The following is a 72,089-nucleotide window of genomic DNA, read 5'->3' on the forward strand; positions in this document are numbered from 1 at the left end:
ACGACTGCGAGAGGGTTCTACAAAGGCTAGAGGGTGCGAGGCTCACCTTCTACGGGGAGAAATCGGCCTTCGGGCAATCAGAAATCCTGGTGGTCAGACACCTATGTGGACCATATGGCCGGAAGCCGTCTTCGGCAAAGGTAGAAGCCATCTCCGCGATGAAGACCGTCTGTAGCTCGGTTACGGAAGTTCGGAGGTTCTTGGGGCGTGCGCATTCTACCACATATGGATCCCGCATTACGCCCACGTTGCGGAGCCGCTATACGGGTTGATGAAGAAGGGGCGAAAATTCGAGTGGCGAGACGAGGACACGGAGTCGGTCCGGAAGCTGAAGGAGGCTCTTGCGGCAGCACCGGCGCTCCGGAAGGCTGTCTACGAGAAGGGTACCCCGGTATACATAACGGTGGATACGAGTCCGACCGGGATCGGATGGGTCGTCAACCAAGAAAACGAGGACGGCTTTCGGTTCCCGATCCGATTCGGCGCAAAGGTCCTCAGTGAGCGACAGCGAGGGTACGCCCAGGTTAAACGCGAACTCTGGGGTATCGTTTCGGCAGTAAAGGCCGACAAAGACTACTTGATCGGGACAGAAGTGATTATCGAGACGGATTGCCTGCCAATTCTCGGCATGGTTTCCGGATGCGCGACACCGGACCTGGCGATGCTCAGGTGGATAGCGTACATCAAGTCCCTGGACCCGGAAATACGACACATTTCCGGAAAGGACAATGCCATGGCCGACATGCTTTCGAGGGCGAGGTTTGATGACGAGGGCGGCATGGTTTCGGAGGACGAAGAAGTCGGCGTGGACTTCTTCGGGGCGGCGTACGTTGTCGCGCCCTTCGGCTCTGGATCGTTGCGTGAGTCGGGTGGGAACCGCCGAGGTTTTTGACTAGGAGGAAGAGGAATACAACTTAAGGCTAGTTATGAATAGTGGAAAGAGAAGTAAGATAGCAATCTCGTGAATCCCACGAGTTTAGTGTAATTAAAACAATATTTAGATTATAAGAGCAATTAGATGGCAAAATTCGTGAATCCCACGAATATATTAGATTGATAAAAAAAAAACTTGTATATTAATCAACAACCATATACATATTTTTCTCCTCCTTATATAAAGACGGAAGAGGCTAAGCATGGCTTCATGCTTTTTCACCTAAAGTGCCCATGCACACTAAATGTGCATGTGATGTTTTGTCATTTCCTAAATATAGGGCTCGTGCACGCTAGATGTGCATGAGTCACTTTTAATGTCACGCGTAAATAAAATATTCACACTCTAAAGAATACATGATTTTTACCTTTTAATAAAGGTATGTGTAAATAAAGGTCTTATACGTATTAAATCTATATTTATAACACTAAAGATAAGTTATTACAATGGTAAAGTTGGGGTTTATCTACATGGAGGTGCATGGTTTGAATCTTGCCCTATGCACGTGATAAATTCTTTTGATATATTATTTATTTATTTATATGTATCTAAATTCGGATATATTATTTTATGGTTTTCACGTAGTGTGTGGAATACACTACGACAACGTGACGACCGATGGGGCGAGCACTCCGGCACTTAACGGCTTCGACGAGAGAAAGTACGACGGCGAGTGGCTACACATCGGTGGTTTTTTGAGGACAATGACGCCGGATGCGTCATGGACGAAGGACAAGGCCAACCGGATCCGGAAGAAAGCATACCGATTCTTTCTCCGGGACGGATACTTATGGAAGCACCCGAAGAAGAGGAACGGCGTCCCGCTCCGGGTGGTGGCGATGAAGGAAGAGCAGGAGGAGCTGCTGACGGCCTACCACGACAGCCCTTGGGCTGGACAACGTGGAACGTGGGCCACGTTCGAGAAGATAAAGGGGAAGTACTGGTGGTCGGGACTATAACGGGACGTGCATCGGTTCGTGACAACTTGCGAGAGCTGTCAGATGCACTCCATAGTCCGACATCGGGACGAGCTTCACCCTACGTACCCTCCGACCATCCACTTCAAATGGATGGTAGATCTGGTGATGATGCCGATGGGAGTAGGACAGATGCGGTATCTGGTCCTGGCTCGGGAAGATCTGACGAACCAGGTGGAAGGCCGAGCCCTTCAGAACAAAACGACCGCGGCCGTATGTCGGTTCTTGATCGAGGACGTGATATGCCGGTACGGGTGCGTCGGGAAGATCGTGGCTAAGCGCGGGGAGTTGGACGCCGAAGAGGCCGAGGAACTGTTCGACCGGCTAGGAGTCAAGCTCTCGCTTACCACTGCGTACAATCCGGAGGCGAATGGGAAGGTGGAGTGCGGACACGGACCGATCGTCAAGGCGTTAGTTCGGGCATGCGGAGGTCAAGTCGGGAACTGGCCGCGACTGTTGCCTTACGCGTTGTGGGCGGATCGAACTACGCACAGTTCGGTAACCGGATTCATGCCGGCAGAGCTCATGTTTGGGCAGAAGCCGATCATGCCGATGGAACGTACGATCTCCTCATGGGAAACCGTGGACTGGAGAGACGAGATGAGCCGGGAGGAATTGTTGGCGGCGCGCATACGACAGCTTGAGCGAAGACCGGAGGACGTGGAACAGGCTACGGGAAAGCTTCGGGTGGCAAGGACGAAGAACAAAGCCCGGTTCGACCGAACGCACCGTCTCCGACCGAAGAAGATCGAGGAAGGCGACTGGGTGCTAGTCTACGACAGCAGCCTCGACAACCAGCACCGAGCAACACGGCAGTTCGCAAGAAGGTGGTTCGGGCCTTACGTGGTACAAAACGCCAACGACAACGGGACATACCATCTGGTGGAACTCGACGGTACGAGAATGGCGATACCAGTAGTTGGGAAGCGGATCAAAGCGTTCAAGAAGCGTCACGACGACGAGCCAGATCCGGTTGACCTGGACCGCGACGACGAACGATCCGAAACCGAGGAAGAACCGACGGGCGGGGAATGAAGACTGGACCGGTTTTCTCCGTCCCAGCTCAATTTGGCGCATGCCGGTGGATGCGCGGTTAGGTGGGGGCGGATGTCGTGAAGAAAACCGTCCACAAGCGGAATCGGTGCACCGGAGCGTAGGAACCGGCTCTTCATGCATGTACGTCTTATGTTGTACATAAGAGAGAATTAGGTACATAGAAGATCCTAGGTAGGTAGATTCAGTAGGTAGGAAGTTAATGGGAAACGACTCCTTTCTTGCCTATAAAAGGAGGGAGACGGGGGATCGCGGTTAGAGAGGACGAAGTGCTATCGTGTTGTCGGCCTAAGGCTTCTCTCTCTTCCATACTCCGTAGCTTCTTTCTGTGCAGGTTTTCGGGAGGCTCGCGCTGCTCTAAGGAATGCCCGAGTGCTTCCGGCCATAGCTCCAACCTACTCCTTTCTTTCTGAGCGTTTACGAACGGTCCGATTCTTGCGTTCCGAATGGTCACGCGCGCTATGCACCGATTACGCTAAGGGACGGTTTTCTTCACGACACCGCAAGAAGAATCGGTATGCCTTCCTCCGTATCCGGCTCGCCTCCTCTCTCGCCCATGTTGCGTCCGGCGTCATCGTCCGTAGGAACCTCCCGATTTGGAGCCACTCCCCGTTGTACCTGCTTTCGTCAAATTCGTTAAGCGCCGGAGTGTTCCCTTTCCTCGTCGTTACGTTAGCCGACCCGAAGAAGTCCTCACCGACTTCTTCGTCTTCCGAAACCATGCCGTCTTCGTCGTTGAACCTTGCCCTCGAAAGCATGTCGGCCATGGCGTTGTCCTTTCCGGAGATGTGCCGTATCTCCGGGTTCAGGGACTTAATGTACGCTATCCACCGGAGCATTGCTAGGTTCGGCGTCACGCATCCGGAAACCATGCCGAGTATCGGCAGGCAGTCCGTCTCGATAATCACCTCTGTCCTGATCAGATAATCCTTGTCGGCCTTGACCGCCGAAACGACACCCCAAAGTTCGCTCTTAACTTGGGCGTACCCTCGCTGCCGCTCGCTCAATACCTTCGCCCCGAACCGGATCGGGAATCGTGCGCCGCCCTGGTCCTCATGACTGATTACCCACCAGATCCCGGTCGGGCTGGTGTCCACCGTTACGTTGTCGAGGTATTCCTCGCGGATGCGTGGAATGAGGTGGGACCTCGGGGGTCCTGTACCGAAGAGCAAGGGAGAAAGGAGAGGGGAAGAGACCCACGAGGTGTGAACGTAGATTCACAGGGACACGGCCCTTCGACACGAAGACGCGAATGGGACAGGGACACAGAGAGACACGAATCTATGTATGTATTAACAAAGACAAACAACAAGACACGAAGTCGGTTACAACCGAACAGGCCGGCGAACAGATGCCGATGCCTGGTCGCGAACGCTCAGAAAGGAAAGAGTAGGTTGGAGGTGCTGCCGGAAGCACTCGGGCATTCCTCAGAGCAGCGTGAGCCTCACGAAACCTGCACAGAAAGAAGCTATGGAGTATGGAAGAGAGAGGAGCCTTCGACCGACAGCCCGACAGCCCGACAACACTTCGTCCTCTCTGATTCCGCGATCCCCACCCCCTCCTCGTCTTCCTTCTTTTATAGGCAAGGAAGGAGCCGTTTCTCATTAACTTCCTACCTACCGAATCTACCTACATAGGATCTTCTATGTACAACATACGACGTACGTTCATGAAGAGCCGGTTCCTATGCTCCGGCGCACCGATTCCGCTCGTGGACGGTTTTCTACACGACATCCGCCCCCACCTAACCGCGCATCCACTGGCATGCGCCAAATTGAGTTGGGACGGAGAAAACCGGTCCAGCCTTCATTCTCCGCCCGTCGGTTCTTCCTCAGTTTCGGATCGTTCGTCGTCGCGGTCCAGGTCAACCGGATCCGGCTCGTCGTTGTGACGCTTCTTGAACGCTTTGATCCGCTTCCCAGCTACCGGCATCGCCATTCTCGTGCCGTCGAGTTCTGCCAGATGGTACGTCCCGTTGTCGTTGGCGCTTCGTACCACGTAAGGTCCGAACCACCTTCTCGCGAACTTTCGTGTCGATCGGTGCTGGTTGTCGAGGCTGCTGTCGTAGACTAGCACCCAGTCACCTTCCTCGATCTTCTTCGGTCGGAGCCGGTGCGTTCGGTCGAACCGGGCTTTGTTCCTCGTCCTTGCCACCTAAAGCTTTTCCGCAGCCTGCTCCACGTCCTCTGGTCTTCGCTCGAGTGCCGTCAACAGTTCCTCCCGGCTCATCTCGTCTCTCCAGTCCACGGTTGCCCATGAGGAGATCGTACGTTCCATCGGCATGATCGGCTTCTGCCCAAACATGAGCTCTGCCGGCATGAATCCGGTTACCGAACTGTGCGTAGTTCGGTCAGCCCACAACGCGTAGGGCAGCAGCCGTGGCCAGTTCCCGACTTGCCCTCCGCATGCCCGAACTAACGCCTTGACGATCGGTCCGTGTCCGCGCTCCACCTTCCCATTCGCCTCCGGATTGTATGTAGTGGTAAGTGAGAGCTTGACTCCTAGCCGGTCGAACAGCTCCTCGGCCTCTTCGGCGTCCAACTCCCCGCGATCAGCCACGATCTTCCCGACGCACCCGTACCGGCATATCACGTCCTCGATCAGGAACCGGCATACGGCCGCGGTCGTTTTGTTCTTAAGGGCTCGGCCTTCTACCTGGTTCGTCAGATCTTCCCGAGCCAGGACCAGATACCGCATCTGTCCTACCCCATCGACATCGTCACCAGATCTACCATCCATTTGAAGTGGATGGTAGGAGGGTACGTAGGGTGAAGCTTGTCCCGATGTCGGACTATGGAGTGCATCTGACAGCTCTCACAAGTCGTCACGAACTGATGCACGTCTCGGTACAGTCCTGGCCACCAGTACTTCCCCTTTATCTTCTCGAACGTGGCCCACATTCCACGGTGTCCAGCCCAAGGGCTGTCGTGGTAGGCCGTCAGCAGCTCCTCCTGTTCTTCCTTCATCGCCACCACCCGGAGCGGGACGCCGTTCCTCTTCTTCGGGTGCTTCCATAAGTATCCGTCCCGGAGAAAGAATCGGTATGCTTTCTTCCGGATCCGGTTGGCCTCGTCCCTCGTCCACGACGCATCCGGCGTCATTGTCCTCAAAAACCCACCGATCTGTAGCCACTCGCCGTCGTACTTGCTTTCGTCGAAGCCGTTAAGCGCCGGAGTGCTCGTCCCATCGGTCGTCACGTACGCTGCCTCGAAGAAGTCCACGCCGACTTCTTCGTCCTCCGAAACCATGCCGCCCTCATCATCAAACCTCGCCCTCGAAAGCATGTCGGCCAAGGCGTTGTCCTTTCCGGAAATGTGCCGTATTTTCGGGTCCAGGGACTTGATGTACGCTATCCACCTGAGCATCGCCAGGTCCGGTGTCGCGCATCCGGAAACCATGCCGAGAATTGGCAGGCAATGCGTCTCGATAATTACTTCTGTACTGATCAGGTAGTCTTTGTCGGCCTTTACCGCCGAAACGATACCCCAGAGTTCACGTTTAACCTGGGCGTACCCTCGCTGTCGCTCACTGAGGACCTTCGCGCCGAATCGGATCGGGAACCGAATGCCGTCCTCGTCTTCTTGGTTGACGACCCATCCGATCCCGGTCGGGCTCGTATCCACCGTTATGTATACCGGGGTACCCTTCTCGTAGATAGCCTTCCGGAGCGCCAGTGCTGCTGCAAGAGCTTCCTTCAGCTTCTGGACCGACTCCGTGTGCTCGTCTCGCCACTCGAATTTTCACCCCTTCTTCAGCAACCTGTATAGTGGCTCCGCAACGTGGGCTTAATGCGGGATCCATATGTGGTAGAACGCGCATGCCCCCAGGAACCTCCGAACTTCCGTAACCGAGCTACAGTCGGTCTTCATCGCGCAGATGGCTTCTACCTTTGCCGGAGACAGCTTCCGGCCATATGGTCCACATAGGTGTCCGACCACCAGGATTTCTGATTGCCCGAAGGCCGATTTCTCCCCGGAGAAGGTGAGCCTCGCATCCTCTAGCCTTTGTAGCACCTTCTCGCAGTCGTTGATGTGTGTTGCCATGAATCGCCGGCATCCGTCCGGCCCGAGTGTCTCGTCCTTCTCTTCCACCGGGCACCCTTTGATAGGGATGTCTTCTAGAAACGGCATGGTGATGTCCGGGATGCAATCCCTCAGTACCTTGTTCATTGCATTCACCATGTGGGCCACTGAGTTAGTCCCTCCTTGTGGCAGGGTACACATTCGCACTAGGCCGAGGGGAGTTCGCATCGTCGTAATGTCTCTGCTCTCCACGGCCAGTTGGAACTGGTCGTACCCCGAGTACAGATCACCGACCGAGTAAATCGACCTTCCGGCGAAGGCCTCCGCGAACTCGTCTATGGTCGTTCCGATTCCTGCGTTTCGAATGGTCACTCTGTTGACCGGCTGCAGGTCTTGAATGAAGCGTATCGTTCCGTTTTTCTTTGGTACGGTAAACCATCGGTTCGAGTATGGGGCACTTGACGGTTCGAGAATGCCCATATCTACTTTCTGCTTCAATAGCTCCATCAACTTCGGGATGTGAGCTCTCGGTACCGGAATCGGCTTGAGATTCCACGGCACATGCGGTACTGTGAATATCACCATCGGCTCCACGATCGTCGGGTCTACGCACCCGATCTCTTCTGGTGAGAATGCGAAGGCTTTCCCGTGCCTTCCGAGCATTCTACGAAACCGATCTTCCTCCGCCGGTAGTAGGAACCCGCCCCCACCGATCTTGAGCTCTCGGAGCGTCCCGTCGGTGAAGGTGTGTCCTATGCAGGCCGGATCTCGTAAACTGGGGTCCGACGCCACCCCTCTGATTCGGGACTCGCTGCCCTCCGGTAAGGGTGCCGCGACCGGCCTTACCTTCCGGTCCACAGTCTTGTACTTCGTGCTAACTCGGGCTATCTGATCCGACTCGAGCCCCTGACTGAAGTCCGCGATGACTTCGTACATCTCTTCGGAACATACCGGTATCGTCCGGTCTTCGTTAAGGTCTTCTCCGGCTATCTTCCGCAGCATCCCCAAGGTGTCGTCGAAGGAGACCGCCTCCACGGCTCCGCTGATTTCCTCGTCCGGGCCGAGGACTCCGCACGCTCGAAGTCGCTCCTCCGCCCTTGCCCTTTCTCGGCCAACGATGCCGACTATCATACATCCTCCGTCGTCGGAGAAGCAAAATTTCTTGCCTATCGTACAAGCTGTGGGGTCTTTCCCGAGTGTCTGGACTGTCTCGGCCCCACGCCTTGGCAGCCCTCTCTAAAAATTCTCCCGGTTCTCGCCACCGAGGGATTCGCGGTTTCGCTCGTGGTTCGGTCGCACCGTCAGAAATTGGACCGAATGGCGCCCGTCCTGGCTTTTGACCCTCGCGTAGGCTGAACCGTTGTCCAGCACTTTGGTCTCCATCCGCGCCGCCGTGATGTATGGTTCCCCTAATATGACCGGGTGCGAGGACGTCTCCTGTACGAAGAAATGCTGGTCAATCTCGACGTCGTCGATCTTGACTCGCACGTTCGGGCAGGCCCCATGCAGTTCCTCGGTGGCGCGCGTCGCCGCCCGTATCTTCCACCCGTGCTTGGTGTTGATCGGCCACTTTCCCTTCTTATAGAAATCCATGGACATCAGGTTTATTTCCGAACTGTGGTCCACCAATGCTACCACCGGTTCCTGAACATCTCCGATCTTTACCGGGGTCTCCGTGGTCGCTCGGGCCCAGTGTGGCCTCGAATAGTGGCTCTTCGCACACTCATCTGCCAGCGCCGAGTCGTCGATGTGCGTCGTCCGCACCTCCACCGGTCTCTCCGGTTCCGTCTCCGTCGACAGCCTCTTCCGCTTCACCAAGTCCACAATGGAGTCGTGGAACTCCTTATTAGCGATCCCTAGCACCTCCCGTAATGACAACTCCACTTTGCTGTCTAGGATCCGTTCTTCTAGGACCTTCCGTAGGTCCGTGGTCCTTTCTATTTCCGTCCCCAGTCGGTATCCACCCTTCCTGGGGTTATCTTGCGTGCTGGACCCACCGACATCATTCCGTCGTTGCCCGAATCAGGTCTCGTATCGTTGTGAGGGCCCGGCCGATCCGGCTTTCCCCGCTCGTTTGTCTTCTACCAGAGCCTCGTAGTTTCGGTAGGCGGCTTCTACGAAGCCCGTCTTCTCCTCGACCGGGTCGCTCCACCCGGTTACTTCCCGGACCCGTTTCTCGGCGCGGTCCGCTTTGTCTTTCCTCAACCGTGCGCCGGCGAGGCCTTCCAGCATTGCCGACCAGAATCCGTCTTTGCTCTCCTTTCGGGCCTCGCTGCCCCCGACCCGAATGCCGGCCGACGCCGAGTAGTGGATGGCCTCCACGTGTCGGGCCGCTGCCTCTTCCATCAGTCTCTTCATACCTCCTCGCCCGTCGTTTCGGTTTAGGGCCCTTCTGGTGTCGCCAGCATGCACCCGGCCTTCCCATAGGTACACCACCCGGTCCCTCAACGCCTCTGCAAAATTGCCGCAGTCCTTCCGAATGTGGCCGACCTCGTCGCACCACATGCACCTGTTCCTTGTTGCCGGCCGTCGGTCATGAGCCGGTTCGCCACCTTCCCTTCGAGTCTGGGCGATTTGGAGGTCCTTTATCGCCCGCGTCAACTCCTCCAGCGCTGCTCCTCTGGACGAGCCATTGACCTGGCTGGTCGAAGCCGGACCGGTTTCGAGCCATTCCCGGGTTTCTTCCCTTCACCCTTGCGGTGCCGGTTCAAGCCTCCTTGCTGTGACAGAGCCCGCACCAGCCGCCCCGTTGTCGAAACGGCCATAGACTCTCTTAACCGCAGCCCAGTCGGTCGTCAGCCCGTCTTCGAATTCCAGCAAGGAGCCGACTTGATCCCGGTCCCGCTCGTCCACCGACTTGACGAACAGTAGGACCCGGCTCGTATCCATAACGGTTCGGTCAAGCGCCGAAAGGCGCGCAAAGCGTTCCTCAAACTACCGGAGGAGTGCCGACGCGTTTCTTCCCTTGCCGGGGGACTCCACCCATTCCATGAAGTCCCGTTTCGAAAGTCGGAGCGTGTCGTCCAGCCCGTATCTTTCTAGGAGTCGACCCTCGAACTCCTCCCAGGTACGGCTCTCCGCCCGTACCTCGAGCACCTCCGCATGGATGCTCGGCATCGCCACTCGAGGGAACCCGGCAAGACGCCTCTCTTCCGGAATGTCCCGCATCAACATTTCTGCCCCGTAGGACGCCAAATACTTCGTGGCATCCTTTCCGCTGAACCGGCCGATCGTACCGACGACCGCCTCAATGGCTCTGTCGAGGGTGTCGGAGCCCTCGCGTGCGCTCAATATCCGATCCACGGCCGAAGCCATGGCCTCCGCAAGATCCAACCCTTTCATCTTCTGCTCTTCTGTCGCCTCCTTCACGTCGGGTTCACCAAGATGTCGAGGTATTCCTCGCGGATGCGTGGAATGAGGCGGGACCTCGGGGGTCCTGTACCGAAGAGCAAGGGAGAAAGGAGAGGGGAAGAGACCCACGAGGTGCGAACGTAGATTCACAAGGACACGACCCTTCGACACGAATACGCGAGTGGGACAGCGACACAGAGAGACACGAATCTATGTATGTATTAACAAAGACAAACAACAAGACACGAAGTCGGTTACAACCGAACAGGCCGGCGAACAGATGCCAATGTCTGTTCGCGAACGCTCAGAAAGGAAAGAGTAGGTTGGAGGTGCTGCCGGAAGCACTCGGGCATTCCTCAGAGCAGCGCAAGCCTCATGAAACCTGCACAGAAAGAAGCTATGGAGTATGGAAGAGAGAGGAGCCTTCGACCGACAACCCGACAACACTTCGTCCTCTCTGATTCCGCGATCCCCACCCCCTCCTCGTCTTCCTTCTTTTATAGGCAAGGAAGGAGCCGTTTCTCATTAACTTCCTACCTACCGAATCTACCTACATAGGATCTTCTATGTACAACATACGACATACGTTCATGAAGAGCCGGTTCCTATGCTCCGGCGCACCGATTCCGCTCGTGGACGGTTTTCTTCACGATAACGCAGATGGGAACATCCTTGCTGTAAACCGCTTTACGGAGAGCCAGCGCTGCCGTAAGCACCTCCTTTAGTCTCCGAACCGACTCCGTGTGCTTCGTCCTCCACTCAAAGCTACGCCCCTTTTTTAATAGTCTGTAGAGGGGTTCCGCGATATTTGCGTAGTGCGGGATCCAGATGTGCTAGAACGCGCATGCCCCCAAGAATCTGCGGACCTCTGTGACCGACCCGCAAAGGTTCCTCATCGCGGAGATGGCCTCTACCTTTGCCGGAGACGGTTTCCTACCGTAAGGCCCACACAGGTGTCCGACCACCAAGATCTTCGACTCTCCGAAGGCCGACTTTTCCCCGGAGAAGGTGAGCCTCACGCACTCTAGTCTCTACAACACCTTCTCGCAGTCATCGATGTGGGACGCCACGAAATTCCGACATCCGTTCGGCCCGATTGCCTCGTCCCTTTTCTCCATTGGGCATCCCTTGATCAGGATGTCGTCTAAGAACGGCATGGTGATGTCCGGGATACAATCCTTGAGCACTTTGTTCATCGCATTCACCATGTGAGCCACTGAGTTCGTCCCTCCTTGTGGCAGGGTACACATCCGCACTAGGCCGAGAGGAGTCCGCATCGTCGTAATGTCTCTGCTCTCCACAGCTAGTTGGAACTTATCGTACCCCGAGTACAGATCACCGACAGAATAGATCAACCTTCCAACGAAGGCCTCTGCAAACTCGTCTATGGTCGGTCCGATCCTTGCGTTGACCGGTTGTAGGTCCTGGATGAAGCGCAGTAAACCACCGATTCGAATACGGGGCACTCGACGGTTCGAGGATGCCCATATCCACCTTTTACTTTAGGAGCTCCATCAACTTCGGGATGTGAGCTCTCGGCACCGGAATCAACTTGAGATTCCACGGTACATGCGGTACCGTGAAGATCACCATCGGTTCGACAACTGTCGGGTCTACGCACCCAATCTCCTCCGGTGAGAATGCGAAAGCCTTCCTGTGCCTCCCGATCATTCTCTGAAACCGGTCCTCCTCCACCGGCAGTAGGAAGCCGCCCCCACCGACCTTGAGCTCCCGTAGCGTTATGTCGGTGAACCGGTGCCCTATGCCAGCCGGATCTCGTAAAATTGGGTCCGACGCGACCCCCTTTATCCGCTCCTCGCTGCCCTCCGGCAAGGGTGCCGCGACTGGCCTCACCTTCCAGTCCACAGTCTTGTATTTCGTATCCACGCGGGCCGTCCGATCCGACCCGATCCTTTCCCCGAAGTTTGCGATGACTTCGTACATTCCTATTGACCCCACTGGAACGGTCCGGTCTTCTCTAAGGTCTTCACCGATCACCTTTCGTAGTTCGCCCAAGGTGTCGTCAAAAGAGACCGCCTCCACGGCGCCGCTGATGCCCTCGTCAGGGAACAGGACTCCACATCCCCTGAGCCGCTCCTCCGCTCGCTTCCTCTCCCTGCCGCTGACGCTGGTTATAGTATAACCTCCGCTGTCGGAGAACCAAAATTTCCTACCTATGGTACAGATCTTCTTCCGTACTGTACATTTGTGGGGTTCTTCCCGGGTTCCGGACTATCGCGGCCCCACGCCTTGACAACCCTCTCTAAAAATCCCCTCGGGTTTCGCTGCCGAGGGCCTCGCGGTTACGCTCATGGTTTGGTCGCACCGTTAGGAACTGGACCGAGTGACGCCCGTCTTGGCTCTTGACTCTTGCATAGGCTGAACCGTTGTCCAGCACCTTGGTCTCCATCCGTGCTGCCGTGATATATGGTTCTCCCAGTATAACCGGATGCGAGGACGTCTCCTGCACGACGAAGTGCTGGTCGATCTGGACAGGCCCCATGTAGTTCTTCCGTGGTGCGCGTCGCTGCCCGTATCTTCCAGCCATGCTTGGTGTTGATCGGCCATTTACCCTTCTTGTTGATCCGTACTGGGGTTTCCGTAGTCGCCCTGGCCCAATGCGGCTTCGTGTAGTGGCTTCCCGCTAGCTCATCTTCCAAGGCTCCGTCTTCCAGGTGCGTGGTCCGCACTTCCACCGGCTTCTCCGGCTCCGGCTCCGTCGAGAACCTCTTCCGCTTCACCAAGTCTACGATAGAGTTGTGGAACTCCCTCTTGGCGATTCCTAGCACCTCTCGCAATGACAACTCCACTTTACTGTCGAGGATCCGCTCTTCAAGGACCTTCCGTAGCTCCGTTGCTCTCTCAATTTCGGTGCTCAACCGAAACCCGGCCTGCTTCTTCCCATCCGGCACGCCTGGGTTGCCGACACCGGTCGGTTTCGGTCCGAACCGGGTCTCATACCTCGGGGGGCCAACCCCTCCGGCCATTCCTGCCCGTTTGTCCTCCACCAGAACCTCGTAGTTCTGGCAAGCAGCTTCTCCGAAGCCCGTTTTCTCTTCGACCGGATCGTCCCAACCGGTGACCTCCTGGACCCGTTGTTCCGCGCGGTCCGCCTCTTCCTTCCTCAACCAAACTCCGGAGAGGCCTTCTAGCACTAGCGACCAGAATCCAGAGTCCTTCGCCTTCCGGGTCTCATCACCCCCAACCCGAATTCCCGCCGACACTGAGTAGTTAACGGCGTCAACGTGTCGTGCTGCGGCTTCTTCCATTAACCTCTTCATTCCACCGCGCCCCGTATTCAGTTCTAGGGCTCTCCGGGTCTCGCTCGCGTGCACCAGCCCGTTCCAGAGGTACACCACGTTGGTCCTGAGCGCGTCGGTGAAATCCGCGCAATCCTTCCGAATGTGACCGATCGTGTCACACCACATGCACCGTTGCCTAGCCGGCGGCCTCCGGTCGCGAGGTTGTTCACCACTGTCTCTCCGGGCCTGTGCGATCTGTAGGTCGCGCACCATCTGTGTTAGCTCCTCTAGAGCCGCTCCTCCGGATGGGCCTCTGACCACGTCGCTCGATGCCGACCCCGACTCCGGCCAGATTCAGGTCTCTTCCTTCCTCCCAACCGGCTCCTCAAGCCTCCTCCCCGGGACCGGCCCCGACCCCGACGTGCTTCCGTCGCTCCAATCGCGCCGTTTGTCGAAACGGCTACAGACACGTTTTACCACGGCCCAATCCGTCGTGAGCCCTTCGTCCGTTTCCAGTAGAGCACCTTCGCATGGATGCCCGTATGAACGGTTACAACTAATAGGCCGATAAGGCGAACACGGACGCCTGTTCACTCACACACATAGAAGAGCGAGATGGAGACTCTGCAGGAAGCACGCAGGCGTTCCACGGAGCAGAGTCAGCCTCCCGAAAACGTGCGCAAAATGGCTATGGAGAGTGGTAGAGGAGAAGGGTTCGGTCCCAGTCCGGCACCACTTCGTCCTCTCTAACGCGCGATACCTTTTTCATCCCTCTCCCTCTCTTTTATAGCCCAAGGAGGGAGGCCGTTATCATCCGTTACATCACATTAATTCTCTGTCCTTTCGGACAGAGATACACCTCGATTCTCTCCCTATTGAATGCGTGCTACCTAGGATTTCACCTCAGTCGACTTGTACCTACCTACTTACTATACAACGAAAAGTGTGCTCGCGTGTAAGGGCCGGTTTACACATGCTAAACTCGGTTTCCGCCTAGGGACGGTTTTCTTCACGACAACGTGGTCTATAAAATATTCTCGTGGTTCTTAATAACCACTTCAAGCATTGATAGACATAATAAGAGAGATATTACCATGTCTAGAAGATATCTCAACTTGAAGGCGATCAAGATTTAGTGCACACAATTTGGAGACACCATTTGGTGAAGACAATGATTTGATTGGTACATTTGAAAATGAGGAGTTAGAATTATATGTTAGCTATTGTAGTGATTCTCATGAAAGGAATGATTATAGTGATGCAAATAACTCCTTAATATATTTTTTGTGCAACGATATGTAACAAATTTAGACAACATTTTATCGAATGAAATAAAAAAGTTGATTGTTTTGAAATCTTTCGTTTATGATTTCGTTAGGATCTAAAATACTACTAGCTATAATTTCTCCTTCAAAATACACAAAATTACTTTTTGTATTTGGCCAAAATTTGGCATTTTTCAATTTTACCAAATGGTGAAAATTTTAGCTTTTTCGTCAAGTTTTCCAGAACATGTGATACTGGTATCAATGTGTTTTATGAATTGGCCAAAAAAGCCCCAAAATCAAACCAAATTTTGCTTATCCTTCCATTTGTGCGCAATCCTTCCACATGTGAACGCGAACGTGTTGAGTGATTTAGCTGAGTGAAGTGCCGGTTTTCCAGGTGTTTCTCCTCCAAAAGAGTGATCTTGTGTAGTTGCCTAACCGAAGATTTCAGCTAAACTGAGATCTTAGAATCTGTCATACCAGAGTGAAGCTGACGAAAAGATCTTCAAAAAGTACAAAAGAGGAGATGGTGATGAAGACAAGAAGATGGTGGCAGTAGAATCAAAACGCCAAGCTCTGATTCCATATGTTGGAGCTAGCCGTCATAATGCAAAACAAACTCATCACTCTTTGAGATGAAGATATTCAGTGAATACAAAGAAACAAATTGACAACACAAGACAATTAAATCATAAGACAAGATTAACAAAAAGATAGAGAAAAGAAGTACACCAAAGTAGACACAATAGTATGTAACTGTATTATTCTCTCAGAGAGTTACAATGGCAACAACGAAATGAACAACCACAAAACTAAGTTACAAAAGTCAATTAAATACTGACTAACTTAGGGCAACTGCCCTTTGCATTATTTACAGAAATAGCCTAAACCTAGTGTGTCCAATGGGATAGTGTGAATACGACCATTATATACCTGTTTTGGACCTGGAGGAGGTCTTCTTTAATAGTCTCCCAAAGGCTCATGAAGAAGTGAGAGGTGAGGCCATTGATTCCAGGGCGGTTATCTGCATCCAAATCGGATAGTTGCTTGCATATTTCGATGATTGATAGGGGACACATGAGCCATGTATTCATTTCCATCATGACCTTCTAGGGTATGCTTTGGAGGATAATATCTTCTCTTGTGTCTTCCTCTATGGCCATACCATCTTCGTTAAGTAGTCACTTATAGTAGGTTGTGGCGATATTCCTCATTTCTTCACCATCTTCAGTGGTCGTTCCATCCTCTCGTGGTGATATTCCTCATTTCTTCACCATCCTCAGTGGTTGTTCCATCCTCTCGGTTGAGGCCGTGCATCATTGTTGTAGTGGTCTCTTGGATCGAAAGAATTCCTTCGTGGTTTTGTCCCCTACTCGAATCTAGCGAGCCATACTTCCATGAAACTCCATGTCATAGATTGCCTTTTTTGTCATGATGAGTTCTTGTTTGGCCATGACAACCTGTCTCGCGATGACAAGTATCTCTTTTGGAGTCGTTGTAAGGCTATTAGTCCCCGTTTTGTCCTTTGTCGTTTTCCTTGAGCATCCTTACTGTCATGGACATGACAACAATCATGTTGTGATTCGAACTCTTGACCTATTGTATTATAATCAATTGATATGTTTTAACTAACAGATCCAATACATGGTCATGTTACCTTAGTAGATTATTAGTAGATTATCTATTCCACGTGCTAGAAGATTTTAGAAGGCCACAAAATATCTAATCCAGAATCTTGTGCATGAAAATGAGTCTTTGCATGGAACTACATTTAGATCCCACAAACATGTATAAATACAGGGGTTCACCTTGACCCTAGTCAAGGTGAACAACACCAGTTACGGAATCCAATATTTTGCTTCTTTCTCTCTCTCTCTCTCTCTCTCTCTCTCTCTCTCTCTCTCTCTCTCTCTTAGTATCTTAACTTTCACCTAGCTCTGTTTTGCTCTACTCTATCTGTCCATGACACTTACTTTTAGTCTTGATGATCTCGTGTAAGATTTGAAGCTCTTGTTAGTTTAACTAGAAGTTTGTCGGATGCTGATGAGTCATTGACGGGTAATAAACATTGGGTGGTGAGTTGTTCCTTCATCTCTGTGACTGTGTAAATAGTGTGTAGAATTCGAGTTGGAATGAACCCCACTTTCGGTGCAATTGAAAATGACTGATTACTTGATAGTGATCAGAGAAAGTTATGCCTGGAGTTATGCGACACCAGCCTCCGTTCGCTTCTTGGGCCTTACCTACATAAATACGGTCGATGTGAGATAGGGTGGGTCCACTATTCCACCCATCTGATCGGGAAAATAATAGAGAGTCCCTTTTTTGTTGGAAGTTGTCTAAATGCCATATATCTTGCAGGTTAAGGCGGACACATAACTTCTCCCACAATTTGTATTCCCTTGGAGAACTATGGGATTGTTGTTGGAGCTATCATGAAGGGATTCGATCATATTGAAATACCCTCTAATGCACCACTCCTCCTCACGTGTTACTTGAATGTTGTAACATGGAGCGTGCAAGGGCTGAGGAGTCGACTAGACCAACAAAACTAATGGAATCTGAGGTCATCATCATGTTGTAGGAACACCACCTTGATAGTACCCGTTTAAAGGAAGTCGAAGACCTTCTACTAGGATCGTGGCGAACAATGTGGGAGCCAACAATAGGGGATGATGGAAATCATGGTGGTATTTGCACTTTAATCCGGGAACATTTTGCCCAAGGCTTAATACATCAGGAATCACTTATACCTGGTAGGGTGCATTTTTGCACTTTGGCCATCCAAGGGCAATGCTGGAATTTCATGAATGTTTACACTCCAAATAACAGAACTGAAAGAGCACCATTTCGGGAATATGATGTTTTACAGTTCTCTTTCACATATATATGCGCATGTCAATGTATAAAGGCCCAAAATGCTCAAATCGACGGGAAAGGAAGCGCATGTGTGGATAAGTGACATGTTTAATCATGCATCACAACATGGCATGCCCTACTATTGCATTACAAATTGGATTATAGTTGCCTCACCAATGGAAAAAAATATTTGGATGCATAATGGAATCGAAGGTAAGTACATGGGTTGAAAATAATTGTAAGAGATATGGACATAGCATCAACGATCACCTTGTCATATTTTGAGTATGAATGGAAAAAAGTTGCTTGAGGGGTAAGGGTTTATATCATTGCTTTATAGATTACAGGAAAGCTTTTGATATGGTACCTCGTGAGCATATTTGGAGGAACGTGGAAGAACTCAAGGTGCCACCTTCCAAGTTGTACCAAAAATTAGTGTGCAGATGTTGTTGAAAGCATGCTTCCCATGAAACATAGTTTTATACTACAACTACAACAATGATTAGAATTAATGTTTATTGGTCAAACTTTTGGCAAGCCCTTTTCATTTTTTGATTACTTACATGTGATTTTATAGCCATACAAAAGTTACTTTTTGTATGGTTAGATTTGGCATAATATCCCATGCATCTCTATGCTCTTTTATTTGAATGCTTTAGTTTATTGAGTATCAAAGACATTTAAGGTCCTAAGTTCTAACTTGTATCCATTCTTTGTGGGGTTTCACCTGGTCTTCAAGATACAGACAAACATGTGTGCATGAAATGTAATTCCATTGAAGAATAATAGAAGATGAATTTTACTACTAGGGTTAAGTTATTGAAAGGAAACATGTGTGTGTGAAATGTAATTCAATTGAAGAATAGTAGAAGATGAATTTTAATACCAGGGTTAAGTTATTGAAAGGTGGATGAGCATGCGTAAGCTTCAAACCAGTTCAAGCAACAAGGAAATTGGTAATCATTGAATTAAAAGGTTGTCATATAGACGTTCATATGGTCCATGCCATGTGTGTGTCTAGAAGTGAGCATACATGTGTAAAAAGTGCAATTTAATTTAATCCAAGTAGGATATGACTAATAATTTTTAAATAGTCACAAATAACCATTACTTTACGTCAATTAAGTGAACCGATTCATTTTCAAGACTCCTCTTTTCCATATAACATGTTTATTACCTCGTTTTAACCTAATACCTTCCACCACTCTCATTCCTAGGGATACTAAGTTGAAAAAATTGGTATCGACATGGTTGCTTGGTCTATAACACTATTTCTACTATTCAAGTATGCTTAGTTGATCAAATGAGCAAATATCCTAGTGTCTGAATGGTGTTTAACTCATGTATCGACACTTTGGAAATCCAATCTTAGCTCCTCTATGTGGATACTCTCAATAAATAAATCGAAGTCAGTAATATTTATTTGTGTGTACTAACATGGACACTTTACATTTAATGAGAATTACTTGATTAAGAATAGTGGATACCTACTTAAAGTAGTCATTTTGGTTAAAACGTGACCTGCTTAGAATATACTAGGAATATGATGTTTAGAAGAGAAAGTACTTAATGCACATATCTCAAGGTGTCCCTACATTTGTAAATAAACTTTTTGTCACCATCAACATGGTGAGAGAATGTTTGAAGCTATATAATATATCTCGTTAAACTAAATGATAACTCGTGTGCTCATTGATCAATCTCTCATTGCTAATTACTTTTTTATAATGATTGTACATAAGTCTCGACTTCTTGCTGGTCACCACAATCCACTCACCAAAGTACCTATCACCTGTGATGACATCATCAAAACTCACAAACATGTATCCCCTATCAAACACCAACCATATAACGCACGATCACAAGCACAGAGAATGAAGGAGCTTGTCGGAACCCAAGTTGTGGATGGAACTTGTACCTCACTCTCAATGCCAATACAATCAATGTTAGGATTCTCCTCGCTCGTGGATATCACGAAGTTTGAGTGCACCGCCCAACATTACAACTAGACGTATGATCGGGCGATTGACTCAAATAAAGAAGTCAAGAGTCGCAATATGTACATGCAACAACATGGACCATAGCTCTTGACTTCTTTGTCTGAGAACATGTGACCTGCTCCACGATACCCCATCTTTTCTCTGCTCTAGCGTGCCCATCATACCATTAAACCGACGATTGAAGCCATGAGGTACTCAGAGCCCTATTGTTACAAAGAACTTTTATGGATAGACAAAACATCAAACATATTAATTGTTCGCACTCCTCAACCCACCCCCTTCTTTTCATCATGAACGGTACCTCGATGATATGCCTATACCTTGAGGACAATACATTGCACCCATACATGAGGTTTTAAGATCAAGAGGACCCAAGTGAGCATATCCTCTTGTTCTAGTTAACGGATTTGGCTGCCCACCAAGCATTTAACATTGGCACTTGACCTTAGATGAGTGAATGGCTTTCCAAGTGATCATGGAGTCTAATGGAAGGCTAGACAATGAGTTAGGTTACAATCGATGATGGTAAGGAACAATCTACAAAAATGGATTGTTGATTACTAGGACAATGAATGAGGCTAATCAGCTAGATTGAAAGTGGTAAACCATGATCACAAGATGTAGACAAAAAAACAACCATGCCCAATCGCATGAATATATGAATGATTCTAAACCAAACCATTCATTTGTAATACAATATTGTGAAAGGATATATTGGATTCGATCCATGTCTATGATACTTGTTATAATACATCGGAGATCTACCTTAATCAATGTTTCTTGGCCACCAATATGTCTCCCTTATTGAGTTCCATGATAGTTTTATGTGGGTCACACATGAGGGATATAAACCATATTGTGTATTCAGGCCACCCTAAAGTGGGGTATCTACCCTCTTTTTGGGATGTCTTCATAAATGCCCTTCAGATGTAGGAAGCATAAGACTTGATTCCTCTTTACTAACATGATAGCATCTCTAATGAGAGTGAGTGCTCATTGCTCAATCACTTTCCTCCTATTTATAGCCAATCCCCACAATAACCTTCCTCCCAAGATCTAGTGAGTATGTAACTATTCACGATCATTTCTCCAACATGTGCATGCAAAGGTGAAATAATGTGGACCCACATTTCCATCATCATATCACCATCCCTCGTCAACCTCTTACCTCACTCTCGATATACATTGTTGCTTGGTAGTGATGGTGTGGTCAAGGGTCAGAGATTGCAGTTTCGTGTGATCGAAGGTTAAAAACCTTTGCGTGTTTGTGGGTTAGTAAGAAAAAGGTTTTACATAAGCCTTCCTAAATTTAAATCTTGTATGTTTTTGGCCTGTCATGGGGTTTGAAGCTTCAGGTGGTTAATGAATATTGACAACCATTGTATGTTTGCCTATCTTATTGTGGGGTCATAACTACATTGCAACTTCTAGGTTGTTTTGGGATTCATACATTCTAGCTTTGATTGCGAGTTCATAACTCAATCATGAGCTTGAGGCTACACTAATTTGATGCATAGAATAACATATCTTGATGTTTTGGATTAATTTTTGTGAATTAATACTACCATATTTTCATGATGGAATTTCATACCATTTCTAATGTGAGCATAGGAGAACTCGATATTGATGATCTTTTTCTGCATTCACATTGTCTTCATGTAGGGTTCTCCAAGGATCACCAATTGGAAATGGTATCTGGAACAAACGAAAATATCCCGATCGTCATGTCCACATTAGAGCACACACTTGTACAAACCTTCTGGTGATTGGCCATCGCCCCATGTGGTAAACTTGGCGAACACCAAGCTGATTTCTCACTTGTGATTGATGAGTAGCACACACCACCAACTCTTTTATGTCTCTGATTTTCCTGAGAGTTTCCATTGCCCCCAATGCGGCTAAGTTTAGTTGTGTCATGATAATATTCCTGGAGGCATTCATCGGCTTCTTTCGTTAACCATCTTTCCCTTTGTGAGTCAGACTCCAATGTTAATTTCTTCCTTGAATATACTTAAAAAAGAACTACACCAATGGCAATTCATGTGCCCCCCATGGGACCATAAGAATGGTGTTTGAAATTCACCACAATATTTCAGTTTGATCAATTCACATTTGACATGCGAAGACGGTCATTGACAATCACCTTTTTTTCATTCGCAAGTAGTTCAAACAACCAGGATTCAACTTTCATACCAATATCATAATTGTTTTGGAAGCATTTTGATGGTTAGATCTGACAATGAAAGATTTGTAAACAAAAATTGACTATGCATGAAGATAAATTCTTTAGATACAAAAGAGTACATACAACAAAGAAGACAACTGCCCTCTAGTGCAAATCATACATTTGTTTATAAAAATGGACAACACATATCATTCATGAAGTGATAGGAAAGTGAGGAATCGATATTGAAACTCTCTGTGTATGTATGTCCACATAAATGAGTTTGCCCAACCAAAGGATAAACTGTCACATCAAAAGCTTCCTCCATAATCTTCTTCTAGACCATTCTACGACACATTTTCGGGGAAAACCTTCCGTAGAAACTCCTGAAACCTTTGAGCGTAAGGGTGTGGATCCACAACCGAGATTGAGACGGAATCAAACTGGATAGATTTAAAAGCATGTTCGAGCTTCTTTAGGACATTGTACTCTTGGAGGATATCGATAATGCCGAAGCATAGGACTACATCATAAGATTCAGTAAACGTATCTTCTCGAGGAACTACATCTCCACTACTGACATTATTCGGCTTCCGTTCCGCTCTTGCTGGCATGTTTGCACCTAACTGAATTTGAAGCCTATTATGAAGCCGCAAAAACAAACCCATATCTTAGCAATTAGTTCAAAGAAAATGCTATAAATTGCAAACCCTAAACTCCCCCCAAAAAACTATATGATTAACTTTAGTACAAACAGAACTATATGATTAATTTTAGTAAAAACAAAACCAGGTAATTAACTTTAGTACAAATGAGACAAGTCTACCTTTCATCTGTGAAATGAAAAGCACTAAATGAACTTTAACACATAGTACAATACTCAAGAAAGGTGACCAACATACATGTTGACTTACCTCGTAGTTCCAGCAAGAAGGTCCACTTGCTCATCGCCAGCAATTGCTGCCCTCAAAGAGCTACCACGAATGTGTGACCCTTGTGTTTTATCATTTGGTTCATGAGCGACGAGCACCAGGCTTTCCGGATAAGTTCCTAATACATAGTCCACAACATGGTGAGTCCCATAATCCAAAACCCCAAACTTCCCATGCGGAAAAACACTAAACCCTACACATAACCTCTGGAAAAAACTAAAATCTAAGAGGATAAATTCGGGAACCCTAAACCGTAAAATGCTGAAACTCTAAAGGCAAGTTCTTCAGCCTTATACCATAGAACCACAAACCTTAAACCCTGAGGGAAGTTCTAGAACCATTCAACACTAAAATTTGAACCGTAAAGATAAGTTCGATAACTTTAAACCAGTAAAGGTAAGTTCTAGAATCTTAAATCCATAGAGTCATGTTCTAGAACCCTAAACTGTAATGGTAAGTTCAAGAACCCTGAACTCCTAAAGGTGAGTTCTAGGGCCCTAAACTCTAATATATATATATATATATATATATATATATATATATATATATAAAAAGGAAACTAACCAAAATCCAAAAGCTAAACTATGAAGAGCACGATTGATGTTTTATTTTATTTTGTTTCCAAAAGCAATGTGTTTTACCATTGATGATGGCTGTCGGCATTCCTCCGTCCTCAACGTCTTTTTGTATATTCAAATTCATGTGATTTGGAGCCCTGAAGTGGAGCCCTAACAAAAGGCTATAGTCCATTATTTGCTCGGACACAAGAAAATTACAATCATCCTCGATTTGCCTAGTTAAAACATCACAATCCAACCAATCAATCATTAAATCAGTCAATCCATATCATGTTTTCTCATGAAGGGTATTTAGCAATATCTTATTGTGTATAATGCAAAAAAAGAGAAAAAAATTGAAGTGAAAAGCACTTGGTCACATGACCACAACTGAAAAGAAAAAGAAAAGAATCACTAAACAAGAAATTGACAGCCGATGATTACGAACTGGTATTGGTTCTGCCTGGAGAGGTTAAAATATCATTTCATCTATATGTATAAATTAAAAGAAAATTACAGCCAGCTATGACTTAGACTATATATCAAGCAACCTCAAAACTCCACTAAAGAAATTGAATGTAAAAAATTTGGACATGTGTGCATATTCACATGCACATGAAGAAGTAGACCAAGTATATTCATGAAATAATTTATTAAGAAAACTACCAAGAGCAGGAATAATGACACCTGGTTTTTCAGGGGGATCTCATAAGATCCATGAGATGCCTAACTCTTAAACCATCCTTACGTGGCAGCACAATTCACCACAGTAAACCAATAAAAAAGGAAAATAAAACATGTGCAAATGCAAAAGGTATCATCATTCTCTTCCTTACTTGAGGAGAGCTGAACGCCATGATGGCTCAAGATGGAAAGTAAAGTCTAAATCAAGGTCTTTTAGGGTTGTGGTCTCATCAATCTCGATCTTATCTGCAGACCGACCAAGTGATGATCCCTTCAAGTCAAACCTACGATGAATTCTCAACTCGGTGCAAAATACATTGCCCATCACAACAAACCGAACCTTCAAGAAGCAACCACCACAAAGTTCAGTCCTCAGCCTTGATGACCATTTAGAATTTTCAAGGGAAAGCGCCCTATATTGAGTACAAACAAAAAGTTTAATAGATCTATATCTACATATACCTTATGGCCTCCTGCAAGCTTTATACGGTGAAGGCCAAAAAATTTTGTAATCAAGGTGTTCTCATATTTGCATACATGGGCATAGTAATGTGGTAGCATCTTTAATAGCATCTGTATCATATGTAATTTCAAAAAGTGCTGTATATTATTCTAATATAAATGTAACCAAGTTGAATTTCTAAATGAAATACAGAAGCTAAGCTTAAAGTCAAATAATACGACAAACCAAACCTGAAACTATGTGAATTTCAAATACCTTGAGTTCTTGTCGACGTAAAGTCTTGATAAGAAACCGGTCATCCTGGGAAAGGAAAAACATACTCCCACTTTTTCCTGGAGATGACAGCTCTCTCAATTCATCATTGCCACAAATCTTCAACATATAATCAGCAGCATCAATCTTGAACATCTCGCGTAATGTCCTGAAATATCATTTAGAGAAAATTGTAAAAACTTTTTACATAAATGCTTTTCCCAAAACGTTTTAAGGGTAGAGATATGGATCACATTCATTTGAAAGAGTGCCTATATCTTACAGTATCTATGCATCTCTCCACATATTCCATTAGGGCATGTCAAATAGCTATCTATAGGAATTATTATTTCCTTGACTATGCAAATTCCTAGTTGTTGAGTCTCATGTGAACAAAAAGAAATGTCAATCATTTGGTCCATCGAAATGCATCGGATGGATTAGTGACATGTTTCAGGTCATGTTTTGGAGGAAAAGTTGGAAGAGAAGTCGAGTAATGGAAGTAAAATCTCACACTCTCTACTTCTTCATATATTTTTATGAGTGGTTCTCATGATAAGTTGTGTCCAATGAGCATGACATGTGTAACGATCATTAGTAAGGACCTTATCCTATCTAAATATGGTATGGACGTAGCCTAATAGCATAAAGGTGTGGCTTCAACTATCTTCATGGATTCATCCACTTGGCTTGCTTTGCCAACTGTGGTAGGCAGCATTGGTTGAAGAAGTTTTAAATAAAAATGAATAATGTAGTCTCAAAAAATAGCAAAGAAGGTATTCAGAATCTGGAAACAGATAAATATGCTGAAGCAAAATGAATGAACGCATATGATGCATTTTCATGTCCGTGGGTGGAACAAAAGCAAGAAGAGTAATGAAAGGAAGAGGAATGTCAAAGACTTATCTCTAAAATAACAGAAAAGAAAATGAACCCTCATAAGCTTGAAAAATTTGAGCAAAAACCAAGCTCTGATCTAAAAAGGCATATGATTGAGAGAGAGAGACAGTGAAATACATATTAACTTCTTTTAGGAGGTCAAAATGGCCTTTGAGAAAGACACAGAAGATGTATAATTCCTAATTATGGTGAATTAACACAAGACATAGATCTTATAAAGATTTATATACAGGGAAAAAGAAGACATGCATATTATGTTAATGCTTCATTAAGCAGACCACATGTACTAATATCGATCATGCATGATGTGCATGTGTAGAAGAAAGATATAGTAACATTTAATGGAGAGAGCAAGAGAAACGAACCGTGTATTGCTATGACTTTTCTAAAAAGATCATTGCAATGATGCTTTTGATATGGTGTAGGAAAATTTCTACCTGAAAACAAGTGGGCAGTAATCTTTCCATCGAAAGTCGATTGAATGGTGGCAAGGCGTCAACTGGGAGCCTTGTCGGGGGAAGTTCATCCAGATCCGTGCTCGATGCCCAAAATCAGCTGCTTCAAGCTCTCGTTTAAGATGGTATATCTTCCCTACACTATACCTGTAGCAGATTGTTTATTTGAGTTCTTAAAACCCAAGCATGAGGCTAATATTAAGGTAAAAAATATGATTTTTTTTCTTTTTTCTTTCTTCCTATCGAGGCGGATATCTTTGTTCATGCAAACATTTCGTAGTTACACAGAGAAAGGAGAAATTATTTGCAAACTATACATAAAGGCCCTCTCATGATTTTTTCAGCTACAATTTTGCAAAACCTTATCCTAACTCCCTCTAGAAAACACACTGTGCTTTCAGTTTCTTGCTCCATATATCTTGGAAAATTCCTAATGAGTTTTTGTGATGCCTCCATTGCTTAATACTCTCTGCCAATCCTTGGATGATTAAAAACTCCCCATGCTTCAACACACACACACACACAAAAGTTCATATATACACCTAGAATATATACCTCATCTCCATATCTAAAATCAGAAATATATCTCAGTTACACCATAAGCAACAGCTAGGAACTATAACTCCTCTTGGAAAAGCAATTTGTGCAAATCAGAATGGGGTGTTCAAATACTACTGTCTCACTTCATTCGGGCAACATTGGCAAGAAGTAAAGTCAGTTAAAAAAGTAAAAAGCTGATGACATTGATCCACAGAGAGAACTGCCTGATACTTGATAAACTTACCTCATACCAAGCTGCAAGTCAAGCATAAGATCATAACTTCGGTGCCCTTTGATAATTGTTTCTCCTGGTCTCTTGCTCTCTTTGATTAGTTGTCTTTGCCGATATGGTTTATGTCTCGATATTAAAGGGTCTTTAACAATCTCACTTATCAGGACTCCTTGAGCATACTCCCTCTCCACAATGGGCAACCTTACATCCTTCTCCAGCTGCATCTCATCATCCTCCAAGATTGTTTCATTTGTCACTAGAAGTGACTCCAAACCAAGCAACTTCTCGATCGCACCCTCCAGACTCCATTTCCTTTCAAGTCCAACTGCCCTAGTGGGTAAAGACTCGGCTTTTCTCAACAAGCTTATTGAGCTTCCTAATGAGGAGTTGTTCATCTGGTTTTGGCTCTGGATCGGCATATGAGCATACATACCATGAGCCTTGGAGATGTCTGAGGAGGATGTCCGCCACAACCCGAAAGAGTTTCTACGTCTCCGTACATCATTTCCATCACATTGGGCCGATGAACCATTAGGAGGGCCAGTGAGATACAAAGAAGGCTCAGTGCCAGGTGGGTAGTAAGTACCCTTTCCATCCTTCAGGCCTCTACTCCATGTGCCCACATAGCAACCGCCATCAACCCATGTATATACACCATATCCATGCTCTTTTCCACTAGCCCAGTATCCATTGAATGAGTCCCCATTGCACCAAGTTAGCATCCCTTTGCCAGACATAGAATCGCCTTTCCAGCCTCCGGTATAAGCATTTCGACTGTTCCAAGTGTAAGTCCCATGACCCTCTCTCTTCCCTTGATACCAATTTCCCTTATAATGGTCTCCATTGTGATACCGTTGTTCACCAATACCGTGCTTCAAATTCATGACCCAGTTGCCAGAGTAGGTAGAGCCACAGGGTCCAGTATAGTTGCCAAACCCATGTAAGCATCCATTAAAGAATTGCCCTTCGAATATTGACCCATTAAGCCACGTAAACTGCCCCTTTCCGGATTCCATGCCCTTATAGAACTCACCCTCAAATTTAACACCGTCTTTCCATACATAGATACTGCTAGCATTACTAGTACTTCTCTCAAGGATTGCTTCTTCTCCATTAGGTAGTTTGTATATTTTATCTCTGGCAATTGAACTATGAGGTTCCAAACATCCATTAGGTTTCAAAACCTCTTCAGAAGGATGGATTTGATCTTGTCTTCCCTGGGAGGATAGATACAATTGTCTTTCCTTGTCGTGCCCAATATGGATTAGAGAGTTAGACATACAGAATGAGTCGGATTGTTTTCTTTCCAAAGAAGAGGAAATGAAAATTATATTGCTTTAATGCAAACCTGGACGGGTCGAGGAAGACGAAAAAATGATTTGACAATCAGGCGAATTTTGTTTTTGTTTTTTTGTGAATCAAATCACACTGCACAGAAAAATATACCGAGAATCACATGGGAAAAAAATTCTGAATCAACGTGCATGGAAAAAGACCCCAAGAATGGTATGGAAACGGGGAATCGCATGATGGAATTGGGTATTTGTAAGCTTAAAGAGTCCACTTAATATGGACAAAAAAGACAAGGTAGCTGTATCTGTCCCTTCTTTCTTTGTTGCTGTTGTTGTTGTTGTTCTTCTTCTTCTTCTTCTTCTTACTTCTCACTCTCAGATACTCTGTTCTGTATCTGTGCAACGGAATTGATCAATCGATTAATGGATGGATGATAAAATGGAAGAAATTGCAAAGGAAAAGCCAATTGGACTGTCATAACATTGGTTAACTTAACTTTAAGGCTTTGTAATCAGGAGAGAGAGAGAGAGAGAGAGAGAGTGTGTGTGTGTGTGTTTAAGAAGGATTATTGCTGGAGTAAACTTTGCAAAGAAGAGAGAGAGAGAGAGAGATCTAATGGAAAAATTAAAAGTAATTGTGAAGGATCTAGACAGAAAAAGAGAAGGGGGGGGGGGAATTTAGAGAGGGAATGAGGTTGAGAGGGTAGGGAGAGATGGAGGGGGAAAAGCAAGAGAGAGAAGTATGAATGAGGGGAAAAGCAAGAGAGAGGGAGGGAGAGGGGAATCTTATTGGAAGTGGAAGAGAGATTCAGAATTGGAATATGTATGTAATGTATAAAAAATTATGATGAATGGCAGGCAGAAACACCCGACACGCGTATCTACGAATGAGAGTTCGAGAATATATACATAACCGCATTGGGTCAAGAAATGTGCCCCCTGGACATGTTGGGCCACTATAATCATTTCCATGCGTAAGCCACAACGAGAGAGAGAGAGAGAGAGAGAGAGAGAGAGAGAGAGAATATGACCTTATTACATGTCACTACAAAGATATTGTATCATCATGCGATGGCATCAAGATATCTCGTAAAGCAGCGAAGTTGTAGAATGTATGTAAGTAAGTCAGATGCAAGGTGGTGGCATTACAACGCATTTCCATCTACCATTTCGTGCAAAGGTATTCATATGGAGAGTCGTGATTGGTGGGCTTCCATTAGGTTCGGCCTTAAAGAGACAAGGACTAGGGTCTGGCACTTGTTTCTTTTGCACCACTCCATTGGAGGATAGTACACATAGGTTCATAGTACGTAAAATTTGTGTTCGTCTACTATAACATTCATTTTCCTACGTTGGAAAACGAATGCGAATGTTATCCAAACATTCTTGTGTTTTTTTCCCATTTTTTCCCATTTTTTTAATGTTTTTTTTTTCATTTTTAGGCTTATCTACCTCATAATAAATAGTTAATCCAAAAGTATGGTATTTATCATTCTTTGAGGGTGTTTTTCTTTCGCGAATGATTGAACCATGCATCGTATGGTACGTATGGTTCATACTATGCATAAGTTCATTAAATGTCCTATAGTGTGTACCATTTGGAAGTACTTATCGGACATTTGGCATGTTTTAACCTATTGTTGTTTGAGACCTCGACAATGGGTTTTTTCTCAATATGTTCAAAATGGTTCAAATGATGAGATGGAGATATTGTTCTAATTTTTACGTTATAGGGACTACAACACAATTGGAATATGCGTAATGCTTTCATGTTTGATAATAGACATGGGGTGAAAGCCTATATAAAGAAGTTTAAAGGAATTCTCATGTGGAATTTTTGGATGTTAGAACATGTGGGATCATTTCCTCAAATTCATATTCAAGTTTTTTAATGGCATTTTAGAACGTTTGTCTCCCTACATAGGCATATGATAGGTAGAGGAGACTAAGAAGTGTTGTAACTAAGTGGATTTTACATACAATTAATATAATTGTGTGCTTTTAGAAAAAAAACCAAAAGAGAATATGACCTTATGAAACTAAACACATAACATTTTTCACTTGGTACATGTGAAAGTGAGCGACGACTCTCTCGATGTTCAAGAACTTTACTTTACTAATTGCGAGAGAAATTTCATGCAATGCGCATTGGGTTTGGTCGAAGATGTGCGGAAAGCAGAGACAAATATGATCAAAAGCAGTTCATTGTATCAAAGTTTGATACTCCCAACTCCTAAACATGTTAGGGAACTTGTGTAGAGAGAGAGGAGAGAGATTCCTAACTCCTCCCATAAACAAGAGGGAATTAGTGTTCACTCAAGTGTCATGACATATCTTATACTTGAGAGGCTTCGTGCTATACATAATCTAGTCCTTCGAAAGCTTAGGTCAATAAACAATCTCATTAGGGATTTCGGAAAAAGGTGTCTTGTTCATTTCTTGAGTTTTTGAGCTTTGTAGAAGGAATGTAGACACTTTTGGAATATTACATTGCATAATGGGGTTTATACGACAATTGGTTCAATTAACCTTGAGTTGTGTCAACTTTCCTACTTTTATCGTACACCATTGTGCCAACTAATTCACATCATGTTGCATGTGTAAGTATATTGATTAAACCGCATCCCACCTTGATTGTTATGGGTTCATTTACTAGATGAACTATTCAGACATTTGCTTTTTGACCATGAGGTGAAGTTTGCCCTAACTCGTCGATAAATTATGTAACATGACTACCTTAGACTCCGGAGAACACATATGGTTGTAACTTGTAAGTTGTATCTTGAATAATTAATGAAATTCTAATGCTGACAATATTCAAACAAACTTTGTATTGCAAGTAAAGCACTTTTTAATATGATATCTACACATTTCACATAGAATGAAATAGATTATGTAAAGGAAATCATTGTGAGGACATAAGTAAGAAAGCCAATTCTTTGAAAGGTTATTAGATGGGAAAGTATACTAGTTAAAGCTACACAATAAGAGAACGAGAATGACAAGAGAACCAAGTAGAGAATTATTATGATGTATAAAGCTCACTATTGACATCTTTTTACTTGCATTTTTCTATAAATAAAACAATGGGTTCTTTCTTTATTAATAAACATGGTTAGTTATGATAGGTGACATTGACGCATAGCATAGTTTGTTGGTTTATTTCAAAAGTGGAAATGTGAAGTCACCTAAGTCAGTACAGGGTAATGTTATGACAGGTGGCAACTTCAAAAAACATATCTATTTTCAATTGCTTCATGGAGGATGTTAAAATAATGGGGATTGGCTATTCATGGGTGCTCCATGCATGGTAGATATCATCGAACCTAAAAGTGAGTTAGTTGTGAGTGGATGCATTCACCCAATTACAATATTCACTTATGTTATCAAACTTAAAAAGATGGATCCTTTCAACTCACAATAATATACATAAAAGCTTGGAACGTTCCCAAATTATAATTTGTATTGGAGAATGCACTATCAAAGTTACAAATGTGGTTAACTCATATATTATGTTATACACATTTACACTTCTACACTAAATTATGCAAAAATATTGGTGGTGCGTTTTACATACTACTTCAATATATATATATATATATATATATATATATATATCTTCTCTCAAAGTGTTGCTTAATCGTGATATAATAACATTAATTGTAATATTCACTATAGGAATGCACGACATGAAGGATTAAAAAAAAATTAGTTGATGGTTTGAATATCTAGATCATGTTTTTCGATTTCGAACATCATTTATGCTCATAGACTCTAGTCTAGTTGCAAACTTGCAAGAATGTGAACCAACAAGATAATGGTTGTTCTTTTACATGGGGATTTCTTCAATTTAGTTTTAGTTTTTTGCCTTTCAATTCTAGAAAGTAATTGGTCACTGCATGTTGCACGGGATGTTTAATGTTTGTTGTATTAGTTGTATGAACTCACTAGTCTCTAAGAAAACCTAAATGTCACAAGGTTTTTATTCATTTTGTCGGTTGTATGTTAAAGAACGTTGGTTTTATGATCGAAGTACCTTTATTCACCCTACAACATTGACCTTTTTATCATGAAAAGCAAAGGAGAGTATAAGGACATAAGGTCCAATTTTTCTAGGAGCTTGCTCGAGTAAAAGCAATTAATACAACATGTATCACATCAACCCTTTTCCCAAGTTTTCCAACAAAAAGACCAATAAGAGCACCCATTTTCAAGTTTACTTGCTTTTCCTTAAAGACAGATCGTTTGAGATCGAGATATGATAGCAAAATTAAAGCTTAGTTAATTACAACACCGAGATTGAAAAATGTAACTTTGAATCGAGACTTTGTCACATTCTACATATTGCATGTAGCATCAACTCTTTCCAAAGTTTTTCAAGAAAAAGACCCATTGGAGTGCTCATTTTCAAGTTTATAGGCCTTTCATTAAAGATACATTGATTGAGATCAAGATATGATAACAAATTAAAGCTTACTTAATTACCACAATAGTAACAACCAAAGCTAACCAACCATTTTATGAAATATAACAAAAGATATTGTTCATGAATAATGGAGATGATTGGATTGAGTTTTTAGAACATTACAATCCCAATAATTGCGAACATATGATCTCGCATACACATGTGCACCAAAAACATTCTTGCCAAAAATCAATCATCCCTTGCATTTCCTCTAGAATGTTTGACACAAGACCCTCTCTCTATGTTGATGCAAGTTTACAAATTTGGTTTTTGATGGAAAGACCTTCAAAATTAGCCGTTGTCATGTGTTGAGTTATGGAGATGATAGAAATTATTGGCATATTCATGCTCATGACTTACATCCACTCATCGCCTTATAGATCACAAGATGAAGCCACACTCACTGAATCCCACAAAACCGTATCTAGTCAAATAATGTCCATCTCATCTCAAAATGGAGCAATGAGATTACTATGCCATGAAAGAAGTAAAAATCAAACACTACACAACACATGCCCATGCTTGCACCAATGTTTCATTGGTCACACCCTTTAGTTTCAAGCTCACATTGAATGGCTACTAATCAATACATATAATCTACAATGTAATATCTTTGTATTGTATTTACACAACCTTGTGAATTCTAATATCATTGACCCAAAAAATAACATGTATGTATGCACATTTATCTTTTAAAACTATTGATGAACATGCAATCAACACAAACACGATTTGTGTCTCATACTTCAATCGTACAATACATGACAAAAAAAAGTACATTTATTGTAGTGAGATAATGTTCTTAAAATAAAACCATCATAGATGTGTTCATGGTTTGATAAATCTAAATAATTGGGTACAAGTGTGGTGGTTTTTACAAACTTGTGCAATGTTTTGATTGGGTAACACTTTATAGATAGCCTATACAAATGCAAAGTGGAATCGAATCTTAATGAGAGGTGTTTTGAAGGATATTTTGGTCTAATAAACTATTCTAAACAAGTCAAGTAAAATATATAAGTAACGAGACAAGATCAAATATGGGTATAGTCATTTTGTGCATAATGCAAATTTGAGACAATAGTCAATTTAACAAGGGAAGAGTGTTGTCGTACAAGTTTATAGTACACGACGAGTTACCATTACATAAGAATCTCGACAAGGTTCAAATAGATCCAACTACTTTTACGTTTTTTCACTATAGTTATGCCCCCCCCCCCCCCCCCCCCCCCCCCAATGTGTATATTTTGGGACCCCCTTTTGGGTGGATATAAAAACCCAGTTTCACTACTTTTCGTCGTTAATTAAAGCACTATTCCAGAAGACACTATACGTTTTTTCACTATAGTTATGCCCCCCCCCCCCCCCCCCCCAATGTGTCTATTTTGGGACCCGCTTTTTGGTGGATTAAAAAACCCAATTTCACTACTTTTCCTCTTTAAATTAAAGCACTATTCCAGAAGACACCATTTCCCTCTCTATTGACAAAGACGACATTGTTACATTAGAATTTAGGCCTAAATATCCTTGCTCATTCAAAATTCAATGGGTAGTGACACAAGCACTAAATTGGATTATACTATTCTCTATTGTATCTTTTATATATGAACCTCCTTGGGATCAAGGTGAACCACAACACACTCACTTATGATCCTTGAAACATGGGTTAGACCTATTAAAGTGGATGGATTGAAGGTCCAAAGAGAGCCCAGAAATATGTGGCTAAAGTTGTAGCTATACAATTCATGCTTTTAAATTCAACTCAAATCATTATCAGTTGTAATGCCTAGAAACCATGGTTATTCATCATAGATTTTTAAGAAACCTAGAACTTTTATTATTTACTCAACATAGATAACCTAAACCTACCCACAAACTTATAAGTTATGCCTCGTGTGGAGGTTAAGATATTTTCCTACAACCACACTAGAAACGATTAAATTTTTTGCTTTGCATCTCTCCATATTACCAATGAGAATCTTGAAGATGAGGCGAAAACCCACAAAAAATACTAAATGCCAAGGTGTGCTCAAAAGCATTGAAAGAAATTTCGAAGGGGAATTATCATAGAGCAAGAGACAATCATGCAGTGTCAGCATGAGAGAATTCTTGAAGAAGAGGAATGCATTTAGAACAGGTTGATAAACCAAATCCTCTATTTCATGCAAAATTTCTCACTGAGTGTGACACAATGTCTTGAAACCTCAAGATGAGCTGAAAACCCACAAAAAATATTAAAGTGCAAAGTTATGCTCAAAAGCATTGAAAGAAATTTCGCAATTCTCAAGGGAAATTATCATTGAGCAAGAGACAATCATGCAATGGCGACATGAGAGAATTGTTGAAGAAGAAGAATTCATTTAGAACTTGTAGATTGAAGAAACAATGCTAGCAAAGATACCCAATTATGAACTAAATCCTCTATGCCATGCCAAATTTCTCTTTCTTGGCCTTTTGGCAAAGATCAAGTGCAAATAAAAAATTTAAACAGCACACTATGATCAGAATTTCAAGTTTTGAATGGACAAAGATATGGAAAAATGGTTTGGAAAATAGTTTCAATTAAACTTCCTTGACGATGCATCATGGCTAAGGTTTTACGCAATATATGCACCAAAATACAAAAACCATCTTAAATTTCTAAGAATCAACAAACCACACCCACCCACGCATCCCAGACCCGAACCCGTTTTTTGCTATCGACAACATTGCTTCATACACCTTAACTCACATTTTCTGTGGTGTTGTGAGATGTGACGATGTGAGTGCAATCGAGCAAGGTCATCGACTTTCCATATTTTGCCTTGAACAAGTTTGAGAGTTTGAGTATCACACATTCTAAAATACTCCATCTTTGATTACATTCAAGTTTGCTTTCTTGGATCTAACCTATACATGTTTCTCTCACAGTCACATGTGCACTCTCAATTGTAACATTTGTTTATAAAATTCTTGAAGGTTGAGATTACTAAACACCATGAATCCTTTGGTCATATAGGTCATATTTGACCTCCAAGAATGATAATGAGATTGATCTATCTCTCTCTTCCTTTGTTTGTCTCTTTCTTTCACACTCACCTCCAACGACTAAAACAAATATACTCAATATTTGTTGTAGATATTAATTAAATTCAAGCCATTTCATCTTATCTAGGGATTCCCTCAAATACATCACTAAAACCAACAAGTTCAGCCAAATCATAAAAAATATAATGTAAATCTTTGGCTCAAATGTTTGATTGATCATCCCTATCAATGAATTTATCGACGACACCAATTCAAGATCTCAATTTGGCGTAGGCATTTCATTTATGACGATATCTTGTTCTAGATCTCTTATCAATTAAGAGGAAACTTAAATGATATATCATCATTTCCAATCCACTTCGCATGAGAAGTGTGTGACTTGATCACATTGGTCCAAAAAACATCCAAAACAACCCTAAATGTGGCGATTGTGTAGAAATCTCTCCTATTAATTTCACGAGGGTCTTCTTGTATGAATGTTACACCAAACCTCTTTCATGATAGATGTTTTTGTTGGTATTCATCCCAACCTAGATGCGTGGGTCAAATTTGGAGCATTCTAGAAGTCGGGAAAGTACTAAGAAACAAGTTTTTAAGTTGAAAATTCTTCAAGAAGGTTTTTTTTCCCTTGTGAGGTTATATGACTAAAAAGATAGAGAACGGATGAAGTAGATGTATCATTTGTCCCGTGATTTATGTTGTTCCCCTTTTGATTAAGGAGCTTATCCCCCATCATCACACTTGTTGACCGTTTTTCTCCATTTCCGGGTCATTTGTAAAGAATGGAAAGAGATCAAATTTGAGTTTGACATAACCAATACCCTTCGACTTCCAAAATTTTTCGATATCCCTCTATGATTCTATGGGACACATGGAATGGGCAAGGGATAGTGTGGAGAATCTATATTTTTTATACCCTTCTCCCAAAATAGATTGTTCACTTGTTGGACAAAGGCACATGGCCTGGATCATGGATGTAAGGGTACGATCTATGAACATGTACTTGTATTCGGGAGACAAGATCCTTAGGTGGGTATCCATGATTCAAGCTTCTTCTTGTTGCAATCAATTAAAGATTGCCTCTCAATTCAAGATTGAAAAAAAAGTTCACTTGTTTTTAGGAGGAGATATGCATTTGTATATGTTTCATTAATTTTTCATTGATGGACTAAACTTCAAATCCGCTAAATACCACATTCCATATTACTTTAAATTGTTTCTATATCATCCTTCCCTACTTTTGAATTTTGTAGTATATCCACATCATTCATACCTCTCAATCTCTCTTGATTAGTTGACGCTTTAGAATTGTCAAATTTGAATAAAATTTAGACATTGGATTCTAGACAATCATGATTGCGTGCAACTCAACCAACAATCTAACCCTAGAAACAATGCCATAAATGCTTTAGAATGAGTCAATATTATGACAACATTGTCTGGGCAAAGAGGATTCAATAGAAAGAATGAACCACCGGTCTAGATCTTTTGTAGAAGTCTTACAGCTACAACATTGAGTACCTTCACAATATGAAGTTGGCATCACAATGGAGATAGGGATGGGTCACAGTTGGGTTTTCTTTGGTCAAGTGTGATCCTAAAAATACATAAAAACCACCTAATGCTTAGCAAGATTTAACAGTTTTTCACATGCTCATAGACATTTAAGAATGTACCTTTTCAAATGACATAGAATCTGTCATACAAAACCAAGAGCTGAAAGTTGCATTTCTGTGAAGATTAAAGTCTACATGCACACAAGTTGCAAAAATGGAATAATTACAACACATTGGCTGGAGGTAGATAATTGCAACAATTATAGTTTAAATGTAAGTCCCATTTGTCAAGCACTGTCATAAAATATACTAGCGCCAAGTTTCATTTCCAGGCATTTCCAAGCATCCAATGCAACCTTGACTGCCGATAAACTTTGATCAAATACAATTTGTGCCAAAGATGTTTGATAAGAGTCATGTTACCCATATAAATGAAGCAAGGCTAAACAAATATCCCAAATAAACAAATCTATTCAACATTTTTAGCAACTCTTAAAAAGAGAGTAAACGGTGCATTTTAAGACAGTTGTGCACTGTGGTCTGTAGTTAAAAAGCTCAAGTGAATTCAATAAATTTGAGGTAAATGGGGAGAGTCCACTTTAATGGAAACATCATGTATGCTCATAACATGTTTAATGCATCATCATCATCATCATCATCATCATCATATTAATAAATGTAAATCAATGTTTCCCAATTTAAGGCCTGAACATAGGAAACAATTAGAAAAATGAATTTGGGATCTTAATGTTACAACTCAGCCTACCTGGCGAATCACAGACTACCTTAGGCCTGGATGGGCTAAAGTTTGTTTGAAGATACAATAGAAGAGCATCATTGAATGGCTTCCATACCCCTCTCTCTCTCCATCTCTGATGTTTCAATCCAGTCAGATTTCACCTCAATTCACAGAAGATAAATCAAGAATTGATATAGTGATGAAATTCCCCCAGGCTTTTTGGCCACTTCTTTTGTCAGCACCATTCTTATAGTGATTTGTCCCTTACCCCACTAACCAAGACAAGTGACGACATCGGGGGCATCATCTCTTTTCCCTGTGAGGCATCGATAAGCGAGAAACTGTGCTGGTGTATCAGGATGATCTTCGGATGATGCCTGAGGATCTTGAATCAATTCCACGTTCCAGAAATCTTTTGTTAATGGCAACAAATCCTGCCCACTACCTGTTGATTTATACCCTTGAATCCACACATACTTCAAGTTCTTCATCTTCAATACCGACTCTGTGATCGCCGCCTCGCTGAACACGCAATCTCTTATTTCCAATCTTTGCAAACTTGGGCACCCATTTGCAAAGAGTTTGAGGCCATTATCGGTTTCCCCGACCAATCCGAAAAGAACCCACCTCAAGTTTTTCCCATACAAGCCAATCTCTTCCATCCCTTTATCTGTCAAGAATCCGCGTCGCAAATACAGCCCAAATCGGTGCAAATCCGGGCATCCTTGCATAAGGGCTTTTACCCCTTGATCTAGAGGGTACTCCGAGACAACGTTATTTTCATCCAAAAGAACTAACCGGAAATCTTTTAACCGTCTGCAATTGGTTGCCAGAGTGGCTAAGGCTGCATTGTTTATGTCCGATACATAAGCGGCTATGTATTCGAGCTGGTGGCAGTTGGTAGCTAATGAAATGAGGCCTCTTTGAGTTACAAACCCTTGTTGGGCATCTCGGTCCCCTCTCTCGACACGGAGCCAACGTAGTTTCTTGCAATTTCTGGCAATGACTTCAAGGCCTTCATCACCGATCGCATTGAATACCTAACCATCCAAAAAGGAAAAGATAAAGTGACATTTGAACTGTGAGCAAATCAGCACTGACCCATATTACTAAACTCTAAACTAACCTTAAACTCTCTAAAGGTTAACAGGATGAAAACATAATCAAGAGGCATTGGAAATATTGAGTGAATCAGAACTGACCATTTCTAATTCAAAAACCACGAACCTAAATCCTGATAAAAATGAAGAATGAATGAACCAAAACTAGCCATTGTAAAATTGTAAATCCTAAAGTAAACTAAATGTGTATCAGAAAGGTAAACACTAACAGACATTCATGCATATGAGTGTATCAGAACCGCCAACTAAAACAGAAAACCCTGAAACAGCAAAGAGAAAAAGAGAAAAGGGATTGGTATCACCTGAAATCCTAAACCGAATAAGGCTATGCTAAAGAGGTATTGGGTGTATGAGTGAATCGTCTAATTTCTTAATCTGGAACAAAAACAGGATAAGGCTATGCTAAAGACTAACCCCCAAAACAAAACAGATAAGAAATATTGGCTAAAAATTGTAAATCATCGCTGACCCTAAACCTTAAAATCATTGTTGCTAATGTGTAATATGCTTGATATTGGTTTACCTCCAAAGCTTCGAGATTTGCACAGCGGCCGAGGAGTTGGCAGTGAGCATCTATGCTAAGACATGCATATTGAAGATCTATCTTTCTTAAACCGGGGGCAATTGGCTGGACAAGCGAGTTCACAATCTCATCACCTTCATTAGCACCAAAATAGTAGAGGCCAACCAAGGATGTAACAGTGGCTGGCAAACTAACAGGAGCTCTTGGCTGACTAGCAGGGCTAGAATCACCCACAGAAACTCCACCTAGTTCCTTCAGTGCCATTGTTCGGTTGAGAACTTCACTTAGTTCTTCAATTTCCAGCTCATTTAGTTTCAAGGAAATCAAGGATTTGCAATTTGTTGCTAGTACTGATAAATCTGCAATGTTGATGTTCTTCAGATCTGTTCCTGTGATGTTTAGGACTTCCAAGGAGGAGTTATGGAGAGAGAGCTCATGTAGCCATGCATCACCCGCATCGACAATGTAGCTCTCCTCCAGAAAAAGGACCTTCAATGACCTGGACATTGAAACCTCACCACAAAATTTGAGAATTTTATTTCTCTTCAAAATTGTATTACCATAAAGATAGTTCCCATAACCATTTTCTCTTCTATATTAATTCCTTTGTTTTTAACACAAACTCACTATCATAATTAGATATGCTACAATATGAGCTTCTACTGATGCATTCCTTATGAAAATTTCAAATTCCAAGGTTCGAAGATGATAAAAATGTTATGGTCAATGATGACCATTGTGAGGTGGGAAATTGAGATGCTTGATGCCATGGTTGATTAAGTCGAGATCTCTTCTTATGAGGAGGTACATAGAGCTTCAGTTTTATGAGAACAAAGACAACAGAAGAATGGGCATGGAGATCCCATATAGGGTTCATGTTGTAGAACACAGAAATCATGAACATTTCAATTGAACAGGGTCCATCCTTGGTACAGTGGACAAACAACTGCCATAGCAGAACCAATATCTTCAGACGAAGAAAAAGGGATCTCCCATTACTTTACTGTTAGTTAGTGTACAACTTCATGTCAACTATGTATACCCAACAACCTGCATTTTACCGTCTCGTGTGCGTACCGTTTAGCTAGCCTCTTTGTATGGCACGTGGTCTATCCATAACCTTAAACCTACAAGAAAAGCCTCTAATGAACATTTTTTAATATGTTTCCTGAAAGGGCTATTAAACTTTGGAGTCAAATGGCCCATGACACAGCCCACAAAATTACTCTTAAGAAATTCCATAGTTTGACCCTATCATCTTAGTTGCTATAAAGATACACATCTTGTGAATAACCCTAGCTAATTCTGGAGTTTTTAAAAAATGTATTGGTTGGTATAAACCTTTTTATAGTGTAAATATAAGCTCTATAACACAAACATACCCATCAATGGTCTTAGTTGGTCGTAGATAAGTCTGTACAAACTCATCACCTTAGCTAATCTAGGGTAGAGGGTGCAAATTGTGACAGTATCAAAAAGTTCTGTTAAAACTTTTGATCCCAATCGTTTATTACACAGCCCTAGCCCCATAATTATACTCTAGCTAACTCTGGAGTTGAAAGAATCGTCTTAGTTAGCCTAAATATCTTATAAGTCTTCACTGCCCACAACAGCATCCTATAAATCTTTAAATAGAGTAAGCCTAGGCTCTATATCACGAACATACCAATCAATAGTATTAGTCGTTGCAAGTGTAAACCTATTTCCCTTGTAACTCTGTAGGTTAACACAGCCAGTAACATACTAATACCCCTCGTCAATCTAGGGATGAGGTAGTCATTTCACCATAGTATCCAAAAAAGTATGTTACAAGTTTGATTCCAATGGCTTACCGCACAGCCCTGAGTTCACAGTTGTATTTATCCAATTCTAGAGTTGAAATTATACTCTTAGTTGGCATAAGCCTATACATCTTATAGGTTTTCATTGACAACAAACAGAACCCATGAGTAGCTCTCGCTAGTTCTGGATGGTTGACCATAGTTATAGCTGGTATAAACCAACAGATCATAAGTTTATAGGCTTGCACGGTCCACAAACATAGTCCATGAGCAGCCTTAACTAATTCTAGAGTTTTAACAGGTAACATAGCCCATAGATAGCCTTGGGTAATTCCAGAGTCTTAATTCGTATAAATCAACACAATTTGAAAGTCTATACATTTACAGCATTCACAACCACAATTCACAAAAATCCCTTGTGAGGTGTAGTAATAGTACTAATTGGAACTTGGGATCAAGTCATAAGTTTACCTCCATGAGTAGCCCTATCCTTTTCTGAAGTTTTAATTATAATCTCAATTGAATTAAACCTACGCAAAAGGCTAACAGAAAACTTCTTCTCAGCCACGAGTTTATATCTATGGTTTTACACTAGCCAAACGGATAGCCCATGAAGCCCTGTGGATAATTCTGGAGTATTAATATATAGTCTTACCCAATGCATCGTAACCCTGTAGTTCTACAAATTCTTCCATGAATTGCCCTCTTGAATTTGCGAAGTTTAATTGTAGTCTTAGTTGAAACCTGATACTTGATTCAAACCATCTTGTTCAGTTGATAGATTTACCTGCAAGATTTTGCGATAGCCTCGAGCCCAAGCGTGGAGAAACCATTGCATTTCTCAAGCTTAAGCACTTGGAGGAGGTGACCACGTTCTTTAGCGAGCATGTAGAGGTCATCATCAGTAACATCCATCCGACGAAGATGAACAAACTTAAGGAAATGACAATGAAGAGAGATCTCAGAAATCCAAGGCTTAGCTTTACCACCCCACACATCGGGAACGAGCTTAAACATCGTAGCACGAGGTTTTCCTTTGATCTTCACCCCTTCAAGAGCTTTGAATCGGTGAGTTAGACTGCAGGGCTTGATAGAATAGCATGATGCTATAGTGACCCCTTTCCGAGTTCTTGTATCGATATAATACCATTCTCGACATACTAATGAGATTGAGCTTCGATCACATGCATTTTCTATGTAGCTGAAGATGTGTTCTAGAACTGCTTCAGGGATCAAACTGAATCGATGCCCGTGGTTCCTCTTGGTGTTGCTGTTATTGTTACTGTTGTTGTTGAATATCATTGAAGAAGGGGTGTGATTTCTTCGTAATGTTGTTGGCCTCTCGGCCATTTTCTTAAATTAGGTTTCCTCAGAGAAAACAAAGGAGATATGTGGCATTGAAGTAGAATATAAAGGTGGGTTTATGTGTAGAATAGTTTTTCAGTTTGTCTCCATCACATTATGAACTTCAGGTTTTCTGGCCTTGCAATTAGGGCTTCCTTCAGCTGATAAGATTAGGGTTTTTATACCTGTAATTAGTGTTTCCTTCGGTTCATGAGATATGGATTTCCCACCTGGAATTAGGGTTTCACTCAGCCTGATGAAGCTAGGGTTTTTATCTGAATTTAAGATTTTCTTAAGCTGGTAGAATCAGGATTTCTCAAAGTCGTGTATTTTCATTTTTTCGGTTTCAGAATCTCTCCGTCAAATGACGAAATTAGGGATTCTCGGGGTGCTTCCTTTTCTTGTTTCAAGATGTCTCCTTCACGAGATTTAATTAAGTTTCTCACCTGAAAAAGTATGGTTTCCTTGAGCTCATGAAATTAGGGTTTCCTTGTGACAATGAAAGAGAGAGTTTGGACCTCAAGGATTTCCTTGACCTGAAAAATTGGGGTTTTCTGAGCTTAAATTTTAACTTAGACCAGATGAGCCTAGGGATAGCTACCTCAAATTAGGGTTCCCTTCGACTAGGATTTCTCACCTCAAACTGGGATTTCCTTCAGTAGGATTTCCTACAGCAGATGCAACTACCGGTTCTCTGATGAAACAGGCTAAGACCTTCCACCTTCAGAAGATGAAACAGAGTAAAGCATGTCCTTCAAAATGATGAAATAAGGGGTTCCCTTCAAAACCGCAGCAGAAATTAGGATTCTGTCTATAATCTGGGGGCAGGGTTTGCAAGAGTAGTTACTGAAGTTTAAGATGTTCTCTTGAATGCTAGCAGTGAAGGAAGAGAAATTAGGGTTTCCTCAGGAAACCGCATCGGAGATCTCCATAGATTAGCTAGATTCTAGCTGTGAGGGCGATGCGGGGGGGGGGGGGGGGGGGGGGGGCTCACTAAGGCATTTTCCCTTGATAGAAAGGAGGGTACCCTGTCCGCTGAGAGACAGAGACAGAGACAGACAGAGAGAGAGAGAGAGACCATAGCTAGCTGTCTCTGCTTACTTAGGGCTAGTTCGCATGTAATTGTAGTTTCCTTGGCTTCTTCTGTCTTCTTCTCTTATGTGTCTTCTGTCTTCTTCTTTTTTTAGCTTCATTGGTGGGGACACTTACTCACACCCTAGTAGTAGTAGTAGTAGTGGTGGTGGTGGTGGTCAATGATTGCCATCACGTCAACCAAAGTAGCCTCCTGTCCTCGTGACTTCACGATCACGAGCATCTCATCATTCACCCGGAACACACACACACACAAACACACCAATTTCAGCTAGAGAGAGTGCTATCATCATCAGGGAACCACGCCCACAAGGTGTCCTCATGAGGTCCAATACGATTATGTAAGTAACATCAGACCGCTCCTTTGCCTACTTCACGAGATAGGATGCAGTGGTCTCTCTCCATGCCACACACTCTACATGGGAGTGCCCACTCCACCCACACACACCCCTCTAGATGAGATCTGTCTTATGTTGGGCTACAGAGTGCCTACTCCCCATAACACAGTTCGTCATATGTTGGGCTACAGAGTGCCTACCCATGATAGTTGGGTTTGTGGTTTTTGGATATTCCTTCCATCTTCTCAACATTGGGAAATCTTGCTCTACTCAAAACCCATTTTTAGATGGCTCGTGGTCCTTCCATCACTCTCTCATTGGGCCACAAAGACTCTCTCTCTCTCTCTCTCTCTCTTCCTTTCTTTATTTGTTTTTTTGGTAAAAGCACATAATTATATTAATTGTATGTAATTCCACTTACTTACAACACTTCTTAGTCTCCTCTACCTATCATATGCCTATGTCGGCAGAGGGCTCACTAACGCATTTTCCCTTGTTCCCTTGATAGAAAGGAGGGTACCATGTCCTCTGAGAGACAGAGACAGAGACAGACACAGAGAGAGAGAGAGATACCATAGCTAGCTGTCTCTATTTATTTAGGGCTAGTTCACATGTAATTGTAGTTTCCTTGGCTTCTTCTGTCTCTTCTATTATGTGTCTTCTGTATTCTTCTTTTTTTAGCTTCATTGGTGGGAACACTTACTCACACCCTAGTAGTAGTAGTGGTGGTGGTGGTGTGTGATAAACCAACCTTATTCCGACCCAATGAAAGTGTTCGCATCTCATCAATGATTCCCATCACGTCAACCAAAGTAACCTCCTGTCCTCGTGACTTCACGATCACGAGCATCTCATCATTCACCCGGAACACACACACACACACACCAATTTCAACTAGAGAGAGTGTTATCATCGTTAGGGAACCATGCCCACAAGGTGTCCTCATGAGTTCCAATACGATTATGTAAGTAACATCAGATTGCTCCTTTGCCTACTTCACGAGATAAGATGCAGTGCTCTCTCTCCATGCCACACACTCTACATGGGAGTGCCCACTCCACACACACACACACACACACCCCTCTAGATGAGATCCGTCTTATGTTGGGCTACAGAGTGCCTACTCCCCATAACACATTTCGTCTTATGTTGGGCTACAGAGTGCCTACCCATGATAGTTGGGTTTGTGGCTTTTGGATATTCCTTCCATCTTCTCAACATTGGGAAATCTCACTCTACTCAAAACCCATTTTTAGATGGCTCGTGGTCCTTCCATCACTCTCTCGTTGGGGCACAAAGACTCTCTCTCTCTCTCTCTTCCTTTCTTTACTTGTTTTTTTGGTGAAAGCACATAATTATATTAATTGTATGTAAATTCCACTTACTTACAACACTTCTTAGTCTCCTCTACCTATCATATGCCTATGTCGGTAGAGGGCTCACTAAAGCATTTTCCCTTGTTCCCTTGATAGAAAGGAGGGTACCCTGTCCTCTGAGAGACAGACACAGAGACAGACACAGAGAGAGAGAGAGAGACCATAGCTAGCTGTCTCTATTTATTTAGGGCTAGTTCACATGTAATTGTAGTTTCCTTGTCTTCTTCTGTCTCTTCTCTTATGTGTCTTCTGTATTCTTCTTTTTTTAGCTTCATTGGTGGGAACACTTACTCACACCCTCCTAGTAGTAGTAGTGGTGGTGGTGGTGTGTGATAAACCAACCTTATTCCGACCCAATGAAAGTGTTCGCATCTCATCAATGATTGCCATCACGTCAACCAGAGTAGCCTCCTGTCCTCGTGACTTCACGATCACGAGCATCTCATCATTCACCCGGAACACACACACACACACACACACACACACACACAAACAAACACACCAATTTCAACTAGAGAGAGTGCTATCATCGTCAGGGAACAATGCCCAAAAGGTGTCCTCATGAGGTCCAATACGATTATGTAAGTAACATCGGACTACTCCTTTGCCTACTTCACGAGATAAGATGCAATGCTCTCTCTCCATGCCACACACTCTACATGGGAGTGCCCACTCCACACACACACACACACACCCCTCTAGATGAGATCCGTCTTATGTTGGGCTACAGAGTGCCTACCCATGATAGTTGGGTTTGTGGCGTTTGGATATTCCTTCCATCTTCTCAATATTGGGAAATCTTGCTCTACTCAAAATCCATTTTTAGATGGCTCGTGGTCCTTCCATCACTCTCTCGTTGGGCCACAAAGACTCTCTCTCTCTCTCTTCCTTTCTTTATTTGTTTTTTTGTAAAAGCACATAATTATATTAATTGTATGTAAATTCCACTTACTTACAACACTTCTTAGTCTCCTCTACCTATCATATGCCTATGTCGGCAGAGGGCTCACTAAAGCATTTTCCCTTGTTCCCTTGATAGAAAGGAGGGTACCATGTCCTCTAAGAGACAGAGACAGAGACAAACACAGAGAGAGAGAGAGAGAGACCATAGCTAGTTGTCTCTGCTTATTAACGGCTAGTTCACATGTAATTGTAGTTTCCTTGGCTTCTTCTGTCTCTTCTCTTATGTGTCTTTTGTATTCTTCTTCTTTTAGCTTCATTGGTGGGGACACTTACTCACACCCTAGTAGTAGTAGTAGTAGTGGTGGTGGTGGTGGTGGTATGGTTTGTGATAAACCCACCTTATTCTGACCCAATGAAAGTGTTCGCATGTCATCAATGATTTGTTGGGAGACAGGTCCCTCCGGATGGGAAGAGAGAAGAACAGTGCCGATGAACAAACTCGGCCGAGGCCGATAGGCCGAAGCCGTAACCGGATGAGGAGTACCCGGCTTCGGAGAGCCGGATGGTGCAGACCCGGTGAGAACCGGATGAGGAGTACCCGGCTACGGAGAGTCGAATGGTGCAGACCCGGTGAGAACCGGATGAGGAGTACCCGGCTTCGGAGATCCGGATGGTGCAGACCCGGTGAGAACCAAATGAGGAGTACCCGGCTACGGAGAGCCGGATGGTGCAGACCCGGTGAGAACCGGATGAGGAGTACCCGGCTACGGAGAGTCGGATGGTGTAGACCCGGTGAGGAATGCTCACCGGATGAAGAGACATATTCGTAAATATGTTTCTAAGAGTCCATCGAGGCTATATTTGTAAATAGCCGAAAAGTCATATTAGTATAAATATGACTTAGGGCAAACTTTTAGTTACTGTTGTTGTTGTCATTCTTGTTGGTGTAAGAAGAGAGAGCACGTAACGGTGTACAGAGAGCGAGAGAGAGAGAGAGAGGGAGAGGGAGAAAGAGGTCATTGCCTCTGTTGTAACCGCCGCCTGTGGCGAAGATCGTGAGCACGAGGTTGTTGCCTCCGTGATCTCACTGTTGTACATTCTAACATAGTAATAGTTTGCAGCCTGTGGGCTGCCGTGGTTTTTTCCCTAGTTTGGGGTTTTCCACGTAAACATCCTGTGTACTCTTCTCTTCTTTGTGTTGTGCATTCATTCCCATTTTTTGTGTATGATTCTAAGCTCGGTTGTGGCCAAGCATTACGCATAAGGAGCGTAGAGTTCCTGTCAAGTGGTATCAGAGTGAAACGACCCAGAAAATGGACGATTCGTTGGGAGGCACGTTCAAGCTCACCGGCTCCAACTATTCGGTACGGAAGTCGAAGATGAGGGACATGCTCGTGGTAAAAGATCTTTGGTTGCCGGTTCAGTTTGGGGACAAGAGACCGGACAAAATCGACGCCACGATATGGGAGGTGATGCACATGAAGACAACGGCTTACATACGGTGCTTCATCGACATGAGCCTATACAACTGTCAGAACCAAGGATAAAAGATAGAGTGATGGAAGAAGGATATTAGAGAACACGAGAAGAAATGAACCAAATACTAAGAGAAGAATGGATGTATAAGATAGAGAAAGAAAGAGAATGGATACAAGATATATAATGAGAGCTAAAGATTGGTGTTGATTCGAATTGATTTGAGAATACATGTATGCCCTTATTTATAGGTTCCTATAGAATAGCTTAGAGATTTCTAGAATGTTCTAGAATGCTCTAGGACATTCTAGAACATTCTAGAATAATCTAGAGTTTTTACAATAATCAATGTAATACAAGAAGTAGCTTTTATTGTTTCATATAACAATAAACTATCTTAATGGTTGAGGTTTTCAAGTATGGATTACAAGGTTCGAGGTTCAAGTCCGGGTGACACCATAATGGTCATGTGTTCATGACAACAACTACTTCAATGAAGAGAGCAAGGCTCATGAGCTCTGGGAGAAGATCGACATTATGTTTCAAAACAAAAATGTTGTTAACCAGGTTTCGGTATTCCGGAAGCTAGTAAGACTCCGGTACCAAGATGGCTCCAGCATGGCGGAGCACATGAATGCCTTCCAGGGGCTGATACACTAGGCAACAACTACTTCAATGAAGAGAGCAAGGCTCATGAGCTCTCGGAGAAGATCGGCATTATGTTTCAAAACAAAAATGTTGTTAACCAGGTTTCGGTATTCCGGAAGCTAGTAAGACTCCGGTACCAAGATGGCTCCAGCATGGCGGAGCACATGAATGCCTTCCAGGGGCTGATACACTAGGCAACGTCATTGGAAGTACCTCTCGCCGACAAGGTACTAGCACTACTCTTGCTGGGTTCCCTCCCAGATATCATCAGGGAACCCCGCCCACAAGGTGTCCTCATGAGGTCCAATACGATTATGTAAGTAACATCAGACCGCTCCTTTGCCTGCTTCACGAGATAGGATGCAGTGGTCTCTCTCCATGCCACACACTCTACATGGGAGTGCCCACTCCACACACACACACACACACACCCCTCTAGATGAGATCCGTCTTATGTTGGGCTACAGAGTGCCTACCCATGATAGTTGGGTTTGTGGCGTTTGGATATTCCTTCCATCTTCTCAACATTGGGAAATCTCCCTCTACTCAAAACCCATTTTTAGATGGCTCGTGGTCCTTCCATCACTCTCTCGTTGGGCCACAAAGACTCTCTCTCTCCCTCTCTCTTCCTTTCTTTATTTGTTTTTTTGGTAAAAGCACATAATTATATTAATTGTATGTAAATTCCACTTACTTACAACACTTCTTAGTCTCCTCTACCTATCATATGCCTATGTCGGTAGAGGGTTCACTAAAGCATTTTCCCTTGTTCCCTTGATAGAAAGGAGGGTACCTTGTCCTCTGAGAGACAGAGACAGACATAGACACAGACACACAGAGACAGAGAGAGAGAGAGACCATAGCTAGCTGTCTCTATTTATTTAGGGCTAGTTCACATGTAATTGTAGTTTCCTTGGCTTCTTCTGTCTCTTCTATTATGTGTCTTTTGTATTCTTCTTTTTTTAGCTTCATTGGTGGGAACACTTACTCACACCCTAGTAGTGGTGGTGGTGGTGGTGGTGGTGGTTGTGTGTGATAACCCAACCTTATTCCGACCCAATGAATGTGTTCGCATCTCATCAATGATTGCCATCACGTCAACCAAAGTAGCCTCCTGTCCTCGTGACTTCACGATCACGAGCATCTCATCATTCACCCGGAACACACGCACACACACCAATTTCAACTCGAGAGAGTGCTATCATCGTTAGGGAACCATGCCCACAAGGTGTCCTCATGAGGTCCTATACGATTATGTAAGTAACATCAGACTGCTCCTTTGCCTGCTTCACGAGATAAGATGCAATGCTCTCTCTCCATGCCACACACTCTACGTGGGAGTGCCCACTCCAGACACACACACACACACACCCCTCTAGATGAGATCCGTCTTATGTTGGGCTACAGAGTGCCTACCCATGATAGTTGGGTTTGTGGTTTTTGGATATTCCTTCCATCTTCTCAACATTGGGAAATCTCACTCTACTCAAAACCCATTTTTAGATGGCTCGTGGTCCTTCCATCACTCTCTCGTTGGGCCACAAAGACCCTCTCTCTCTCTCTTCCTTTCTTTATTTGTTTTTTTGGTAAAAGCACATAATTATATTAATTGTATGTAAATTCCACTTACTTACAACACTTCTTAGTCTCCTCTACCTATCATATGCCTATGTCGGCAGAGGGTTCACTAAAGCATTTTCCCTTGTTCCCTTTATAGAAAGGAGGGTACCCTGTCCTCTAAGAGACAGAGACAGAGACAAATACAGAGAGAGATAGACCATAGCTAGTTGTCTCTGCTTATTAACGCCTAGTTTACATGTAATTGTAGTTTCCTTGGCTTCTTCTGTCTCTTCTCTTATGTGTCTTTTGTATTCTTCTTTTTTTAGCTTCATTGGTGGGGACACTTACTCACACCCTAGTAGTAGTAGTAGTAGTAGTAGTAGTAGTAGTAGTAGTAGTAGTGGTATGGTTTGTGATAAACCCACCTTATTCTGACCCAATGAAAGTGTTCGCATCTCATCAATGATTGCCATCACGTCAACCAAAGTAGCCTCCTGTCCTCGTGACTTCACGATCACGAGCATCTCATCATTCACCCGGAACACACACACCAATTTCAGTTAGAGAGAGTGATATCATCGTCAGGGAACCACGCCCACAAGGTGTCCTCATGAGGTCCAATACGATTATGTAAGTAACATCAGACCGCTCCTTTGACTGCTTCACGAGATAGGATGCGGTGGTCTCTCTCCATGCCACATACTCTACATGGGAGTGCCCACTCCACACACACACACACACCCCTCTAGATGAGATCCGTCTTATGTTGGGCTACAAAGTGCCTACTCCCAATAACACACTCCGTCTTATGTTGGGCTACATAGTGCCTACCCATGATAGTTGGGTTTGTGACGTTTGGATATTTCTTCTATCTTGTCAACATTGGGAAATCTCCCTCTACTCAAAACCCATTTTTAGATGGCTCGTGGTCCTTCCATCACTCTCTCGTTGGGCCACAAAGACTCTCTCTCTCTCTCTCTCTCTCTCTCTCTCTCTCTCTCTCTCTCTTCCTTTCTTTATTTGTTTTTTTGGTAAAAGCACATAATTATATTTATTGTATGTAAATTCCACATACTTACAACACTTCTTAGTCTCCTCTACCTATCATATGCCTATGTCGGCAGAGGGATGCTCTCTCTCTCTCTCTCTCTCTCTCTTTCCTGTAATTACCTTACCCTAGTGGTAAGTTGTTGACATTACAAGCATTGCATCATGGGTTCGAGACCCAATTTCCTCACCTCTTTATTATATACTTCATATACTCTTAACTTTCTCTCTCTCTCTCTACAAACGCCCTACACCCTCCTACTCCTTGAGGCGGGATCGCTTCCCATTGAGATCATGGCCATGGAAAGGGTTGTTGAATACATGCTTAAGGTTCAAAAAAGTTCCTCACATCGACTTCCTAGAATTATGTGGGAAGCAAGAAAAAAGATCCAAAAGACGCATAAAAGCAAATTTTTGTGTTATAGTTGGATGCACGATATAGAAAAATGGTTTGGTAGATGGGATGTGAGACACTTGCTTTAGGATGCATCATTAGATTCCCTTGTAAATGAGGCATTTTTGCAATGCCAATGTATCATGACATGGGACAAATGTGGAGGCTCATGCCTCACACGTTATACTACACATGTTGCACCTAACTACAAAACCATATTCTTTGTGGAACGAGGAAATCGTACACATCGATACATGTTAGAGCCCATACCGTCATCTTCCATTCGAACCATTGCTTCCATGCGACTTAGCTCACATGCATTGCGATGTGAGACGAGGCGTTGGGGCACAAGTGATGAGAGTGGTCGGCTATGCACACTTTGCCCTAAACAAGTTCGCAAGTCTGAGTATCACACTTTGATACAATGCTCTGCCTTTGATCATATTCGACCATGCTTTCCACATCTCTTCGACCGAGCCCAATCCTTGCATGAATTCCTCTCACAACCACAATGTGCACTCTCGATTGCAACATTCATTGGTAAAGTTCTTGAACATCGAGAGTCACTACTCACTTTCACACGTATCACGTGAAATGTAATATTTTTGGTCTCATAGGTCATATTTGACCTCCAAAGACAATAATATAATCTATCTTTCTCTAGCTCTATCTCTCTCAACTTAATCAAAAACTTGTGAGTTGATCCTCTATATAGGTACAATGGAGAACTAGTTCTTCATTCAACTAAACACCCATGAATTCAAGATCATCATAAGCGGCAATAGATAACCATGCCAAGTCAAAGACAATTTGACTCTCCACGCCAACATAACGCCCTTGAGCTTCAACATTTTCTCCACCAATGAGATATAGAAGAATACATGGAACCAAACCCTCCAACCAAGTGAAATCCATCACACTCATTTTATACTGTGAAATGCACATAAGAGATCAAAACCAACCTAGATAGCTTCTTACTTCTTATTCAATTTATAGTTAATACTAAGGTACCTATTTGGGTTAAGAGGGCTATAGGCGGATAGAGATCAATCGCTCCTGTGTCCACCTAGACTTGGTTGAGGTGGGGGATAGGAGGGCTACCGTGTTAGAGGGGGATTGGGGAAAGATCAAATGGCAGAGAAAGATCAATCCCTCTTGTGGACTCAGGGTCACCTAGACTTGGTTGAGGTGGGAGCCAGGAGGGCTATAGGGTGTGCTAAAAGGGTGGCACAAAGGAACACATGCACACCACAATACCATACCATGCTAAAGTTAAAATAGCTAAATTGTGACCAAACAAACCCTCACTCTGAAACATTTGCGAAAATAAAACCACATGTAACATTACCTAACCCATTCTCCTCCTAGGCATCCAATATATAATCATCTTCACTTATGCAACTTTGCACCCGATTTCTACACATGCTAGCTACATCTTGATACCGAAGTCTTCTCACGACATAAAATTATTACATTGGGACTACATTGGTCCTTACATTATGCCCCCTTCAAGAAATATTTTCTTCTTCGTGAACAAATATGTGGAATCTTTTGCGAAGTGTGGGCCAATATTCAACCATGTGGTCGTTGACTCAACAACATCCCGCCAATTAACGAGGATCTTATGACAAACACGATGGATATTTGTTTTTCATATGCATGTAGGAACGTCTAGTTCATGCGGTAACATGTCTACTAACTTGGGAATTTTATCATATGTAATAGTGTTCCATGAGAGAATTCAAGGCAATTAGTTGCACACAATTTGGAAAAACCATCTTTGAAGAAATGAAATGGAAATTGGGATGCACTTTACTAGATGAAGGTAAATCTAACTTGTAAGTGATCTCTCTAATTTGTGAATTGGAAATGGTCCACAATAAAGTGTTGACAACTTTGGAAATAGTCTTTAAGTGTCTCACGATCCTCAACTCCAAATTTTATTGATAAACTTCTAAACCCATCCCAAATAGTGTCAGTAATCTAATACATGTAACCAACAATGAAGTTACTTGTCTTAGTAGGTTTATCCACAAAATCAAGACCTCTACTATTTATTGGCAAGTTGACAATAAAATCCATTGAAATTCATTCCCATTTCACATTGGAAATTTGTTGCATTTAGGTGGCCTATTTTATTGGCTTGAGAAACTAGACACTTCATTACATGCTCATAAAAATAATGTATAATGATGACCAATAACATCATTGATGCATGTCAACATATGTCTTACATATCGCAAGAGGCTTTGTGTTTCAACTATTGTTATACTCTTGAAGGATATGATGCCCATTGCCTAGCATTGTCATCCAAAGGAGCATATACTATTTCTTTATGAAGTAACAACAACCTATTATCAAAGACAAAATTCTTCGACCATTTTTGTTTCTACGAGGTAATGGAAGAATCTATTGTAGGCAATCTACATTTGAAATCTTTTGTTCGAAAGAGATCTCATGGGCTTTCTATGACTTGCAAGTTGCAACCATTGTGTCTCCCACGTAACCCATCTAGAAAATTGCTTGCAATGTGGGTAAACAACAAAGTGTGGTATAGTTTCTGAGCATCCTTGGAAACTTTCACTAAGGCATGGGCTTGGAGAAAATGACAGACTTTTTAAAGATGCTCTAAATGAATCTCTTGTACTAAGGTATACTTTAGGGTATCATCGAAAAACGCGTACACAAATTAACCACATTATTGTAGACTTTGTGAAACCAATCAACATGAACAAAAATTGTACGGGATTCCATTTTATGAACATATCTCATCTCATGCATGTACTTGACGATATCATAAACAAAGGTCTATCTTGGAAAAGTAGTATGATCCTTGACGTTGATCAAACAACTTGTTTACTTGAATAGGCATCAAATCTTTATTCCTTATTGTGAGCAAATTTAACTTCAGATAATCAATACACATAAGCATCTTATAATAATTTTTCTTAACCAACAAAATGGATTTATTTCCAAGAGAAGATGACAAACAAATAAACCTTTGGAAATAAATACCCACTTATTATGTTTTGACTTATCACACCTCTTTTGCACTTGAGCAAGATTAGGTTTTAAAGATGTGAATGCTTCAAGGCAAACAGGGAGGCAACCTTGGTGGAAGTAATTACTTCAGAATCAAATCTATGTATTTATTTTAGAATAATTGTAAAGGTAGAGAAGAAGAAACAGATGACGCCATAGTTTGACAATCCTCGTAAAACCTAGACATCTCATAATCCAAATTAATGTTATCTATTGATTGAGAATGACTTAACAATATAAACTTCATATTACAAACTCTAGCAGTCGAAATGTATATGTCCTAGTGCTTACAATTATTAAACATTTTTACATGTGTATCCCATGCATCTATGTTGCCACCTTGCATCATGGAGAGTATGTACTTTTAACTCTTTGGGGACTCTCCTAACTACAATCTACTTAGCGACATATAGTTGACAAATTAATGTGTGGCTTCGTTGTCCACCAATGTGTGCACACTAATCTCATTAATAATGGCACACATATGAAAGGACACATGACATCCTCACAAAAGCCATCACAAACTATTGACTACATGACAAACTTAGTCACTACAACTAGTTTTGATTTGGTAAAACTTGGACTCAGTAAGTTCTCATTCGGTCAACTCCACACAAGAGAACTCATTATCTTGTGGTTGTTGAGTTCTCTTGTGGATAACCAACACAAAGGAACTCAACAGGTTCTCCCTTGTGAAGCCAACATAGTTCTGTGTGTAGGTTGTAGCTCTCCTACATGACAACAAGCACAAGAATGAGGAAACACACCTACATACCTAAGAGCAATGTTGTTTCTCAAGAGTGCGCACCACTTGCTATAGTGGTGAGGGATGATGCCAAACCTCTTGGTCACCAAAGCTACCATAACCCAACCCCTAGGGGTTCGACATTGACCCTAGGGATTTTACACTTCTTTCTTCTTCCTTTCGCCTTCCCCATCGCATAAGCTACTAATAAGATCAATTACCTTGTGATCCCTCTTCCTAAAGTCATATTACTTCCTGTTATTAAAGTTCACCCGTGCTCCTTTTTTAAAATCCTAAATCCCCCTAAACACAAACACCCCTTAATACACTCTAGTACACATTTATACACAAAATTATTCACACTTACACATTTGAACATTTACTTACATATATACCACAGTTGTTAAGAAACTTGTATTCTACTTTTAGAATGCTTTGAAGTATTCTACACATATTCTATGTTTTCTTTTTCCAAAAAAAACACCTTCCATTAGTTATAAAAATTTACAAATGAGACGATTATGTACAAATCCCTGTGGGGACGCGATAGTTCCATCTTATGTGGATGCCCACTGACTCAAGAAAGGGAGAGGACGACCATTGTTGGATGAAGGCTATTCATTGTCTTTCAACTCCATCGGAGCCGCCCTTGAGGCCATCATATTGGCTCTTTAGAGTGGCTACAATTTCACACCATATCTCTTGTAGTAACCTTGTTGGATGCACAGTTTGGTTGGAGAAGACCCCTCTACACTGTTGTTTCCATAGAATCCAAAGAGTTATTGGGCTGACCAATTCCAACACAACTTGAGATTTGTCATTAAGAGGAGTTGAGTGGACATTGCCGTTGGTGGAGAAAAAAACCTCTTGTGCTTTTATCACCAAAGTCATCCCCTCCTCCTGATGCTTGTATCTGCCAACTAGGGTCTGCTATGATAGCCAACATATATTTCCCCACTTGATTGAGCCTTGCACCTGGCATAATTGCAACAAGCGGCCAACCCCCCACCATATTCGATGGGACGTTGGGCAGTCCCACAGAGCGTTGTAGCGTTGTTACGCGCGTGCGTGTGGAAACGAGGCGGGACCGCGGGGGTCTCGAACCAAAGAGCAAGCGAGGGAGGAGAAAGAGAGAGAACCGGCTACGCAGGACCGGGGATACACAGGGACACGGCCCTTCAGCACGGAGAACGCGAACAGACACCGACACAGACAGATGCGAATGACTAAATATGTATATTAACAAAAATGGCTAACACGACTACAACCCTCGATGGGGCACAGGTTGGTTACAACCGAACAGGCCGGCGAACAGATGCCGATGCTTGTTCGCTTCGACGCACAAAGGGGCAGCAGGTCGGAGGTACTGCCGGAAGCACTCGGGCGTTCCTCGAAACAACGCGAGCCTCCTCGGGACCCTGCACAGAAAGCTATGGAGCTCAAGAAGGAAGGAAACAGAGAGAGAAGCGTCCAGAAACGGTCCGACAGCACTTCGTCCTCTCTGCGCGAGATCCCTGCAACAGCTCTTTCCTGCTCCTTATATAGGCCGACGAGCAGGCCGTCATGTCAGCTTTATTCCCTGTCCCTTTCGAGCAGGGATCCGCTCCGTTCTTCACGCACCCGCGTAGTTACGCCGCCGACTCGTACAGTTCCTTAGCTCGCGCGCGCGACCGAAAAGACTGTTCGCGCGGTCTTTGTCTCCACTTGTGTTAGGGCCCGTTCCTGCCGATTATCCTCCTAATTCGCTTCTATGTACAACTTGGAGCGTGCGCGCGTGAAGAACCGGTTCCCACGCCTTGGTGCGCCGATTCCGCTTATGGACGGTTTTCTTCACGACAGCGTGTCGTATTGTTTCTACTACATTTGGGCACTCTACACAATTAGGAGAGCTAAGGTTCCCATGTTGCCATGCTCCCACCGGTAGGGACTTATGTATTAATAGCCATTGGAACGTGGTAATTCACCTCGCGTGTTGTTGTTTCCAGATTTTCTACCAAAACTTGGTGATAATTGTGGGAGGAACTTAAAATGTGTGCCAGACCTTCGCAATAGCCGACTCTTGGGCGGTTTGAGCAGCTAGAATGTGGCGACCCAATCTAGTTGTGAATTGGAAGAAAGGGATGGGTTTGCTTCCTTACCCCGCGTAAGGATCACGCCATGTCCATTGCAAAGGGTCCCAACTGACCTTACGTAGCCATGTGTTTTCATGAGTACATAAGTTTGTACTTTGATCAGATCAGGATCTACAATCCATTTATGACCAGTAAACGTCTGAAGTATTCGAATTGCGTTATTCTGTGTTGATGTCTAAGTGTCTCGCAATTCAGAGCCTTCGATCCTGTCTGGTGTTCCCCTACCCCTCGGGAACAAAGATCCCTCCTCCTCGTGGCCTATCCATTTCTCCATTCTCGTCCTTTGAGTAGCAGTTTCCCTAATCAGTAGAGCGTTAATGATTTCTGATCTCATAGTCCATCCGCCCTTGATTCCATGGAGTATGTTGGCTTGATCTTGTAGTGGCAGTGACATAAACTGTCGCCAACATTCTATACTTTTTCCTGGACCTTCTGCAATGTATCCCCATGACAACCCCATATGTGATCCCAATAGTTGATTAGATTCATCATTGATACATGGGTTCCATAGGATATGTTGACTGAGCCAGGCAAGTTCGGAACTCGGTTTATCGCACTTGAGCCCTCGTCTAATGTCACACCATGCCTTCCACATGGATGCACTGAATCTATCCTCCAATTTGCGGGAGAAACTAGGTTTGAGATCCATGTTTAGAATCCATCATGTTTGGGGGGCCCAATTGACCCCTTTTCGTGGCCCAAAGTAAGCGAAACGTTACCGCAGTAGCATTTTCCAACTGTCATTTCCTGGTTGGAGTCCTCGCACCACAAATTTTGCAAGTAAGTATTTTGATTGTGAAAGGGGATCAATAAGACCCAATCCCCCTCTTGACTTAGACGTTGTGAGTATAGGCCACGCCACCTTTGCGCGAGTTACATGGTCTTCCTTACCAAACCAAATGTAGTTGTGGACCAGTCATTGAATCTAATGTATACTTTCCTTGGAGATTGTCTAACATGATAGACTGTAACATGTTGTTGCGAGTAGTACCTGGTTTGCCACTATGATGCGACCCGCTAGCGACAGTTTTTTCGAACTCCAATGTATCAACTTTTGTCGAATGGAATGGATAACAGTTGCAATCATAGTCTCCGGCGGTATGTTGAAACCAATTTGGAAACCCAAATATTTGGTGCTCGCTCCTTGATTGATCCATTTGAAAGCGGGATGTGGGTGCCAGGCCGGATGTGTTTCATGAGAAAGCCATATTGCGCAGGATTTGTGCCAACTGATCATGGCATTGGATCTTTTGCAAAATACGGCTAACCCACTTTCTAGCTTTTGGAGGTTTTCCAAGTCCCCTTGTAGGTAGACCATTGTGTCATCTGCAAATTCTATATCCATGATGCTTTGGTGAGAACGAGGTACGGGAAGACCACGTAGGTTGAGATGCCACGAGTTGAGAAATCAAGAGAGTGCTTCGGTGTATAATAGAAATAAGGATGGAGCTAGTGGGCATCCCTGTCGTACAGATCGGGATATTCGAAAAAAGGGGCCCCTTTCACCTACCAATGAAACGCAACTGTTGTCGTTCCTATAAAGTCCTACAATGCCTTTGATCTATGTCTCTTGAAAGCCGAGTTTCCCCATCACACTTTCTAGAAAGTTCCAGCATACCTTGTCATATGCTTTCTCAAAATCTAGTAGCACCACCGCTACCTTGTTGTCGGTACGCTTGGCAAGGGCTATTGCTTCCCAAAATGAGAAGAGGTTGTCTAGGATGCTCCGATTTCTAACGAAACCTGTCTGGGATGGATGAATGAGTTGAGGGAGAAGTGGTGTTAAACGGTGTGCCATGATTTTTGCGAGCAACTTATAGACAGTATTGAGAAGAGTTATGGGTCGCTGCTTGCTAATGTCATTGGCACTACCACCACTTTTAGGAATGAGATGTATCATCCCTTGTCCAAATTCCTCCGACATGCTTCCAGAGGTGATGATATCCTCATATGCTCAGAGGAGGTCTTCTTTAATAGTGTCCCAAAGGCATGTGAAAAAGTGTGGGGTGAGGCCGTCGATTCCGGGGCAACTATCGGCATCCAAATCAAAGAGGGCCTCCCATATCTTGATGATTAATACGGGACACGCAAGCCATGTATTCATTTCCGGCGTGACTTTCTCGAGTATGCTTTGGAGGATAATATCTTCTCTTATGTCTTCCCCTGTAGCCATAGTATCTTTGGTAAGTAGGCAATTATAGTAACTTGTGGCAATATTCCTTATTTCGTCGTCGTCCTCAATGGTCGTTCCATCAGGCTCTCAGTTGAGGCTGCGCATCACTGTTCTAGCATGCCTCGGGCCTTTGGAGCAGAAGAATCCCTTCGTTGTTTTGTCCCCTACTCGAATCCATTGCGCCATGCTTCCATGAAACTCCATGTCATATATTTCCCCATTTTATGATTTTTCACATATTCTTAGTACTTTATGTGTTCTATTTGTTAAAACTAACAATCGGCAACGTTTTGAAACTGAACTAGTTAAAACATTTGGAAACTTGAACCGAACTACAAACCATTTGAACCGAAACCAATTAAACCAAACCGTTAAAACTGTGGTTTCATGGATCAACTTCAGTTTTCAATTGAGGTCAAAATTCAAAATTCAAAATTTTCATTATTTGAAATTTTAATTTTTCAAAATTTTTTTCCTAGAATGTAGGAATTAGGCTTAAAAATGAAAAGGTTGTTTTAAAAAAAGTGTAAAAATAAAAAACCTTTAAACCGTTTAAATTGCAGTTTCTAGCCATTTAAATCGTTAAGCCATTAAGCCACGGTTTTGCGGTTCAATTAGGTTCAAACCAAACCATTGTCAATTGTTAGTTAGAACTGCCATTTTATAACTTTTTGTGTATTTAACATGTATCTAACATTTCAAAATTTTAATGTATTTTATTTGTAAAATACATCTTCTAAGTATTAAAAATACATCTTCTAAGTATTAAAAATACATCTTCTAATGTATTTTATTTGTAAAATACATCTTCTAAATATCTATTCCATGACTGGTGTTGATCTCCTTGATGTTAACAAGGGAGATCAACCCTTTTTATACATGTAGTGATGCATGATAACCATGCTCATGCCAAGTCTTACATGCTATAATATCAAGCATACTAATTCTTGCATGCCAAGTCTTACATACTCAGTCTTACATATTGAGTCTTACATATTGGGTCTTACATACTAGGACTTACATACCACTCTTTATACAAAGGTTTGAAGTCTAAAGTTTGTTTAGGAGAAATACATATATACAAGGGCCTAAGGTTCACATTTGAGTCAATGTTCATGACATTATCCTCCCCTTAAGTGCCGACTTCAAGAAGATGCGGGTTTGTGAGGATTACGAAAGAAAACGCCACCATGATTGACTTACAACAAACTTTAAAGCTCCAAGGATTTAATCCTACGAACTTGAACCCAGTATACACACCAATTTAGTTGATGAATATGATGACATATCTCCATGCACAATTGGGTATCTTAATGGTTGAGAAGGTTCTATGACTTCTTTAACATTGTCAATTGCCACAAATGAAGTTCTTTTAACTTTAGAACATATTTCCTCAACCCAACTTGCGATTCAAAAGCAAAGGTATTCCCATATTCCCTCAATACCCCAATGATTCATAATACCTCAAAAGTGAATTCCCCCATTACTACAAGAGCTCAAATCGTTTTTGGAAATACTCTATCTTTGTGTGTGTGTGTGTGTGTGTGTGTGTGTGTGTGTCTCTCTCTCTCTCTCTCTCTCTCTCTCTCTCTCTCTCTCTCTCTCTCTCTCTCTCTCTCTCTCTCTCACACACACACACACACACACACACACACATACACAACACATATCTTATTTTGCTATATGAGGACTACCTATGTAGTCCTTTATATCATCACATTATGTATATGCAAGATCTTAATGTTATCAAACCATTTTGGGATCATGTAAAGGGTTGTCATAGGGATACATTGCAGAAGGTCCATGCAAAAGTATAGAATGTTGGCGATGGTTTATGTCATTGGCACTACAAGATCAGGCAAACATACTCCATGGAATCAGGGGCGGATGGACTATGAGATTGAGAATCATTAACGCTCTACTAATTAGGGAATCTGCTACTCAAAGGACGACAATGGAGAAATGGATAGGCCACGAGGAGGAGGGATCTCTGATCTCAAGAGGTAGGGGAACACCAAACAGACTCAAAGGCTCTGAATTGCGAGACACTTAAACACCAACACAAAATAACGCAATTCGAGTACTCGCGTATACTGGTCATAAATGGATTGTAGATCTTGATCGATCAAAGTACAACCCGATTGGCACATATGTACTCATGAAAACACATGGCTACGTAAGGTTAGTTGGGACCCTTTGCAATGGGCATGATGTGATCCCTACGCAGGGCAAGGAAGCAAACCCATCCCTTTCTTCCAATTCACAACTAGATTGGGTCGCCACATTCTATCTGCTCAAACCACCCGAGAGTCGGTTGTTGTGAAGGTCTGGCACACATTTCAAGTTCCTCCCACAATAATCACCAAGTTTTGGCAGAAAATCTGGAAATAACAACACGCGAGGCGAATTACCACGTTCCAATGGCTATTAATACATAAGTCCCTACTGGTGGCAACATGGCAACATGGGAACCTTAGCTCTTCTAATTGTGTCGAGTGCCCACATGCAGTAGAATCAATACGACACGCTCAGTGGGACTGCCCATCGTCCCATCGAATATGGCGGGGAGTTGGGCACTTGTTGCAATTATGCCAGGTGCAAGGCTCAATCAAGTGGGGAAATATATGTTGGCTATCATGGCAAGCCGCAATTGGCAGATACGAGCATTAGGAGGAGGGGATGACTTTGGTGATAAAAGCACAAGAGGTTTTTTTCTCCTCCAACGACAATGTCCACTCCACTCCTCTTAATGAAAAATCTCAAAAGGTGTTGGAATTGGTCAACCCAATAACTCTTTGGATTCTATGGAAACAACAATATAGGCAAATCTTCTCCAACCAAACCGCACATCCAACAAGGTTACTGCAAGAGATATGGAGTGAAACTGTAACCACTCTGAAGAGCCAATATGATGGCCTTAAGGGCGGCTCCAAGGGAGTTGAAAGACAACGAATAGCCTTCATCCAACAATGGTCGTCCTGTCCCTTTCTTGAGTCAGTGGGCATCCACATAAGATGGAACTATCGCGTCCCTTTCGGGATTTGTACATAATCGTCTCATTTGTAAAAATTTATAACTAATGGAAGGAGTTTTTTTTTGGAAAAAAGAAGAAGTTATCAAACCATTTGATTCAACACCATCTTTGGCATAAGCTTGTAATTCTTGTTCTTAATGTCTACGAAAAAGCCAAATTTCTCTATTTTGCTTTCTCTTCCAAATATTGTTTTGGTTTCAACATTTGCCATTAGGATTGTAATTGCCACATGTAAATGACACAATGTTTTTTACGAATACCAAGAAGCCTTTGGAAAAAAAAATTACATTTTGAATAAGTTGAGCACTAACAACCCTAAATGATGATTATGCTTGTGAAGACCCAAAATAATGATAAGTCATACATTGTATACAATAGTGAGCCACTTGAAACTATAGGAAGCTTTAAAAACCTTGGGCTTGAGATTCTCTCCAATCATAGATAGAAAAAGTCATCATTGTCGATTAGAAGTGAGAAAGATGGTTCACTTTGCATCCGAGAACAGATGCTATGGAGGATTATTTTTTCCCGGCCATGAGGAGAAATTAAGTGTTGGGTTAATAAATACCTTCTTGACACTTTAATGACACTACTACTTCTTTATGGGGTTGAAGTGACCACTTGGAAGTGAGAAAGGGTCTTCACTATGGATTTGAGAGCATATGCGAGGGAGGAAGTGCAAGGTTCTTAAAAATTACATTTTGACACTTAATCAAGGACATTAATGCTTCTTTCTAGGGTACCATCCTTGAGTAGTCTACTTAGAAAGAGTTGTCCAAAAGTAGTTTCTTATTAAAAAAATTTAAGTCAAGCTACATTAACCACATTGAGATTGTGGGCATGGAATGGGTTATTGAATACATGCTTACAACTCAAAAATGTTTTGCACATCTTTCTTTTCTTTTCTTTTTCTTGTTAAAGAAAGATGCACCTTAGTATATTACTTTGAGAATTGTACATAGAGAAAACAGAAGGAGACAATTCATCTCACTTCTATTATGATACAAAGGCTAGTATAAGCATATTATCAAACAGATAATGTCATATATGAAACAAGTGGAGCAATAACTACGAGCTATGCAATAGAAAAGAAGGTATCGCATAATTCCACCTTAGACATGAAGTTGTATCTGAAAATAAGTGAAGCCTTTGCCATCGTTTCTTAAACGCCACTTGACGTTGCCATAGAACATCAATCGAACCCTGTAGATCATCATCTTGATCACATATTGTGTGGACAAATAACATCTAGAATTCAATAAGCACGGTGTGGAGTTGTAAGTGAGCATTGTTAAAAACACATCAAATCTCGCTTTCCTTATTATCCAAAGAGCCAACGGATGTAATAATACGCCAAATAACCAGATTTTCAATTCTGAACCGTCGAATAGAAGATGGAAATGAGGTGAGATAGAGGTGTCCATGGGAAAACTGAAAAACATGAGAAGTATGCATACTTTCATACCTCATAACATCTCCATAAAGGACACGGCATAATACTACAACCCAAGAGAAAATAGAACGAGAATAATGTTGTCTCGATAATAAAAACAACTTACTCCAAAATTGTTGGAAATTGGGACATAACTAAAACACATGAAAAATAGATTTCATAAATGCATCACAATGCATTCTAGAAGCATATTGCTGATTTTGCCTCAACCAATCACCAACAGGAAAAGCATAATGAATCAATAGCCAACGAAAATAAACAACTTTTTTCGGTAATTGCATACTCTACAACCATTTCCAAAATTTGGCAAGTTGCAATACATGCACATTATTCACAATCCAATGCTTCATGGCAACAGTGATTGCAACAACAAATTTCTACCTAGCTTAACCAAATATTGGAAAAACTCCAAATGTTTACCATTTCCACCAACACTCGGTTTTTTCCATTGATAATCAGCCAAATCCCAGAGGCTTCTTTTGAAAAACCCACAATGAGCAACACAACAAGCATTCTTGAAAGGGTGGATCTGAAAAACCATTTTTTTCTTGATCGTGCAACTACTTGAATAGTCGAAACATTGGCACACATCCAATGCAAAAAATACATGCCACAACCTACCATCATCATCCACATTAAAGTATATAGCATCCCCCGCACTGTTAGTTACTTTAACTCCTAAAAATAACTTTTAAAGAAGAGAAATAACCAAACCAAATATGATTACTAGAGGGGGACCATGAAGCCATAAATTGTCCCAATGCCAGTTGCATATCATTGCACATAATAGTACCTCCTTGAATTGAATGCATTGACAAAGATTGTAACGGAATTCATAACATAGCGTCCCCATGCTAGAACGTTACCTACAACTGATGCATCCAAAGAAGCCCAATTCAGCCTAGGACGGCTACCAAGCAAGAAATCCCTCGCATCAGAGAAGAGAAAATTCCAAGTCAAAGGCTGTCTCAACAAGTCATCCATTGTCAATGACATTTTTTGAATGAGAAAATTTTTAACAACATACCAACTTGTGAGAATTTCATTAAAAAATCTATCTTCTAGTAAGGTTGTTTTGCACATCTTCTTCCAATAATTGCATGAGAAGTGGGTAAAATGTATATCTTCTATTTGACATCCAAGGACAACAATTGAATCTATTTATACCCCTCGTTTGAAATATATACTCATGACTCCACCCCCTAGTTACATCGTGGATGGAGCTCTATACTAGTAAATTTTAACACTTGTATTGTTACTTGTTACATTGATCATAACTTACATTCCTATTCCTAGGTTAATATCCATGGGCAAGGATCACAAACATAAATAAGACATGTCACGCAACCTATGAAGTAATTCAATAAAAGACATTTTTTTATCATCTCCATTGCTACACTAACAATCGGCAACGATTCGATTTGGTTTGAGAGTGTCCAAACCAAACCGTTTTAAAATCTTGAAGCCTGAACCGAACTGAACCACGAAACCGTTTGGTAAAAAACTAAACCGTTAAACTGCTAAAACCACAGTTTCGTGGTTCGGTTTTGGTTTTCAACTTAAGTCAAAATTCAAATTTTAAAATAATTTTTTTTTAAATTGTAAAGATTTTTCCTAAAATGTGAGAATTAGGCTTAAAAATAAAAAAATTTGTTTAAAACAAATTTAATTTTTAATTTTTAATTATTTTTTAAAATTTTAAAAATAAAAAAAACCATCAAACCGTTTAAACCTTTAAAACCGAATTGAACCGAACCATTTAAACCGTTAAGTCGTGGTTTCATGGTTTGGTTTGAAACCGAATCGTTGCCAATTGTTAGCTACACTCTATTACCACTTACCCATTGTTTGACATGTGTGTAGTGTGTCTCCCCCCATTTCAATACAACCCTCCATGCACATAATCCATGAGAGAGTGAGAGGGTATCTTAAAGTTAGAGGTTTATGTCCCCATCAGAACAAGTATGTTTTAGGCGTTCTATTTGAAAACTTACGAGTACTAACATAAATTGAATAACATTTTTTGTTTTTTTGGGAGGGAGAGGGGTTGATTTAAAAAGTGTTTTGGTATATATATTGCAAATACAAAAGGTATGTAAAGGTGTGAAGAGATGAGAAATTATTTCGACTTAAAAGTGCTTTAGTAATTATTGTTTCCCAAAATTTCTTTCATAAAGTAATAGACGTTGACTACTTTTAAATATCTTTTCTTTTAGCGTTTCATATTAGTTCTTGAACCCTTAGCTTATCATCAATGTCCTAGACTCCCAAAATATCTTCATCACATATGTTAGAATTAATTTAATTTAAGACGACTACATTTTCCAATATTTATAGACTTGCAATGGCAATGCTAGTGTTAATATTGGTAATAATGATGAGGGTTCTAAAATGTCCGTATCATTTACATATCCATATTAGTAAATTGGTTGATTTTTCTTTTTATAAACACGAAATCAAGATTAAAAATATTCACATAGATGTTCATCTCTACTGTATGATTCTTCTATATTGATATATGGCCCATGGTAAAGTCACATGGGGCACATAAGTTTGGACAAACCTCACAATCCCAAGGATTTCTATCTCTAGAGTCTAAATGGTTAAACAAATTGGGATTTGTTTTCTCAAAATGTAAAAGCTTTTAAGAATGTTAAGCAACTAACAATGTCCATATAATATGCATATTGCAATTGCTTTATTAGATTCACATCTTGATGCTTTTAGAGAGATGAAAGTTGAGGTTTTCTTTTTCACCTTTTACTTTTTAAATGACCATGAAATTTGTAGTTTTCATGAGTGGTGCAAGAAAACAGATTTCACTTTTTTTTACGAGATCAGGTCATAAGACAACCTTTGGTTTAGAACTTGTAGTTTCCAAGTCATGGCATCCTAAACTAATATGGATGGATTCCTTTATGGACGTTAAACAACTCCATCACTTGCCAGTAGACAATAAAAGTATCTACAACATGATAATTGATGACCCACATTAGGGAAAAGTTAAAAGCATATCATGGTGTGGCAATCGAGAAGGCTGGGTTGGGAGGCTTGTGGTGGCAAAGAATAACGAGACATATAGTGATGATTGCAACACATGGCCACATAAACATGACTCATGAATTTCGATGAGATGTTTTCACATTGAATCTCCGGTTCATGCTAATATCTCAAAATTTGGAAGTTTCAAAAATCTTGACATTTCAAGTCGCCATTGGAACTTGAACATTGCATGATAGATGTTGATGTCGATATAACAAATATTCAACTAAACTTTTTTGCAAGCTCATGTCTCAACATAATAAATATACTCTCATTGAAAACAAATAGGCTATTACATAATAGATTTAGACCATGATCGTCAGTACAAAGGGTTATCAACTTGTCAAATATGATTGCAAAATATTTTAGAGTTCACCACGAATAATGCAATAATGCAAACTTAAGAGATTCGTAAATTGCACAAATGCATTACATGAGTTTGTGTGAAAGGCTTGTACCATACCAAATCAAATATGCATGTCAATACATGTTCTTGTATACTCTATGAATTCAGTATATATATTTGCAACCCCACTCACCATCTCATGTACTCTAGCTCCTTTTTCCGAACCAATGTCCACATCATTCTAACCTAGAATGCTCCTCAAGGACAAGTATCAAAGTGTTTAATCGTCATCACTAGTTGCATCAGTTAGGGGATTTAATCGGAGTAGATTAGATGCTTATATACTAACAAAGATGGTCAATTGTCTGAAATACCAACAGTGAAATTATTATATACTAAAGAAAAATTGTTGCTGGCATATGTGAAATTACCTTGTTTGGAAAATGGGGTATGTGGAAAGAGGCAAAATAAAAAATGTTGGTTTACCGAATCAATGTTTTTTATGTAAAAGAATAGGACATTTAGGTAAAGAATATCCATTATCAAGTAAAGCTCTATTAGATGTTGCTAATGATGTGCCACAAACAAGTTTTGGGGGTCCTTGGGTTCAAGTTGCAAAAAGATACATTGTAAAAAAGACAAGCCATGATACATCCAAATGGCAACCTAAGAAGGATAATATATATCATTTGTTAACCGACCTAGGAGAAGGATAAACTCCGTTGACGAAAGATTTGAGAAAGAAAGTACCTGACAATAGACATTCTGGCAACGAGATTGTAAAGTAATACAATCACGGCTGGATGATCCTAAATTCGATGTCCAAACATACAATAACGAACATCAAGAATAATTGGTCAAGTGGACATAGCAATGTTACAAGAACATCATCTAAATGAAAGGCGTACTAAAGTATATGGCTCACTATTGCTTGGAATTTGGAAAATGTATTGGGTTTCGGCATATGGATCAACACAAATCCAAGGTGGATTATGTATGGCTATTCGTGACATATGGCAAGTATATATGTTGAATATTTTGCTGTTACGAAGAGCACAATATGTTATCATTAACTTTCATAATAAAAAGGTTGGCTTTCTGAGTTTGTATGCTCCCAATTCTTCTAGAGAACGATTAAAGATGTGGATAGAGTTGGATCATTCATTCCTAGTTGTAGATAATTGGTGTGTCGCAGGAGACTTTAATATGATTGAGGATCCTAATGATAGGAGTGGTGAAGGTGGGTGGAGTAACATAGCATACTTCAGAATTATCATCATGGGAAAAATTTACTATAAGTAGAAGGTTGTTGCATGTTTGGCATTTACCATCCTTTGGAAATTTGCAGAATCCCTTAGAATTTTCTAGCTATGATAGGAGATTAAATGGGGCAAATCGGTCAAGAATTGAAAGGATTTATGTTCATGATCTATTTTTGGAGATATGGGGGAGTGTTGTCATTAATCCAGGCATGACTTTTTCCAATCATGCCCCTGTTGTGCCACAAGTTAATGATGGGAAAAAACATAAGAAACAAGAGAGCATGAGGATTCCACCATAATTGTTTACAAAAACCTTAGTTATTGAACAAGTTATGTATATATGGAGGCAAACTTTATTGCAAATTGGAAATATGGAAGATAATGTGGCTTTAGCAATATTACATATTAATAGTTTCCTAATTTCTTGGGCATAAGGGAAAAGGGAAAGACATAAACAAAAAATTATCAGAATGCATTGTGCCTTGACATAGTTGCAGCATTTCCAAGAAAGGGATCCATCATTTGAATGGACGGAAAGTGCCCTACATAATGTGAAATAGGAATTAAGAAATATAGAGGACAACATTCTACAATTTCAATATCAAGCTTTTGTTTCAAAATGGACACAAGTAGGTGACGACTAAGTAAACAAAATGTTTTTTCCCAAGTTGCACCGAAATGGTCAACAATAGGGATTAAACAACTAGGGAGCGAGGATGACTCTTTAACAGAATATGAGTCGGAAATTGTACAATTTACTAAAACTTACTATACTAATTGTTGTTTGTTGGAGTTATTAATGATTATGTTCATGCCAATAGGACGCGGGTGTGGGACAAAATTAAGCCCAAAGTCGCAAAGGAAATGAAGGTTCCATTATTGAAGTCCTTTGACATTATGGAGATACATAATGGACTTAAAGCTTTAAGTCTTATGTCTTGTCCAGGGGAGGATGGAATTACTATACATTTTTCCTCAAATATTGGGGAAAACTTAACAAAAGTTTATCAAATAATTTTTTATATTGGGTGTATGCCCTGTAGTATGGCAATTGGATTGATTTATTTAATATCTATGAGTGAGGGTATGTCGGACAATATAAAAAAAATGGAGAACATTAACTTTGCTTAATACAGTATATACAATTTTTGCAAAAACATTATCGTTGAGATTACAACCTTTGTTACATGATTTGATTCATATCACCCAAACAGGTTTCATTCAAGAAAGAAGTATAAAATGCCTATTTTGTTACTTTATTTTGAAAAAACCTATGATCGAGTTGATTGGGATTCCTATGTTTTATGGAGTCGAAATGCACTTTCTCCGCAACATCTCAAACAATTTTGGAAATTGTTGTGGGGCATAAAAAGGAGTAAGAAAAGTGTTTGTTTCAGTTGGTTGTTGGTTCATAGAGCTATACCAGTTAATGGTTGGCAAAAGGGGAATGTAGACAATATGTGCCCTTTTTGCATGGATCAGTAGAGACCGCCAATCATTGTTTGCGGAGTTGTGGTTTTGCGATGGAATTAAGGAAAATAATCATAACACCTTCATACCAGTATTCCTCCAACAATGTATACATGGGGAGCGGTATTATGGGTGGTGGTACAAGATAAACCAACGCTATATGAACAAGAGGAGGTTGCAAATGCTATATTGTTATGACACATGAGTTGATGCAAAAAACATTGATAACTTTGAATGCACAAATCGAGATTGATAAACCGGAAAAATGGCAATTGGTAAGTAGTATTACAACTTGGTATATTTGGAAGGCTCGATATTTGAAGGTATTTTAAAATGTGACCAAAAGACCTGCCCAAATAACATTTGGGATTTGGATAGAGATTGTGCATAAGCTTAGAGGTTCTTTGGATAATATAAAAGGTAATACGCAACAGGTAGAGCTCAAGAGATTAGAGTTTCATGCCATCTAGGACAAAGGCATATTTTATAGACGGATTTTTGATGAGGTGGAGTGGTTCTACTCTACACCGAAGTATTTATTTAAGCCGACGGTTAGAATTTAGAAAAGGAGCTCTACTGAAAGGTATATCTTGTATGTATAGCCTTAGGGCGTTTCTTAATACTAATGTAGTACCTTTTTTTGGGAAAATAAAACAAAATAGGAAATCTCTAATGTCTTCTTGCTTGCCTAACTTTCCGTCTCTTCCTCTACCTTTTCATTTGACTGAATTTGTTGGGTTCCTTCCCCTTAGTGCTAATAATGCACAACTTCTTGTGACATTTATATATCTTTGTTTAACTTATTGAACTTGTTGTTGTCTTCATCTTAGTAATTATTTATTAATTCCAATCATCCATGTTTTGTATGTCAACGACTGACAAGGAGGCGCTTTTGAGATCACAAGATTTGTAATTGGTTAGGAGTCTCATTATAGTGAAGATAGTTTGGTTCATGGTTGCGTACGCGTAAGAAACTACCTCCTTCTAGCAAAAGCAACATTCATGAATACAAACCCATTCATACATAGTTTTTTTTTTCGTTTCATTGATTTGGTCTAAGAGTCCTATAATTGTAAATGTAGAATTTGTTCTTTCTCTATCCTCCACCCCCATGGGCCATCACCAAAGTAATAAGCTTTCGCTTCCTTCAAACTTTGTCTCTTTCCCTCTTGTCTCTTACTTTGTTGCACTTTGTTTTACTTCTCGAAAAGTATGAAAGTGTATTTTCTTGCTTGAGTATCCATGTAATCATTTCAATAATTAAATGATTCTTCTTTTTGAGGGATATTTTTCTTTTCATTACCATATAAGGTTCATTTCTCATAACAAAAGAATGGACTTGTTTGGACAAATCCCGTAGGTGCAATTAATGCTTGAGGAACTTCCTAACGAGGAGTATTTGTGAGAAAAATAAATCTAATATCCTCTAGCATGATGTCTTAATGGTAATACACAAATACATGATGCGATTATATGTTTCTTATAAACATTTTATATATATAGTAACACAATCATGTTGCATGTCCCATCTTCGTAAATTTCGTGTTTCAAACATTTTGGAATAACTTTATACAACATGATCTAGTTTGAAACTGAAAGTAGACATAAGGCCTCTTAAACATTTTTACAACAATTTGGAATAGCTTTACACAAAGGGATCTAGTTGAGGCCTCCTTACACATTTCCACATAACGCTTTCATATTCATTAGCAACATAGCAATATTTGTGGATGATATCTGATAAATATGAAATCTATTTATTATCTCTATACATACTTAGCTCTCTCGCCAAATGCAAATGATCAATAACCTTCACCAAACAC

General features: G+C 42.1%; 2 protein-coding genes across 3 annotated transcripts; both read right to left on the bottom strand.

The window, feature by feature from the left end:
• Positions 1-21,967: 21,967 nt before the first annotated feature.
• On the bottom strand, positions 21,968-28,472 carry LOC147869550 (phosphatidylinositol 4-phosphate 5-kinase 9-like). Of its 2 annotated transcripts, XM_087330711.1 has the most exons (8): positions 26,898-28,470; positions 26,096-26,260; positions 24,762-24,927; positions 24,506-24,616; positions 24,196-24,383; positions 23,444-23,595; positions 22,785-22,920; positions 21,968-22,509 (listed from the first exon to the last, which is right to left on the bottom strand). In XM_087330711.1, the coding sequence occupies exons 1-8, from the start codon at positions 28,163-28,165 to the stop codon at positions 22,218-22,220; spliced, it is 2,478 nt and encodes an 825-aa protein (XP_087186837.1). In that variant the 5' UTR covers positions 28,166-28,470; the 3' UTR covers positions 21,968-22,217. The 2 variants fall into 2 exon arrangements, with proteins under 2 accessions (XP_087186837.1, XP_087186844.1); XM_087330718.1 differs by lacking the exon at positions 24,506-24,616 and having other exon boundaries at positions 26,898-28,472.
• Positions 28,473-37,869: 9,397 nt separating this feature from the next.
• Positions 37,870-43,709, bottom strand: LOC147869551 (coronatine-insensitive protein homolog 1a-like). The gene is made up of 3 exons (XM_087330731.1): positions 42,177-43,709; positions 39,609-40,107; positions 37,870-39,004 (listed from the first exon to the last, which is right to left on the bottom strand). The coding sequence occupies exons 1-3, from the start codon at positions 42,737-42,739 to the stop codon at positions 38,237-38,239; spliced, it is 1,830 nt and encodes a 609-aa protein (XP_087186857.1). The 5' UTR covers positions 42,740-43,709; the 3' UTR covers positions 37,870-38,236.
• Between the last annotated feature and the right edge of the window lie 28,380 nt (positions 43,710-72,089).

The sequence above is a fragment of the Azolla caroliniana genome, unplaced genomic scaffold, assembly GCF_043228905.1.
Source record: "Azolla caroliniana isolate FFs.n. ecotype wild unplaced genomic scaffold, voAzoCaro1.0.p SCAF_1, whole genome shotgun sequence".
Taxonomy (NCBI): Eukaryota; Viridiplantae; Streptophyta; class Polypodiopsida; order Salviniales; family Salviniaceae; genus Azolla; species Azolla caroliniana.

Coding starts and splice junctions, on each gene's coding strand:
- LOC147869550 (XM_087330711.1), bottom strand. CDS start 28,165: ATGTCTAACTCTCTAATCCATATTGGGCACGACAAGGAAAGACAATTG. Junction 26,261..26,897: donor GACTTGCAGCTTGGTATGAG/GTAAGTTTATCA, acceptor AATCTGCTACAG/GTATAGTGTAGGGAAGATAT. Junction 22,921..23,443: donor GCCGACAGCCATCATCAATG/GTAAAACACATT, acceptor ACTATGTATTAG/GAACTTATCCGGAAAGCCTG.
- LOC147869551 (XM_087330731.1), bottom strand. CDS start 42,739: ATGGCCGAGAGGCCAACAACATTACGAAGAAATCACACCCCTTCTTCA. Junction 40,108..42,176: donor GCTATCGCAAAATCTTGCAG/GTAAATCTATCA, acceptor TTCAATGTCCAG/GTCATTGAAGGTCCTTTTTC. Junction 39,005..39,608: donor CAAATCTCGAAGCTTTGGAG/GTAAACCAATAT, acceptor TTGGATGGTTAG/GTATTCAATGCGATCGGTGA.